Source organism: Oryza sativa, chromosome 5, assembly GCF_034140825.1.
Source record: "Oryza sativa Japonica Group chromosome 5, ASM3414082v1".
In the NCBI taxonomy this organism is placed as follows: domain Eukaryota; kingdom Viridiplantae; phylum Streptophyta; class Magnoliopsida; order Poales; family Poaceae; genus Oryza; species Oryza sativa.
Genome location: NC_089039.1, coordinates 2,979,964 through 3,049,406, shown reverse-complemented (window position 1 = coordinate 3,049,406; position 69,443 = coordinate 2,979,964). Strand labels below are relative to the sequence as shown.

Sequence of the window (69,443 nt, the reverse complement as noted above, 5' to 3'; positions counted from 1 at the left end):
CCATAGATACATAGATGAAATTAAAGTGGCCAATTCTGATCAAAATGAAACAAGGCAATGCAAATCAAATGCAGCATTTGGTGAATTGATACTGGACAGAAATGAGACTTGAATACATATGATCCATATAAATAGAGACGAGAAATTCTGAGAAAGAAAAAAAAACTGAAGATATTTTTGGATGACCATACCGTCCTGGGTGACGACGGGGTAATCGGCGGCGTTGAGGGTGATGAACCAATCCCAATCGGGGTGGAGGCGGAGGAGCACGGCGGCTGCGCGGAGCGTGCCGGCGAGGCCGGAGGAGCCGACGGGCGTCCCGGCGGTAGGCGCGCCCACGACGGCGACGTTCCGGAACGCACCCACGGCGGGGGTGGCGGCGGCGACCCAGGCGGCGAGGTCACGGCGCTCGGAGTCGGAGGCGTCGGCGGAGAGGTGGAGCACGTAGCGGTTGCGCGGGTGGTACACCGCGAGGAGGAGCCTGAGGAGGCGCGCGCCGTCGCCGCGGGCACCCACGAGGAGGTACGCGAGGCAAGGCGGCGCGCCGTGGCCGCAGCGCAGGTCGTCGGCGAGGGACGGGGCGGCGGCGGCGGGGCCCGGGAGGCGGAGGCGCGGCGGGGAGGAGGAGAAGAGGAGGAGGAGGAGGGAGAGGAGGAAGAAGACAGACACCATCGCGAAGAACAGGATCCACCTCCACCTCTCGCCGCCGCCGCCGCCGCCGCTGCCGCTGGCCCCTCCCCCACCGCCTCTCACGCCCATGCCCATCGAGGAGGAGGAGGAGACGAAGAGGGAGGCGACGGCGGCGTCAGGTTACGCATACAGATGGAGAGAGGGGAATGGCGGGGGCGGCGGCGGTGGGTGGTCTCGCCGGCGGTGAGGTGAGGCGGTGGCCGGAGGAGGCGGGGGGGATCGCGTGGCGCATTTGTCTCCGCGTGCGTGTGAGTGGGAGTGGTTGTCGGGTGGTGGGCCCTGGGATGGAGGTGGGCCCTAGGATGGGCTCGCTGTTTGTGGCCCATTTCTTGGCCCAACTTAATTCCGGAAGAGCCCAACTACTACTCCATGACTGCAATGTTCGGGAGTGTTGGTAACTTCTCTCCCGCGCATGTAAAACGGGTGATTATTAGCACATGATTAATTAAGTATCATTATAAAAATAAAAATAGATTAATATATGATTTTTTTTTAAAAAAATAACTTTGCTTTAGAAAATTTATAAATAATATATCATTTAGTAGTTCGAAAAACTGCACATAAAAAATAAGTAAACGGGTGATTATTAGCACATGATTAATTAAGTATCATTATAAAAAATAAAAATAGATTAATATATTATTTTTTTAAAAAAATAACTTTACTTTAGAAAATTTATAAATAATATATCGTTTAGTAGTTCGGAAAACTGCACATGAAAAATAAGTAGAGGTTAGGAACATACACTCTATAACTTCTTAGGTTGGGTTCTTTTGAACATTTTTCCAACTTCTTCCATATTTTTCACATGCATATTTTTCAAAATAATAAATAGTGTGTTTTTTAAAAAAAATATAAAGAAAAGTTGCTTTAAAAAAATTATATTAAAGCCCGAGGCAGAGATGGCCGAGCAGCAGCCGCACAAAAAGGGAAGCGGGAGACGAGAAGGTGGGTGATTCTCACCGTGCTCACAACCGGCGAGGGACGGCGGTGGTCCGACAATGGTTTTGCGAGTGGGAAGAGACAAACGGGCTTCCCCTCGACCTTGTGCGATGAACGGGATCCCGGTGTGAACATGCGTCACGAACCCGATAGCTGAGCTGCGGCACGGCACGGCAAAGCTGAGGGAGATGATAGTGTAACGAGGAGCGGATCCAAGCTCCAGTGACAAGCTTTTGAAGGCAACAACCAGTGACCGCGGTTCGGGTTAGCGGTGGAGATTGTCGCGACCGGGAAAATTGCCTTTTCCCGAACGCTAGTGTATTAATCCCCGTCCCAGGAAAAGCCGGGGTACACCATACAAACATGATATAAAAGACACATCTTTATTACATCGATAATATTTACATTATTACAAAGGCGCTTCAGGCCGGACAATCAAAAATAAACAGCAGCGGACTAGCGGGCCTACGGCTCCATCTTCACAGGCGCTCAACTGGGGTATAAGCCAGGACTCCACCTAAGACATCTTCTCCAACGCTTCTCTTACTGAAGAGGGGAAAGATTGAGCAAGAATGAGTACAACCACAGTACTCAGCAGGCCACACCGGAGATGCACAATTAATGCAAAGGAGTACAAGGGGATAATAATATAGGGGTTAAGTTTTGCAGTAAACCGCATTTAAAAGTCACTTAGTTGCCCAAAGCCATTTATAAAGACGATCCTAGAGCTACACAGTATTATTAATCAAGGCCGTGAACCCACACGAACCTGCCTTAACCCAAGGCCTACGATGATTCAGACCGAACTGGCAACCCGACCCTGGGTCCCAGCTCGTCCCAAGCCAACCCAGGCCAACCATTCCACATTTTAGTTGTTGAGCAAATTTTAAGAATTAAAACACTGACTTGGGTACATTGCTCGGCTTGCCCATAACCGAGGGCGCGGCTATTCGAATAGATTATACTCTGATCAGAGGTGTACATCTTTACCCACAAGACACATCTTCCTCACGTGTAACCACGTGCCACATACCACCACGGTATACGGACGGAAGACGTGACATAGTTTCCAACCCATCCTAGCCATAGACAAGAGTACCGACCCAATCCTGCCTACGGCCGGAACCCCCGGGACAGGCAGGCAGGACTGAGTCCCAAGCAGCAGGGCACCAACCCTCTGCCACGACATCTCGACTACCGGGCCGCAGCTCGTGTAGCCTTCATTTGCCCTGGAGAATGTCCATCGACCCCCGACTTCATCCATCTCCAATCCGTGTACTTTTGTTTATAACCAGACTGAGCCACAAACTAAGCCTTACCCACTAGACATGTGGAAGTACGGTAGTGCTTTGCAACAGAGGCCCGAGCTTAATCCTTATAGTGGCCGGGGTGCTACTTCCCACAACTGGCATGCACCCAAACCCCACCGAAAACAGGTTTTAGGGGTTTTGAAAGGGGAAGAGAGGTGTATGTCCAATTCCACCATAAACCAACAATTCCATAGTGTCCAAATGATATGAGAATTCCCAAAGTCTAAAGTTATAAAACCACCTAATGTTGCCTAATTAATCAGCGAAGCACCTACCTAAATTCGTACTAGTGGAACCATGAGTAGAGTGTCCACTAGTTGGGGTTTTGTTTAATCTAGGGTGAACAAGGTAATAATATCAATAACAATAATATTAAGGTCATAACAAAGGTAAATAGGCATGGCTAAATAAAACAGTGATAACGCGGGAATTTAAATAAAGCGGTAATGCATTAATTTAAATCAAAATAATTTTATAAACTGGGATTCAATATGCTCAAGGATGATGTGACTTGCCTTGCTCAGAGAGAACGGACTTCCGAACCTTCGGCGACGACCGCGAACCACGCTTCGGGAACCTCCGGAACGACAGAAGCTACGCGAAGCACACAAGCAAAGCTACAAGCCTATAAAGAAGCAATAACAATACATAAAAACAAAGCACAGGGTTCTTTAGGTTATAACAAACATTAGGAGACTTGAACGGATCGATTCGGAGCTCGTATGACCAAGATATGATCATCCGAAGTTTAATGCTGTTATATGGAGATTTGCGGATTATTATAATTAAGCTTTGCAATTATAAAACATGTGTAAGCGCTAGCCTGGAAAAGACAGGAAGGCTGCGCCGTTGACATGCGGACCCCACATGTCAACCTAAAGGACCGCGGTAGACCGAGTACACAGAGGCGGTCCCCGGGTCGACGGAAGCAGACCCCGTGTGTCAACCGAGGCGAGTGGCCGACAAACGGACTCCACTAAACACCACACGGCCTGCACACGTGGAAACCACGCGGCTACCGAGCGGGCACACTAACACGGACACTACACGGTCACCACCCGCACACGTGAACGATTACCGACACCGGTACACGGGTACCGGGGTCGACGACCGCACAACGAGCACGGGCGACACCGAAAGGACGAGGACGGGGCAGCGAGGGAGAGGGATCCTTACCACCACGCGACGAGGCGCGGGAACGACAACGACGAACGGGCGCGGCGGAGACAGACGGGCACAACGGAGACGAACGGCGAGGGGACGGCTTCGGCGGCGATCCTTGGACGAAGGCGAGACGTGGCCGGCACGAGGCTTGACGACGCGGAGCCGAGGACGAAGACGATGACGGGGCTGCAGCGGCTCGCTTGACGAACGCGGACGACGGACGAGAACGGCTCGACGGAGGGACGAACGCCACGACGATCGGGAACGACGAGAGGACGAGGACGACGACGACCGGGGCCGGCGAGGGGGCGACGAGGGACAGCCAGCAGCAGCTGCACGGGGACGAGGACGACGTGGAACACGCCGCTACGATGACGATGACGGAGGCGGCGCCGCGAGACGACGAGCCGGGCAACCGATGGGACGTCGATCGGCGAGGACGAACGGTGACAAGGAAACGACGATGGCAGCCAGCAGCGGCTGCGCGGAGGAGGGGACAGCGTGGAACACGCCGCTGCGATGTTGGTGAAGGAGGTGGTGCAGCGGGGCGACGAGCCGACGAGGAGGAAGGAGAGGCCGGCGCGGAGATGACGGCGTTCCGGCGAAATTCGGGCGACGCCGTGGCCTGGCCGGGAGAGAGGACGGCACTCCGGTGCCGGGAGAGGTGGTGGCGACGTCGGCCGGCGCACCGGGGACGCGGCAGAGGCGGCCGGAGGCGAAATCGTGGCGGCAACACCACGGTTGCCGGCGGGGAGGCACTTCCGGAGGTCTCCGCGGGAAACAGAGGGTAGGCCGGCGAAGAGGAGGCGGCTGCGGTGCTGGAGGAGGCGACGGCGCGACCGGCCGGCGCTCGGGCGAGGCGGCACAGGCGGCTGGAGGCGGCCGGCGCGGAGGAAAGGGAAGGGCGACGGCGGGAACGCGCCTCCGGCGGTCACCGCGCGAAACGGAGGGTAGGCCGGGGTGGAGGAGGTAGCGGCGACGCTGGAGGAGGCGACGGCGCGGCCGGCCGGCGCACGGTCGAGGCGGCACCGGCGGCTGGAGGCGTCCAGCGGCACGGGAGAGGGAGGGCGACGGTGGGGAGGTGGCTAGGGACCACGGGAGACCGCGGGAGGGAGCTAAAGCGATAGAACGGAGCGAGGGGGTTGCATTTTATAGGAGAGGAGAGGGAGCCGGCCACGGGGGAGGTCGGAACGGCGGCGGTAAAGGCGGCCGGCGGCCATGGAAGGCAGCCGAGGAAGGCGCGGCGTTCCCGGCGATTGGGGGCGGCATTCAAGGGGGAAATTGGGGGGAATTGAAGAGGAATCAATTGTCACGCCCAGAAATTTAGCCCAAATTTCCAGACTATTTTGTGTATTAAATCCCTGTCCAGGACCAGCCAGGGTACACAAAACGACAAGTAATAAACAGTTCCAAACGTAAATAAAGCGTAAAATACTTACAGAAGAGGCACTTAGTCCTCACACCGAAACAAAAGCAGCAGCAGCGGAAAAAGGCGATCCTAGCGGGGCTTCAGCTCCACTCCACAGGCAAAACTCAACTGGGGTCTGAGCCTTGGTCTTCTAACTTCATCTTCAGCTCAGAAGCACTACACTTCTGAAAAGGGGGAATAATAGCAAGACTGAGTACAACCACCGTACTCAGCAAGCCACACCAATGATGCAGACGTGCAAAGGAATACAAGGAGGGGTTTGTGGCTATTTGCATAAAGGCGGTTGGAAAACATTTTATTTAGCAAACAGTAAAACGGTTGGGTAATTAAAGTAAATTAGATCTCCACTGATCAACGCTACACCACGTTGAACAGGCCCAACCAACCCAACTATACTACAGTGCATTGGGTCGATTTATTAAGATGGGACTAATCACGGTGAATCTGGTCGATCGCCCATAACCGCGGGCACGGCTATTCGAATAGTTTTACTCTGGCCAGAGGTGCACAACTGTACCCACAAGACACAACCCACCGACATGTCACCGCGTCATCATGTGCCCATGATGCACACGTCACCATGTCGAGTGATTGTGACGAGACCCTTCGCATAACCCTTCCCTAACCATCCACACCACGCTAAGGTTTCACCCCCACCCCTCAAAAGGCAGTGGGCGGTCCCCTCTTGCGCCGCGGTGAATCCGGCAGCTGGACAACCGGACACCCCGGCCGACCCAACTCCATCACGCCCACCCTCGCCACCGGTGCCTAGGAAAGGGTCGAGCTATACTTCAGATCAAGCAATTACCCATTCCCGCTTGTGGTAAGCACTGTAAGTCTTCCAGGGTTTCCCGTGAACCGGTCCTTAATTGCCATGGGTGCGACTCGCAAAACCATGCACCCACAGCCCACCATTCAGTCGCATTTTAGTTGGATAATTATGACCATGTAACATGGCCAGATGTCTCGAGCACGCAGCTCAACAAGATACTAGAATGTCTAATACTGCAATTATCCCATCGACTGAGCTAGTGGTAATTAAGCATGGCTAAGCATAAAGTTCTAGCTAGGTCACATAAGTAACACAAGCTAGTCGATTTATCACCCAAGGTTGACAAAGGACAGATATCAAGTAAACATGGCACAAGCGAGCAGATAGGTAAACCCTGATCCCATGTAATTAGCAAAACATGCATATTTATTTGCAAACGGTAAAACATTTATAAATTAGGATCAACATGCTCAAGGGGAAATGTGCGACTTGCCTTGCTTCTTCACTTTGATCTTCCGAACTCTTTTCCTCGCGACCGCGGACTTCCGAAACGACGGAAACTACACGCTGGCACGCAAAACGAGGAAAAACTCTAATAAAAACCAAGGAAACAGTACATAAAAACTAAACAAACATGTAGAGCTCAATTTTAGATGAATTTTGCAAGTTGAATGGCTCAATTCGGAGTTCGAATGAATTAGATATGAATTTTAGAAGTTTTGAGCCATTTTAATGGATTTCTATAATTATTATCGAATTATTGCGCAATTATTATTTATTTTTACAAAGAAAATGGACCTCGCTGACGTCATCAAGGGGGAGGGGCGGCGCCGGCAAGCGGGCCCCACCGGTCAGCGGCACAAGGGCGCCGGTCCACCGTGGACCGGGACCACCGAGGCGGTCCACCGCCGGTCCACGGGAACCGACGGCCCGGATCGGCCCAAAGCCGATCGGACGGCCAAGAGGCGGCGCGGCTGGGGCACGGGCACGGCACAGCCGGCCTGGTCGAGCGATAGCGCGCGGCGGCGTGCGGCCAGACGACCGCCGGCGACAGCGGCGCGTCGCGGCAGCGGGCACGGGGAGCGGCGGAGGAGGGAAAAAAGGGGAAGGGACGGTGGGGATTCTCACCGAGGACGGCGACGGCGAGACGACCACAGGGAGGCGGCTGGCGGCGGAAAGGATGGCGGCGACTGGCACGAGAGGCGGCGGGAACGGCGTTCCGGCGACACCCGACCATGGCGGAGACGCGGCCGAGGGCCGGCGGGGCCCTCGAGATGACGAAGCCGGAGGAGGTGGCGGCACAAGTCGGCGTCGACCGGAGAGGCGGCGCGACGCGGCTAGACTCGGCGGTGGCGGCGGAGAGAGATGGTGAACGCGGCGGCGGCGTTCCAGGGGCAGGGAGGGGAAACGGAGTAGGGGCCGGGGTGCGGCGAGGAACGGCGATGCCGATGGCGGTGGTAGCGCAGCGCGGCAGCGACGGGAGCGGTGGTGGCGCGCGACTGGAGGTGACGAGAGGCAGCTGTGGCTCGGGTGCACGGTGGATGTGGTGTTTCGGCGGAGTTTTGTGGAAACGGAGCGGTGGCCGGTGTGCGGCAAAGAGCGGCGGAGCCGACGGTGCAAGCGGCGCGGCGCGGCGGCGGCTACAGCGACGGCGGCGTGCAGCCGGAGCTCGCCGGAAAGCGGCAGAGCACGGGAGCAACGAGGGGAGAGCGGGAGAGAGCGCGGGGAGTGCGGGAAAGTTGGGGAAAAGGGAGAGGATGGCCGGGGGAGTGATTTTATAGGCTCGGGAGGGAGTGGCTCAGGCCGGGATGGGCGGCAACCGGCGTCGAAGTGGGAGGCGACGTGGAGCTCGTGGGGAGGTCAAACCGGCGCCGTTTTTTTGGGGGAAAGTGGGGGAGATGGTGGAGGACGTGGAGGGGATCGTGCCCACGTCGTTGGATGCGAGCCCGGGTGCGGGAGGGCGCCGTATTTTGCGGCGACGTGGACGGCAATGGCGGTTGGGGTTGGCCGGCGAGAGGTAGGAGGAGGAGCTGACGGGTGGGACCGCCGGTCCCACCTGTCGGCGAAGGGAGAGAAGGAGGGATGCAAAACAGACTTTTGCGAGCGGGCCAAGTGAGAGGGGAGCCGGCCCGAGAGAGGGGGGGGAAGGAGAGAGGGGCGAGCGGGCCAAGGAGAGGAGGAGGGGGATTGGGCCGGGCGGCCTAAAAACAAAGAGGAGGAAATTTTATTGCTTTTCTTTTTATTTTAATTGATAAAATGAACTTTGTGACTTTAAAACTATTTCTCGAGCTCCGAAAATTCACGGAAAATTCCGGAGAGCACATTAGGGCACAAAGAATATTACAAAATATTCCCGGCCAATGATTTTTAAGGGAAAATTTTAATTCTCCCATTATTTCACTTGATTAAATTGATTTAACTTTTATTTAATTTCTAGAAAATGTATTATTAATGATTTTTAAACCCGAACGAAAATCGGGGCGTTACAAATCTACCCCCCTTACAGGAATCTCGTCCCGAGATTCTGGGATGGCTAGAAAGAAAGCCGGTGCTGGTCGGCGGTCTGACTGATCTGCACATCGAACTGCCACATTCTGCTTCAAACTGATTGATTGACTGGTTGATCAAACCTGCACGATTGAACTGGCTGGATTCGACCTTTCTGTTCCTTTGCTTTGCGAAAACTGGACCGACTGGTTCTGCATGAACTGACCTAGACTAGGACTGCGGATGCTCCTGAAACTTACTTATCTTGGACTGAACTGTTGAGGTTGGCAATTTTGGTAACCTGAGAACTCACCACGCTGGCTATAAGAGGATGAAAATGGAATCTGGCATTTGTAAATCATTTACCCTATGTCCACTTGGATTGGTCCCAACTCAAATGACAAGTAATTCTAGGAAAACCTACTTAACCTGTCTTTCGTCTGAACTGCAACCGTCCTCGATGCTACTTCTCTAAGCTGAATTGTTGACCTGGCCCCACGGGTGTACCTTCAAATCGAACCTGTTGACTTGAGATTGGGGTAACTTTGCTAGTGGCTCGCAACCGACTCCTTTAACTACTAACCACTTTGTTTCACCTCGTCGATCCTTCGACTGAAACGGCGACGAGGTAAGCCAAAGCTCATCTCAGAGACCTACCCCCCTTACAGTGGGTAGTCTTACTTTCGCCTGACTGAGAACCTTTGAACTGTTGTCCTTGAAAAATAACCAACATTTCTCGGATTTACAGATGCCCTGACTTTGAAGACTGAAACTTCATCGGTCCATCAAATTGAAGCAATGGCGATGCACTTTCATCCTGACAAGATTTGGAACTTAACCCTTAGTTGATGATAGGAAATTCCACATAAAGATGACTCTCATTTAGCTCATGGACACATTGACTCTTGACTAACTTTCCCATAAGTTCTAACTACTGGCATGACTGTCCTGCTTCTAGCTTGACTTCGGTGTCGAGTTGCATAGTTGATTCCTCAAAACTGAACTGACCGACTCTGCATTGGAACTGACACAACTTGAGGAGTTAGGGTGTCGTTAACAAAGCTCTTGATGTGATGACGCTGACGTCTTACCGTGGAACAACCCTCTAAGAGGTGCCCTGTCGTACATCTTCCATGGATAGTTGGACACTTTGCAAAAACTGCTCTTGGAAACCATAACCACAATAGGTAGCATATATTACTCCTGGGATTGGTGGTGGCTTAGCTGTGCTGATTTGCTGAGGACTTGGTGGCGTACTATCTGAGGTTGCGGGTGCTTCCTCTTTGAAAACAAACTGACTATCGCTCTGATCCTGATTCCGGCTTGCATCTGAGCTTGTACTTGTTGTTGGAGACATTGTCGTTGCATCTGCTGCTTTGGACTCTGCGGTTGCGGTATCAACATCTGACACATCCATCATTAGATCTTGGCTGGCCAGGATCTGACCAGAGCGAGGTGCTCCGACTCAGCTGGTAGCTTGTTGTCTTGAACTGATCCACTGACTCTGACTGCAACACACTACTGCTAGAGTTGCTTCCGCTACATTCGACCTTGCATCGAGCTTTGCATCTCCTGCATCAATACACCCATCTTCTGATCCTGGATACCAAATGTTGATCACGAGCAGGGGTTCTTCTGGCATCGGGAGTACCTGGTAGCTTTCGACTGATCCATTGATCTGTGACTTTCATACACCGTTGTTGTTGCTCTTCTCTCTGATACTGACCATCTGCTGCCAGAACGGAAAAGAGGTGGAAGAGAAGGGTTGCTAAAGATAAGGTACTAAACCACTTGCCTATTGATCTGTTGTGAGTAGATTTTTATGGTTTAAGTTGCTTAAGCAAACAACCTAGTATGGTCGCATCCCCACCAATGACGCAAACCATACCCCTACACACAAGCAAACAACACACGATCTAGAAGCTAACGAAACTACTCTTCTGGGACAGATTGGGTTTAGGTCAACTTCGGGAAAACTCTTCTTGATCTTCGCGGAACGACGACTCTGAACTGATCTCCTCGCTCCTTGCACGAAGCTTGAGGCTTGACTTGACTTGACTTCCGAACAGACATGAAGCTGACGGCTGGTCCTCTAGGTTTGACAACTAAAAGAATTGGAGAGACAGGGAGGAGAATTCTGAAAAACCGTTTCGCAAAGAAATGCCGAAGGGCGAGAGGAGACAATTTGCAAGTAGGGTTTTCAGAAAACTTGTCCTTAGGGTTTGACCATTTGGTTCAACCTACAGTCGAGTTGGCTCTGATACCACTTTGTCACGCCCAGAAATTTAGCCCAAATTTCCAGACTATTTTGTGTATTAAATCCCTGTGCAGGACCAGCCAGGGTACACAAAACGACAAGTAATAAACAGTTCCAAACGTAAATAAAGCGTAAAATACTTACAGAAGAGGCACTTAGTCCTCACACCGAAACAAAAGCAGCAGCAGCGGAAAAAGGCGATCCTAGCGGGGCTTCAGCTCCACTCCACAGGCAAAACTCAACTGGGGTCTGAGCCTTGGTCTTCTAACTTCATCTTCAGCTCAGAAGCACTACACTTCTGAAAAGGGGGAATAATAGCAAGACTGAGTACAACCACCGTACTCAGCAAGCCACACCAATGATGCAGACGTGCAAAGGAATACAAGGAGGGGTTTGTGGCTATTTGCATAAAGGCGGTTGGAAAACATTTTATTTAGCAAACAGTAAAACGGTTGGGTAATTAAAGTAAATTAGATCTCCACTGATCAACGCTACACCACGTTGAACAGGCCCAACCAACCCAACTATACTACAGTGCATTGGGTCGATTTATTAAGATGGGACTAATCACGGTGAATCTGGTCGATCGCCCATAACCGCGGGCACGGCTATTCGAATAGTTTTACTCTGGCCAGAGGTGCACAACTGTACCCACAAGACACAACCCACCGACATGTCACCGCGTCATCATGTGCCCATGATGCACACGTCACCATGTCGAGTGATTGTGACGAGACCCTTCGCATAACCCTTCCCTAACCATCCACACCACGCTAAGGTTTCACCCCCACCCCTCAAAAGGCAGTGGGCGGTCCCCTCTTGCGCCGCGGTGAATCCGGCAGCTGGACAACCGGACACCCCGGCCGACCCAACTCCATCACGCCCACCCTCGCCACCGGTGCCTAGGAAAGGGTCGAGCTATACTTCAGATCAAGCAATTACCCATTCCCGCTTGTGGTAAGCACTGTAAGTCTTCCAGGGTTTCCCGTGAACCGGTCCTTAATTGCCATGGGTGCGACTCGCAAAACCATGCACCCACAGCCCACCATTCAGTCGCATTTTAGTTGGATAATTATGACCATGTAACATGGCCAGATGTCTCGAGCACGCAGCTCAACAAGATACTAGAATGTCTAATACTGCAATTATCCCATCGACTGAGCTAGTGGTAATTAAGCATGGCTAAGCATAAAGTTCTAGCTAGGTCACATAAGTAACACAAGCTAGTCGATTTATCACCCAAGGTTGACAAAGGACAGATATCAAGTAAACATGGCACAAGCGAGCAGATAGGTAAACCCTGATCCCATGTAATTAGCAAAACATGCATATTTATTTGCAAACGGTAAAACATTTATAAATTAGGATCAACATGCTCAAGGGGAAATGTGCGACTTGCCTTGCTTCTTCACTTTGATCTTCCGAACTCTTTTCCTCGCGACCGCGGACTTCCGAAACGACGGAAACTACACGCTGGCACGCAAAACGAGGAAAAACTCTAATAAAAACCAAGGAAACAGTACATAAAAACTAAACAAACATGTAGAGCTCAATTTTAGATGAATTTTGCAAGTTGAATGGCTCAATTCGGAGTTCGAATGAATTAGATATGAATTTTAGAAGTTTTGAGCCATTTTAATGGATTTCTATAATTATTATCGAATTATTGCGCAATTATTATTTATTTTTACAAAGAAAATGGACCTCGCTGACGTCATCAAGGGGGAGGGGCGGCGCCGGCAAGCGGGCCCCACCGGTCAGCGGCACAAGGGCGCCGGTCCACCGTGGACCGGGACCACCGAGGCGGTCCACCGCCGGTCCACGGGAACCGACGGCCCGGATCGGCCCAAAGCCGATCGGACGGCCACGAGGCGGCGCGGCTGGGGCACGGGCACGGCACAGCCGGCCTGGTCGAGCGATAGCGCGCGGCGGCGTGCGGCCAGACGACCGCCGGCGACAGCGGCGCGTCGCGGCAGCGGGCACGGGGAGCGGCGGAGGAGGGAAAAAAGGGGAAGGGACGGTGGGGATTCTCACCGAGGACGGCGACGGCGAGACGACCACAGGGAGGCGGCTGGCGGCGGAAAGGATGGCGGCGACTGGCACGAGAGGCGGCGGGAACGGCGTTCCGGCGACACCCGACCATGGCGGAGACGCGGCCGAGGGCCGGCGGGGCCCTCGAGATGACGAAGCCGGAGGAGGTGGCGGCACAAGTCGGCGTCGACCGGAGAGGCGGCGCGACGCGGCTAGACTCGGCGGTGGCGGCGGAGAGAGATGGTGAACGCGGCGGCGGCGTTCCAGGGGCAGGGAGGGGAAACGGAGTAGGGGCCGGGGTGCGGCGAGGAACGGCGATGCCGATGGCGGTGGTAGCGCAGCGCGGCAGCGACGGGAGCGGTGGTGGCGCGCGACTGGAGGTGACGAGAGGCAGCTGTGGCTCGGGTGCACGGTGGATGTGGTGTTTCGGCGGAGTTTTGTGGAAACGGAGCGGTGGCCGGTGTGCGGCAAAGAGCGGCGGAGCCGACGGTGCAAGCGGCGCGGCGCGGCGGCGGCTACAGCGACGGCGGCGTGCAGCCGGAGCTCGCCGGAAAGCGGCAGAGCACGGGAGCAACGAGGGGAGAGCGGGAGAGAGCGCGGGGAGTGCGGGAAAGTTGGGGAAAAGGGAGAGGATGGCCGGGGGAGTGATTTTATAGGCTCGGGAGGGAGTGGCTCAGGCCGGGATGGGCGGCAACCGGCGTCGAAGTGGGAGGCGACGTGGAGCTCGTGGGGAGGTCAAACCGGCGCCGTTTTTTTGGGGGAAAGTGGGGGAGATGGTGGAGGACGTGGAGGGGATCGTGCCCACGTCGTTGGATGCGAGCCCGGGTGCGGGAGGGCGCCGTATTTTGCGGCGACGTGGACGGCAATGGCGGTTGGGGTTGGCCGGCGAGAGGTAGGAGGAGGAGCTGACGGGTGGGACCGCCGGTCCCACCTGTCGGCGAAGGGAGAGAAGGAGGGATGCAAAACAGACTTTTGCGAGCGGGCCAAGTGAGAGGGGAGCCGGCCCGAGAGAGGGGGGGGAAGGAGAGAGGGGCGAGCGGGCCAAGGAGAGGAGGAGGGGGATTGGGCCGGGCGGCCTAAAAACAAAGAGGAGGAAATTTTATTGCTTTTCTTTTTATTTTAATTGATAAAATGAACTTTGTGACTTTAAAACTATTTCTCGAGCTCCGAAAATTCACGGAAAATTCCGGAGAGCACATTAGGGCACAAAGAATATTACAAAATATTCCCGGCCAATGATTTTTAAGGGAAAATTTTAATTCTCCCATTATTTCACTTGATTAAATTGATTTAACTTTTATTTAATTTCTAGAAAATGTATTATTAATGATTTTTAAACCCGAACGAAAATCGGGGCGTTACATCAATGGGGGTTAATTTCCCCTATTTAATTTTGGAATCCCATGAGCGAATCACACGGATTTGAGGGAGGAAAGGAGTAGGGTTCGCACGGGAGAGAGAGAAGCCGGGCGGCGGCTGGAGGAAGAAGGCGACGGCGGCCTGGCGCGTGGGCCCCACGCGGGCGCGCGCTCAGCGCGCGTGCAACGCACGTGCGCGGGAGGGAGGGGCGGCTCGGGCAGGGGGGGGCTCGGCTAGGCCGGGACACGGCCCAGGAGGAGAGGAGGGGGAGGCGGCCTGGGCCGGGCAGGCCGGGAGGGGAGGGGGGGGAAAGAGGCAGCCCGGGAGAGAGAGGGAGGAGGAAGCTGGGCCGAGGGAAAGGGGAGCCCAAGAGAAGGAGGGAGAGAAGGAGAGGGAGAGAAAAAGAGGGAGGAGAGGGAAACTTTGGGCTGGGCTTGGCCCAAAGGAGGAAGAGGATTTATTTTTTTTTAGGTTTTCCTTTTTAGTAAACTTTGATAATTGTTTTTGTTGCTTAATAATTATTTCCGGTGCTCTGAAAATTCAAGTAAAATTTGAGGGCTCCTTTTTGACCAAGGAGAATTTAACAAAAATTCTCCGGGCCACATTCGAATTTTTCTTGTACGTATTTTAGTGTTTGACAATTTCTTTCCGAATTTTAATTAATTCTATTATTCCTTTTAGAAAATGATTTTTATTTCGGGATGAATTTATCAGGACGTGACAGAGATCGTGCTCCGGCGGTGTTTTGGGGAAACGGAGCGGAGGTTGAGGGGCGGGTGGCGCCGCGAATCTAGCGGCGCAAATGTCACTGTGCGAAGGCGACTAGAGCGATGGCGGCGCATGGCCGGAGATCGGCGACGAGCGGCGAGGGGACAATTTTTAAGCGTTGAAAGTTCGGGAAAAGAGTGGAAAACGAGAAAGGGAAGGAAGGGGATCCTTTTTATGGGCTCGGGAGGCGCTACTCGAGGCCGAGAGAAGTGGATTTGGAGGGAGAGGGAGGCAGCAACGTGGGTAAAGTAGAGTTGAATCGGCGTTGTTTCTTGCCGGGGAGTGGGGAGAAGGTGGAGGAGGTGGAGACAACCTGCGTCCGCGTCGTTGGAGACAAAGGCGGGCACTAGAAGTGCGCGAGAGAGGTGGTGACGAGCGGGGGAGTGGTAGTTGCTGCTCGGGCCGAAAGTAAGGGATGACCTTTACAGGTGCCCTGTCGGCAGCACAAGTGAGAGGACAAGGCTAAATGAACTTTGCGAGAAGGAAGAGGCAAGCTGGGCTAGAGTGGGATGGGAGGAGGATTTGATTTGGCTGGGAGGAGAAAGGAGGACGGGCCGTCCCGTGAGGGAGGGGAGGAGGACAACGGCCCAAGGGAAAAAGGAAAGATTTTGATTGTTTTTTAGTTTAATTAATATCTGAAATAATGTTTATATTATTAAAATTATTTAGTCAGTTCCGAAAACTTATGGAAAATTTCAGATGTAATTTAGGGCACGGATAATATTTAAAAAAATATTTCTAGCTATGGTTTTCAAAAGAAATTTTATTTCCCTCATTAATTTCACTTGATAAATTGCTTCAAATTTTAATATAAATTATAGAAATAAATTATTAAATGATTTTTCTGCGTTGCATCATCGAGACAACAATAATCAGCACCGTACTCGTGACCACGGTCGTGATCGACGAGACCGACAAAGTCACCAGGACGAAAGATACTCCCTTTCAAATGGATATTGAAGTGCTAGCTCATTCACGTGACGTCATGGGGTGAAAAGACGATTAGGCCATTCACAGTGCGCCACTAAATTTTGGTATTCTTCGCATGCCTTGTAGATAAAAAATGATATAAGCTACATGCTCTACAGTGCAGTTACTTATAATGTGGGTCCTACCGGTACCAACTTTTCACTTTTCATCTCCCCACCCACTCTCTCTCTCTCTCCTCTACTACTTTCCCCATCGGCAGAGACACAGAGCAAACGCTGCAGAGAGCGAGGCGCGCGGCGGCGCAACCGGAGCCGCCTCTCCTCTCTCCCCGTCAGCCCCGCGCTCCCCTCCTCCTCCTCGCCCCTCTCCCCTAGCGGCGACGTCGCCAGCGGTGGATCAAGAGCGGCGTGAGGCGCGAGCATCGGGACGGCCCGAGCAGCCCTAGTGGCGGCGGTGGATCGATGGCGGCGCGAGACGCGAGCGGCGACGGGACGGCCCGAGTGGCAACAACAACGCCGGGCAGCCCTTACGGCGACGGCGACGGCGCCGGCGGCGGATCAAGCTCGCCAGCTCCAAATCGTTTTCTTTTCTTTTTTGGTTTTGGGATTTGGGGTCTGTGCTATGGGCTCGGTTTTTGGATTTGTGAATATGTGATCTTGTGCAGCAGGGAGTTTGATTTTGTAGAGATGGCTTGATTTTGAGAAATTTGGGCATAGGGTTTGGAGTGCTTGGAGAGAGATGGAGGTGGCCATGAACAAGTTGTTAGTTATGGTGGTGGCCTTGCCGGCGCCCGTGGCTGCCGGAGTTTTCCCTCTCCCCACTTCCCTCCGGCGCCAGCGTAGATTGGGGAGACGAGGCCATGAAGCACGAGGCCACAGCCCCCACAACACAGCCGCGCCATTCTCCCTGTGCTTTCCAAGCCAGCACGATAAGGACGTTTACAGTGCATACATGTGGCATTGACGTACATGTATGCCTGTAAACGCCCTTACCGTGCCGGCTTGGAAAGGCGTGACGTGATATGCAGATGCGGTCCTCTTCCTCCTCCAAGGACCAAGTCCACATGCACCGTTCCACGCCACTCGAGGACGGGGCGGGGCGGGGGCGGGTTGGGCTGGAACGGCCCCGACCCTGACCCCCGAACTCTCCACCCGGCCCCAGCCCCGAGTGGACATGCAGGTGCAAATCAGTCCCCAGCCCGGCCCCTGCGGGGCCCCGAAACCGACCCGGCCCCCGCAGTGAGTAACAACTCAATCAAATCAGCACAAAATGAATACTTGAATAGCATCATAAAAATTTCAGCAAGAACACATATTGAAGTATTGATCTATCATTCCATCGTTGAAGCATTAAAGCACAAGCATGCATGACCTCCACAATTCCACAAATACTGACATTCAATAATCAATACACAAACAGCACTTCAGTACTTCACCATTCAGTCTAACACTCAGCCAGCCAAGCAAACACACCACACACACATGAGTTCAAGCAATCAAGCCTTCAAGGTTCAACAGTGCGTGAAGCTGTGAATCCCAGAGCCGGCTGCCGCGCTTGTCCGGCTGTCCCCTTGCCGGCCCCGCACCTGTCCCCTCGCGCTCGCGGCTCGCCACGGGCAGCCGGACGCCGCGCCTCTGCGCCGCACGACCGCACCCTCGCCGGCCGCCGCCGCCCTCGCCACTCGACCACGCAGCTGGAAAGGAGAGCCGGAGGGATAGCAGGAGGGACAGAGGGAGAGCAGGAGGGGAGAGGAGGGGAGGGGAGAGGGGCAGAGGGCGACCTGCAACGGCGAGATCCAGAAGTTCGCCGTGCACCCTGGCGTGCTGCCGTGCCGCCGCCTCTGCCTGGGTGCGTGATGCCGATGCGGACTAGAGGGGAGATGTTGAGATGGGGAGTTGGAAACTGGGGAGGCTAGGGTTTGTTTTTATCCCTCACTATTTTATTGGGTTGGTGGGTTGGGCCTTGTATGGGCTATATTTGAATGTTTAATATACACCCCCGGGTCCCGCGGGTGAACTTTCCCCCCGGCCCCTACCCGCAAAAATGCAGGGCCCGGCCCCGCCTCCCCCGCGGGTGAGAAATTGTACCTGCCCCCACCCCGTAGGGGCGGGTCCCGTCACGGGGAAATTGCCATCCCTGGTCCACTGAGCCATGCGCCCATGCAGCCACACACGGAGTGGTAGACTTGTAGTAGTAAAAAGCGAAATAGTGTAGTACGTCAGTTTAATATTCTTACGTGTAGGAGTACCTCGTTTTTAATTTTTTTTAAAAAAACATTATTTTTTTTAAAAACGCTTTTCTCTCATGAGGCAAGCAGGCCTGCAGGCGTGCGTGACGTGGCCGAGCCGTCGGTCGGTCCGGGTGCCGTGTCGTACGTGCATCTGCTCCACACGAAGCCGCGCGATGCACGTTCTCTCGGCCCACGGCCCACGGCCCACCAACACTATGAGCCGTTGGTTTTCACCCCTTTAATCACCCGATTCGAAACGGAAGGGGTGCGAGATTACCGGGGGATTAATTTCTTACTATCTTAATCACGAAGCATATTCCGTTTACCCCCGTCGAGGGTCTAACGGTGCCATGCACGGAGAGGGTCGCTAAGCCTGTATCCAGACGGAAGCCGAACGGCGTTACCTAGGTACGCGTTCCCATCAAGGCATCAACCCACCTCAGCCCTAAATCAGGTTGGAGGAGGTGGTATTTATAGTGAGTTACCCCTCTTCTTCCCCTCGTCGCCGCCATGGCCGCCTTCCTCGATCCAGAGCCGAGACAACCTAGCCATCTCCTCGATTCAATCGTGCTCTGCCCCGCACGGTTCCATGGCTGTTCTTCTTCATATGTGTTCGTCCAAGGATTTCCTGGCCGGCGCCGTTCGAGAGGGGAGTAGTCTCTGTCCGGGGCGGGCTGGCTTGATTTCTGCCGGCGGCGGTGGTTTTGGCTGTCTCCCGGCTCTCCTCCGGTAGAACAACGGCCGGCAAGCCGGCGATGATTAGTCAGCTGTTCTTCCCCCATCGCTTCCTCAGATCCAGACACGTCTCCTTCCTCGATTCAAACTCTCTCTGCCTATGTGTCGCTGCCGCGTCTTCCCAATCTAACCTGGTATTTTTTTTAGTTCTTTTTCTTTTTTGTTCTTCAGCATTTGCTTCCGTATATAAACAACGGTTGAAACTTTTTTTTTTGACGTGCAGGTGAACTGCATCTTCATAGAGTTTTTTTTTATCACATGGAATGGAGCAAGCGTACGTTTTTTTGTTCATACGTTTTTCTTGATTGTTTTCTTTATATTATTTAACATGCGAAAGTTTTTGTTCTCAGCTTTTCTCTACGCTCTCTTTTTCTTTGTTCTTTAGGTTTTTCTCTATTATTTTCTTTCTAGTATTCAACACTAGTGTAGTTAGGCTGCGCCCACGTAGTGGGACTCCGACTCCCACTGGCTAAACGAAAATGCTAACAAACAGTTCTATTTAGATGACTAAACTAGAAAGATGAAAGGATTAGAAGTATTTCGAACTAGTTTAATTTTTTCGCCGGGAATTAGTTATGACTAAACTAGAAAAATGAAAGGATTAGGAGTATTTCGAACTAGTCTAAACAGCCCCTTGATGACTCGATCCCTCAGATTTTCCTATACGGGGCTCGAATTTTCCAGAGGGGCTAGATCCCGGAGATCTTGAGTCGCTTCGCCTACTCATCCGTGAGGCGCAGCGAATAACACTCTCCAAGATTATCCCTTGATTGAGTTTCTTTTTTCCCTTCATTTTTACTTGGTTTCTTTGGTATAGGCTGACCCGTGATGGCATGAATCTTTGAGACCTGAGAATTTTCTTCCTTGATGAAAATCACAAGCATGATCCCTGAGGGCCTTAGACTGACTCTTCTTTTTTTTCCTTCATCTTAGATGACATTTATTTTTCATCCTTTCATGTGAGATCTTAGGCTGTGTTTGATTCTTTTAATCAAACATCTGTTTTGTTATGGTATTATGAATGATGAAATGCACTGGGCTCCGAGCAGTGAATTACGCTGCGTTTTGATGGATATGCATTTGCCTAGAAAGCATTGACTGACACTTTACCACCTACGAACAATATCAGCATCATCTATACCTAAGATCGGCATTGTTTATAGTATGGGGTAATTTTTTTCTTAGATTGAAACTGTGAACCACAGCTCCTTAAGGCTGCATTGTACCAAGATTAGGGTTCTACCTTTGCCCTCGTCTTGATTGCCATTACAGGCTGTAGCCAAATTAATTAACGTGGAAGTAAAACTGGTCGGGTTGCCAATTGATTCCATGGGCATTCCGCTTACCGAACTTCCCATATGTCCCTGAATATATCACCACCATATGTTGTTTTGACTGGTTTTGAGTTCTCAATCTACTGCTAGGTGGTAGTGCCATATGTTGTTTTAACTGATTTTGAGTTCTCAATCTACTGCGAGGGGTAGTGGAGGGGAATGGTTCATGTGTCTGCCATTCTTGGTACACCCTCGCGAACAGCAATATCCTGCCGCTTTCTTCCTCCGTTTAGGATTTGCAATGATCTGCTTTCAACTCCCTTCTGATCGTTTTATATCCTGCGAGGAAGATTGTGGCGGGTGGTTCATCATCCGGGCAACCTGATGTTAATGTCGCAGGTTGCGTCATTGATGTTTACATTTGTATCGCCCTACGTGAAACCATATAAACAGGTTGTAGAATGGCGCAAAGAACCTGACTCAGCAAAACATTCACCTTTATACTACTATAAAATATATTATAAGATCCCAGACGCATGCAACTTTACAAGTCCGTGCATAGAAATTTTGTAGGAACTTTTGTAGAGTTTGAATTGTTTGTAACAACAGATATTCCTGCAGGTTATTTGCTTTCATAGAACAGGATAAGGATGAAAATTTGTGAGATGTCCCACAGTTTCCACGTTCGTCTGACCAGGTACATTTCTGTTCTTAGTCAGTCCTTTTCCTGAATTTTATCTAGCGTTCATTTAAGTTTTATGTTTTGAATTCTTGTTTTCTGTCCACGCTTTGTTTGCACGACCTGCCTTTCGTACTCTTCACGTGACTCAAGGATTTTATCATACTGCACCAAAGCACCTTCGTTGAATGCTTTTGCGTTAATTCCACTGTGAGGGTTAGTCGGTCATGTGGCTCGAATGAACTTCTATTAGTCGTTTTTCCTTTTTGATTTGATATGTTATTGCTGCGCGTGTCTTTGGAAAATTCGTAAGCAACTCGAGCCCCTTGATGAGTCGATCCCTCAGATTTTCCTCTAGGGGCTCGAATTTTCCAGAGGGGCTAGATTCCAGAGATCTTGAGTCGCTTCGCCTACTCTCATCTGTGAGGCGCCGTGAATAACATTCTCTAAAATTATCCCTAGATTGAGTTTCTTTTTTCCCTTCATTTTTACGTGGTTTCTTTGGTATGGGCTGCCCCGTGATGGCATGAATCTTTGAGACCTGAGAATTTTCTTCCTTGATGAAAATCACAAGCATTATCCCTGAGGGCCTTAGACTCTACCTCTTCGTTTTTTTTCCTTTCATCTTAGATGGCATTTGTTTTTTATCCTTTCATTGAGATCTTAGGATGTTTTAATCTTTTAATCAAACATCTGTTTTGTTATGGTATTATGAATGATGAAATGCACTGGGCTCCGAGCAGTGATTTACACCGCGTTTTGATGGATATGCGTTTGCCTAGAAAGCATTGTCTGACACTTTACCACCTACGCACAATATCAGCACTATCTCTACCTAAGATTGGCATTGTTTATAGTATGGAGTAATTTTTTTCTTAGATTGGAACTGTGAACCACAGCTCCTCAAGGCTGCATTGTACCAAGATTAGGGTTCTACCTTTGCCCTTGTCTTGATTGCCATTATAGGCTGTAGCCAAATTAACATGGAAGTAAAACTGGTCGGGTTGCCAATTGATTCCATGGGCATTCCGCTTACCGAACTTCCCATATGTCCCTTAATATATATATCACCACCATATAACGGGCATACCTTGCACACATGTAATTTTTTTGATCATTTCATGGAGGGGGCTTGAATTGGAACAATTTGTTCATGAGTACTTTCTCTGTTGCAGCATTCAAGAAGGCATATGCTGGACATGTGGTTCCAATGACAGTCAAGGCTCAATGAATGGGCTAAGGTTAATGTTGGAAGCCATTAACCTTAGCAGTGAAGTATGCTAAGGTATTATGAATGATGAAATGCACTGGGCGCCGAGCAGTGAATTACGCCACGTTTTGATGGATATGCGTTTTGCCTAGAAAGCATTGTCTGACACAAGAATCAGCAGCACATGTTTAAGTTCAAAGTTGTACTTCTTTTACAACTAAAATGTGTAAATTCAAATTTGTAACCCAAACTGACCTGAAAGCAGGTTTTGTTTGGCATGTTCACATTTTGCAGGTCCACACCTACAAGATCTGGAGCATCTGTGGTCACTCAGAGATACATTAAGTTTTGGCTTTTGTATATGTTGGCAAGAAGGCTGCTGCTGGATGCAAGCATGCCCCTTTAACCTGACTGTATGGCACCATGCCAATATGTGCTATGTGCACTTATTTTGTATAGCTGTCTGTTGGGCTGTGTGTTATGGTGGCCAATATGTGATGTGCTCAATGGTGTCAAGTGTGGTATGGCTATGTGCTGGCTTTTGTATAGACCAAATTTAGTGGCTTTTGCTGTAGGGCTTTGTGGCAGTTCATCTTGGTGTGCAATGGAATTGATTTGTCCTTTTGATATGTGATTTGCCTTATGACATTTTTATTATACAAATCTCAATTGAAATTCTGTCAAAATTGTGTATGCATGCTGCCAAAATTTCTGCCAATTCTCTCTAAATTAGAGTGCTGCCAAATTTCCAGCTGCAATGCAACCAATCAATTATGCATTTCTGTCAAATTTATACTGAAATGATCACAAATTATACTCGGTCAAACAATGCAAATACAAATCAAGACATCACAATACCATCCCATAATTCATTCCTCCATGATTTTTTTCAGACATCCACATTACATTAAGCAGATTCGCATTACATATGTACCAAAATACTCTTTGCTTGCTTGCCTACTTGCTAATGACAACTACCAATATCAACAGCAAGCTTGCACAACTGTAAGGTACACTAACATTCGTCCCACTGCTGCAAATCCCTTCAATTCTAAGCCCTCAATCCCCATCGATGACATTGCTTCAACATTAAATGTCCATGTCCTGTCTGATGTTCCAGACCTACACGGCCATTGGCCAAAAATTGCGCATACTGATCTTCCCACAAAAAATCTGTAAGCATATGGTGTCTGCAAAATAAATTTTGATTGAATCAACAGACCGAACAACAAAAAATCGAATTCAACTGATTCTAAAGCATATACTCACATGCTCAAGATTAGGGCACTTTACAAACTTATTGTTTGGATTCATCGGGGTCCTCGACGTTCGCGCCTCCAACTGGGTCCCGCACAATGGACATTTGCCCAAGAGCAACTCAGTGGTGCAGCGAGGAACGATCGAAGAAGAAATAGAGCCATCCATCTTCGCCGCTTTTAGCGCTGCTTGCCCGTCGCAACCGCCAAAGCTGAGTAGGTCTTCGTCGCCACCATCGCTGAAGCCTCCTCCGCCACCGCTGCCGCTGACACAAGCTAGGGTTAAGGTTAGGGATTTTCGCTTCGGTAGTGTGGCAACGAAAGTGACTATCTCCGTTTCGACGACCGAACCGAGTTGGTATAGATGGCGACGCCCAAGGGCAATATGGGCATTTCGAAAAAATTGAGACAACTTTCAGCCGGAAAATGATAAAATAATGGGCCTGGTGTCCTATGGCAAATTTCACCGTTTTTGTAGTGTCTTGGGGTAGCGTCACGTTTTCATGGTGTCCCTCAGCTAATTACACGATTTTTGCCATATATCTAAATAAGTTTGGCAAATTTAGACAGTTACTGTGTTTTAGAATTCCTTATAATTAATTGGTTATGCCACCTTGATTTCTACATTTTTTTTGTTTCTCTAGTTTTGTATGTCAGATGGCACCACAATATAAGCGGTTATGTGCCACGTGCTAATCCTCATGTGATCTTTTGTACAAATTATATCGAAACACTACTGATTTCGTGAAGTTTACTTAAATAATGTCCATTGTTGTCTTTTAATCTATTCCTTCGGTCTAAAAAAACCAATCTAGTATTATATGTAATTTTTTCTAATACAATAAATATGGACGAGAGTATATCCAGATTCATTGTATTAGAAAATATCTCGTCTAATACTATATATTTTTTTAAAATTTTCACGGTTCAATTTGATGATGTACAAACTTAATGCTTATTTTGCAGTCTTACGAGGGGCTTTCATGTTGATCGGATGCTGCTGATCCTAGTCGGTTCAAGAGAACACAGTTATGTTTGTTACGTTTTAAAGATGTTTGTTTGAATTCTATGAATGTAATGATTTTATCAGATCATCGAATGTGATCAAAATCTGGTAAAACCTGGTCGATGTGAATAAAATCACCAATGAGTTATTAAGCGAATTACAAGCAGATTAAAATCTAAAATTATTTCTGTTCCCACCATGTTCAGTCATGTTGGTCTGTCTACAAAGTCTTTTTTCTAAAACCAATGGTTAAAGAAGAAACCAAAGTATAGTTACCTCTGTCTGTTAATTGTGGTATTGAATTTATAAAAGTTACAAGTAACCTTAAATAACTGGAAATGCCATACCAAAATGGAGAGCTCTTTTTTTTTTTTCTATCTGCATTGGTTCAAAACAAACCACAGCAGTGAACATTTATTCCACAAGTGGCAAAATTGTATAGCAGAGTAAAGTGATGAAATCATAAGTGAATGTCTATCACCTTCTGCAGTTCTTTTCGCTTAAGGTATTCAGTAATGCATTGTTTAGGAAGATGATTTAGTAGAAAAATATTTTGTAGCCATATACTGTTACACCTGTCTGCTCACCAGCTGCCACCTCTACTCTACTAAGTGGTTCAAGGATTCTCCATGCAGTGCTCTCCAGGCATCAACAGTTCTCTTAAAAACAAACTGAAAATCAGAGGTTCTCTCCAGCATTTCCACAGCAGCTCCATAAGAAAGAGCATGGCCCTCTCATCCTAAGAACAGACAGCTCCAGAAAAGACGTTAAACAAAGAACATTCAGCAGAGAATTAACCCACACAGATTTAACAATGAGAGAGTGACTGGTAAACGCAGTTATGATTCATAACATGTAACATATACTATGGTCACATATAGCCTTCATTTAAGCCGGAAATGATCAAATACACACTAACTGATTCTATTTAATACTCCTACATAGTGATCGATCAATACATATAGATAGATAAATACTCCTAAGGGCAGCCGAATCCTCCTCCCAAGGAAAGGTCAGTCAGTGTTGGGGGCCATGACATGATACCTATGTCTCGGAGTGTTTGTAAAACCAGATGAATAGTTCAGTATAATGTTGTAGCAGTTCTACTGAAGAAGATGAGGAACAATTATTATCTTCAGGCTGCTATCCAAATCACCCTGTGAACCACACCACAGGTATAACTTGGCCATCTTGGATTTAAATAAAATCAAAGCTATAAAAGAGACGAAAGATGTCAGCTATAGGTGATTAGCAATCTTGAAGACAATGCCATAGTAGAAGATAATTATATTTAATACTATAACCAATCTGTACCCCCAACAATTAGTTAAGACAACTATAGGTGATTAGCACTGTCAACACATAACTTTAACACTGATGATAAAGTTAAGTAAACAGATGTTATGAAAATTATCACACCATATAGTTGAAGTTTGTTCAGATGCTGTAGCATCCAACAAAAAAGTATTTCATTCACTCATTTATTTGACTGAATTATTCCATAAAATGGGAAGGTAAAAGTGTTGTCAAGGACATAAAAACATTGTTAAGTGTCAGTGCAAGCGAAGAAAAGCAGATGGACCAGCAGTTGCTGTAAGCAAATCCAATTGAAGGACACATTGGACAATCAAGAAAATTTTACACATCCCTACATGTCTATAATTAATACACACAAGGATCAGTCTAAGGTAGCCATTGCCATTACAATCCATCCATCTCACCTAAAAGCTCCCAAGAAACCAACAAATCAATCCATCTCACCTAACAGCGAACAATACCATCAGGCCAAACATGACAAAGCTAACCGATCTTTCAATCAATCAATCAACCATTCAGTATAGATAGGATGGATGGTTTAAACATGTAGTCAAGATAAAAACTAATTTCTTCTTTGTTGCCCCACTTGACAATTTAAATCAAAGATGAAACAACAAAAGAAAAAAAGACAGTTAATTGTATATCTTATGGAGCTGAAAATATGCTTTTTAGCCTTTTAGGTTCATACTTTACGTTGCTTGAAGCTCGACCTCCTTGGCAGCTCCAACAGTGTCCTGTCTAGAGCATGCCTCTCAATTATCAATTGGATTCAAAAGAGACAACATTTTATTTTGTCCATGAGAATAAACTTAAAAGACCAAAATTCTAAGATCTAGATTATTTTATCCAATTCTTTGCTCTTACTACATGCTTTTCTCCTCTTCTTTTTTTTTTTTTCAAAACTAGCCTGCCGTTGCTATTGTTTTTTTATAAAAAGGTGTCTTGTTCTAAGGAGAAACAAGACTAGACCTCACAATGCCCAGTTAATCAGGGAAAACTAGACTCTCAACACTAAACTTCACCAGCTACAAGCCTACAAGAAAGGATGGCACATGCTGCTCACCCCCAAGGCACTGCAACTCCGACTAGCAAACAGAAAGAAAAGAACAAGACATCCTACACACTAGCAACAACAGGATGTCATCATCAGAGAATTAACATTCACCAGCGAGTGGTCATGAACAGAAAACATACTTTAATATCAGTGCAACCAAGAAATACAGATGGACCAGCATGCAATGCATTTTGCTGAAAACCAGAGAGGTTCTCTCCAGCATTTCAGCAACAGCTCCATAAGAAAGAGCATGGCCCTCACATCCTAAGAACAGACAGCTTGGGAAAAGACGATAAACAAAGGAGAATTAAGTAACAATGAGAGAGTGAGTGACTGGTAAATGAAATTCATCATTCATAACATGTAACATATACTATGTCGCATATGCCTTCATTCATGGAGTAGCGCAGGTTTAACAGATACAAACTGATTAGATAATAAACATAAGTATTGTAACTGCAAGAGCTGATGAACTAGGTCACAGGGAGGCATTGCATAACATAAACTGGAAACGAACAGCAATTGATACTAGCTGGTAGATACTCCCTCATTCCCTAAATGTTTGATGCCGTTGACTTGTTAAAATATGTTTGACCGTTGATCTTATTCAAAAAATTTTGTGAAATATGTAAAACTATATGTATACATAACAGTATATTTAACAATGAATCAAATGATAGGAAAAAATAAAGTACTTAAATTTTTTGAATAAAACGAATGATTAAATATGTTTAAAAAAATCAACGGCGTCAAACATTTAGAGATGGAGGGAGTAGATAGATCGATCAAGCACATAGATAGATAGATAGATACTCCTAATCCTCCTCAAAATGCAAGGAATGTTGGACATGAGTAAGTGGGTCAAAGACGATGGAGGGCGGCCCAGTCGATGCCGACCCATTCTTCCCTGGCCTGAGCCACGACCTTTTCCGTCTCGGCGTGGGCGGCCTCGTCGAACGTCTGCAGGTAGCCGCCGGTCTCCTGGACCTCGCGGCGGACCTCGTCCTGGAACTCGTCGAACTCGAGATCCAGCTTGTCGAGGTAGGCGTGCAGCTCCTCACGCTGCCTGCGATGCTCCGGCGACAGGAACTCCGAGTCGTCCATCTCCTCCAGGTTCGGCGATGGCCCCTTCCTCCACGCCAGGATGAAACCGATAGTCGCCTGCGGCATCGGCAGCTTCACGCGACGAGGCCCGGCTACCGCCGCTGCCGCACAGCCGGTCGTCGTGCCCACCTCGGCGGCATCACCCGTGTGCTTGAACGCGGCCGCCATCGCATCCGCCGCCGCGATTCCACTTGGGAGATGTCGACGATGTAGGAGTTTTTTTTGTTTTTAGATTTTTTTTTTTAATATTTACAGAAATATTATAGCGCCGAAAAAATTTGCAAAACTAGACCCTGCCGCCCTTCGCAAGGGTGGCAAGCCGACGTGGCACACGGCTCCGTGTGCGTCTTGACGGCGCGCACGGGCCGCGGGGAGCCGAGGGCTTGCCGCCCTCTGCAAGGGCGGCAGCTTCCTCTCTGCACAACGGCTGGAAAGGACTCCTGTTTTTGGAAAACGTAACAGCGAAGTGTAGGAATGCGAGTCCCGAATATAAACAACAACATATTCAGTTTACAACCATATAGTACAAGAATGTAAAGAAAAATAAAGAGATGTCTGCTCTACTGGCCGTGACTCGCGCCGCGACCCCGCTTGGTCCTCCGGGCCTGTGCTCGCACGTGGTCCTGGGAGTACGTGAAGCGATCCGGTGGGACAGCACGGGTAGCGCGAGGGTCTGGGAGTGGGGTGGAGGGCGACTGCTCCTGCGTGTGCACCGGCGGTGCGCCTCCAAGCTGTGAGGGACCGATAATGTCCGGGAAGTCGAAGTCACTAATGTCGAAGTGCGTGGCGGAAGCCCACCCGTGCTCGGACGAAGTCCCGGTAGGACCCTGCCAAGACGTGCCGGGCGGCTGTGACGAAGTCCCGGCGTCCTGCCAGAACTGCGCAGACAGCGAGGCCGACACACCTGCCTGTGACGATGACCCCGCAGCCTGCCAGGAGTGGGCGCCCGGCGTCGTCCCAGGCTGAGCGAAGCCTACACATCGACGACGCGACACTTGTAAGCTTACACATAAATTGAGTATCAATTGATTGATGATGTACAAATAGACCTTGAATATACGTACCTCCGAAGGGAGGGGGTGTCGGCATAGGAACGTGCGCAGCTGGACGAGGAGCAGTCGGTCGGGGACGCACCTGTGGTGCTGCGTCTGCCTGAGCAACGTCGGCAGCACGACAGGTCAGCGCACGGAGAACCGAGCGCATCGAGTCCCGTATCCGCGTGTACGTCGACAGGTGCTCGTCTGCCCCCACCTCAATCCCCGCGCCTAACCGTTGGATCGCCGTTGTAGCATCAACGACGACCCTGTTGCACTCAACGGCCTGCACGGTTAATTACAACGTAAATATTCGAAGCCAAAAATCTCGCCACTCCATGTGTGATATATTGCTTGCTTGGAGAAGTATTGTGACACATATACTGCATCTTGGATGCCACACTCAGATGCCGCGGAAATGACATGGGTGCATGGCCTGTGGAGCAGCGTCGGCTTTCTACAGGAGCAGTGACATGTGCCGTCGTCTTTGAGAACGCACTCCTGCTTTACTCTCTTGCGGTAGATACCCCTGCCTGCCTTGTCTTGGCAGAGTACCTCAAACCTGTGTTGTTGGGTACCTTGCACTAGAGCTCGATGTTTCATGGCCTTTGCACGCCACTCCGCTAGTTTTTTCTCCATGAAAGTTCCAAATAAAATGTTGTTGTTCGGCATAGAGGGAAAAACTGCTTGGAACCGCTCCCTGAAATACTTGCATGTCCCATGTAAAATGAACTCCACTATACCAACTAGTGGGAGTCCACGGACACCGCGCATCACCCAGTTGTAAACTTCCGCCAAATTTGTTGTCATTATACCATATCTAGCACCACCTGTGTCATAAGTCTTAGCCCATTTCTCTTTTGGCTCATTCTCAATCCACTGAGAAAATTTTCGAATTTGCTCCCCAGTTCTTCTAACCAATGTTACACTGTCTGTTGGGAGAGCTCCGAGTGCTTGAGGAGGGTCAGGTACAGCGGCCGCTGGTCTTGTTGCACGCTGGTCACTACATTTGCCTGTCAACTCATCTAATCTCTTCCAAAGCTCATTGAATTTTTTCTCCTGGTTCTGATTGCATAGCCTCTTGAACATGTTCATCAACTCCTTGTTCTTAAATTGCTTGAAGAAATTAGCTCCCATATGACGCATGCACCACCTGCTTTGTACATCTTCCCACTGGCCAGGGTATCCTCTTTCCATAGTCCCAAACTTTAACTCTTCTATCGCTCGAAGCATACCGGCGTGCCTGTCATGTATTAGACACACATTGGGCCTCATACCAACAACTTCTGTCTTAACCAGATGGAGGAACCAGTACCAGCTGTCGGTGTTCTCGCTCTCGACAAAAGCAAATGCCAACGGCAATACCTGATTGTTCCCATCTACCCCAATTGCCGTTAGTATCTGGCCCCGATACTTCCCGGTCAAAAATGTGCCATCAATACAAAGAACTGGACGACAGTGCACGAATGCCATCTTGCATGCATGTAGAGCTAAGAACGCTCTTTGCAGCACAGTCTTGCCAGGATGTTCAATTGAGGGGAATGTCTTGAGTGCACAAGAGGTCCCAGGGTTTCTTTGTTGGATAACAGATAGCAGACGTGGCAAATTGTCATATGAGGCTTCATAAGTTCCAAATCTCATCTCTATTATTTTCTGTTTGGCCCTCCACGCCTTGGCATAGCTAATTGTATACTTGAAAGTCTGTTCGATATGTCGGATTATTGACTTCGGTTCATATGCCAGATTGTCCACGACATGCGCATACATCTCAGATGCAACAAATGCACATGTAATGTTCCTGTGGTATTTTTGAACACCAGGTAGATAACAAGTATGTTTCGTAACGACCGACACTGTCCAGTAGTCCTTCCATTTCCCCTTATAGGCGTGCACTCTCCACGGACACCCATCTTTTTCATTAACACACCTAACTTCATATTGTGTCCGGTTAGACTTGGCAACCCAAAACTCCCTATGAAGTGACACTGCATAATGCTTCACCGCCTCCTTCATGTCTTCTCCATTACCATACCTCGCTCCCTCGATAATCTCGTTTTCCTTGTACTCCCATCTCACATTTTCCCCTTCAGAGATGACCAAACCAGAAAAATCATCACTAGCCCATTCAGCTGGATTAATATTGTTCTCGTCATCATCTGACGAATCATCTTCCTCGACACGCTCGTTGTCACTATCCTCTTTTTCCATTTCGTCCACAATGGCACCCACAGTCTCCCCCTCGTCAGCCACTCCACCAGGTTGCATGCCTACTGGAGCTACTACTGGAGCTACTCCATCTTCCTCTGGTGCGTTGACCTGATCCACTTCAATCTCATTCACTTCTGCACTTGGCCCCTCACCATCATCCATGTTCATCTGTACACTTGGATCCTTCGGATGAACATACGGAACCATAGCTAGAGGCCACCCACGTTGCAATGCATTCTCCACATACCATCTCCACATCCCAGAGTTTTGAACCGGCATTAGTTCCCAATAAAAACCCTCTGTTGCCCGACTTACTACAACATAGATTGTAATGTCACTAGTCTGTGGATCAACTCCCAAGCCCCGCATCAACCATTTTTTTATAGAAGGTACACTCCTCTCGGCTGGCCTATCAATTCCCCTTGCTGTTACAATAAATTCTGACAGATCTACCCCAGTTGGCCCATAACGGACGTTTCCTTGACCATGGTATAGTTGAAATATAAGTTTACTGGACATATCTGCAAAGTTAATTACTAGGCCGTTATTTTACATAATAAACGACTACAGTGTAATATCTTCTTTGCAACGTACCTAAATTTTTATATATTCTATTGCAATGTTACTCAACAACATTTAAAACTACAAACCTAATAACTACAAATACTACAGATCTACTAAGTTACCTACATGGCTACATCTAACAATATATATTTATATAGTACCACAGGTAAAACTCTATTTCATACAATGCATTTATCATATATTTAGTCACGTATATAATCTACGAATATTACCTGAAATCGAAGTTTGAAACTGGCAGGGCTTCGCCTCTTCTTTTCTTCTCCTCCCCTTCTCCTTTTTTTTTTTTTTTTGATGTGGAGAGGTTAGGAGGGAATGGGCTCCTCAAAGGAGCCGGCTGGGCTTTATAGGCGGCCAGGCCTGCCGCCTTCTGTAAGGGCGGCAAGGGGGTCCTGCCGCCCTTTGCCAGGGCGGCAAGAGGGCAGGAGGGGGCAGGAGGACGGCCGTCCCGCGCCGTCCAGCGCGCCGTGTGCCACGTCGGCTTGCCGCCCTTGCGAAGGGCGGCAGGGTCTAGTTTTGCAAATTTTTTCGGCGCTATAATATTTCTGTAAATATTAAAAAAAAAAATCTAAAAATACAAAAAATTCACGATGTAGTGTGGTGCGGGTGGGTGATTGGGGATTGTGGAAGGAAGAGGATTTATAGGTTCGGACTCCCAACTCTCTCGGTCTCGGGATTAGTTTTTTTAGTCCGAAATCGGATTCGAGTCCAGCTCGGTCTCTCTCCCCGTCCTCCAAACTAATTTGGGCCAGGCCCATCCTGCCATGCATCCAGGAGGAGTAAGTTCACTTTAGATCCCTCACACGGAATCTCAAATTCGCCACTGAACCGAAATGTTAGGTATAGCACATCTTTCAACTCACAATACCGTGTCAACTTTGGTCCCTCAGGAGTATAGTGGTCGATTTTTTTTTGGCTGATGTGGCGAGTGGGATCCACGTACATGTCAGCGACCAACTATCCTCCCTCCTCTCCCTCTCCTGCATGCACCGGCCTCCGGGAATAGCATGTCACCGGTGTGGGAAGCCTCGTGGGACGCAGCCGGTGTGGAGGTGGAGGCAGCGAGGAAGAGGGGGGCGTGCTGGCAAAGAAGGGACCACGATGGGCTCTGGCGTGGCCAGGTCGTCAACCTGGCCCTCCCGCTGCGGGTGAGCCTCTTCTACCCCTATCCCTCTGGAGGCGAAGCCAGCGACGAAGGCGGAAAGACGAAGCAGCTGGCCATTGTGGTGTTCTCCATGGTGGCGGGTTCGTGTACCTATCCACGGCACCTCGTGCACCGACTGGCTTTGGCGAGCGATCCTGTTCCCGGACGCCAACCACACCCACGAGGCTGCCCACGCCGCATCCCTCGCCGGCATGAGGGCACCCATGAGGTTCCCTTCCGCTGCTCTCCCCGCGCACGTGGGTACAGCCAACCATGTGGGAGCCCCTCCTCACCAGCGGGCCCCTCTTTCTCGCCGCCTCTGCCTCTGCCCTGGCTACGTCCCGACGACGGCACGGGTGACATGTCGTTCCTGGTGCCAAGCCCGCGTGGGAGAGGGAAACGAGGGAGAATAGTTGGGCGCTCACATGTGGGGCTACGTCGGTTCTACAAGCCAAGTTGGACTAAACCGGGCTCTATATTGCCAAGGGACCAAATTCGACCCGGTATTGTGAGTTGCGGGATGAGTTATAACTGCTATTTTGGTTCAGGGACAAATTTCAGATTCAGTGATAAATTGAGAGACCTTAAGAAGTGAATTTATTCTCCAAAAGGAACACCCTCCTTTTCTTTTCTTTTGAAAAAAAGTCCATATTACCTTCTAAATGAAATCAACAAAGCAAAATTAGTTTAAAATTAGTTTAGGTTGGTACTCCGTAAGATATACCCAACCAAATAGTTAAGCAAAGGCTTGTAAGTATTCAGATTTAGTTTTAGATAATTCAGTATTCGCGTGAGCATATCGAGTATCATGCAATCAAACAATGCAGGTATTATCAAACAGTGCACCATTTTTAGAGAAAAGGTCACTAGGACCCTGCTTCTATTGAAAGCAAATATAGTTTGCTGGGGATTCCAGCTTACAAGTCAGCACTTCAGCCAAAAGAGGTCCACCAGCCAACACCTGCTGGAGACAAAATACCGACCGACAAAACACCCAAACAACATTAGAAGATGTGGACTAACATACCAACAACCAACTACACCCCTGAGAACCCCTAAAACAGCCACTAATCCTATTTGACATACGGCAGAGCTATCCCACACCAGTTCTACTTTGCTGGAGACAAGCATTACGTTCCTTCAGTTTCCTTGTGACTAGTTCCAGTTCACCAGTCTCCACTTCCTTGAACAGCGGCTTCCACTGTAAAAGATAAGAAATGATTTGAAAGGGAAGCATTAGCGGTGAGTAGACCAGCTTATCTCTAAACACCATGTTATTCCTGGTAGTCCAAAGAGTCCAGCAAACAGCAGCAAGTAGAGCAATCTTGACATTCATGTATTTAAAAGCAACTCTAAGATTAGCAAGACAAAAAGTCCTCAAAGTTCCTAGGTATCTGATCCCAACCTAACACATCTCTGCAACATCCCCAAACAAAAACAGCCATAGGGCAATGAAAAAGGATGTGGTTAGTGGTTTCCCTTTCCCCACAGAGTTGGCAGTTGGCAGAGCCACTCCAACCTTTCTTTACCAAGTCCAAACAGTGCACCATTTGAGAGAGAAAAAATATGACTCATCCAATGGTGCGACATTTCTTAGAAACTAGATGAAATTAACCTCCCGTGTTACACGGAATATCTAGCTAACAGTGGTAGAACTTGGTAATCTAGCTGTGTTAAAAAAATATCGACATTGAATATCAAGGGATTTTGATGGTCATGAATCATATAATTGATTCTTGCGTCCTCCAAAAAAACTTCTTATGGAACTTAAGCGCGTAAGTGGCGTTGCGTGAGTTGGATTGGGTTTGGGTTGCACTCCATACTAGGCTAGGGTGGAAGGATTTGGGCTTGGGCCGTGAGTTTAGGTTTACTGGGCTGGGCTACACATTCTGTCGAACAGGTGGTGGGCGTGAACAATGAACTTTTAGATTTTTCAAGATTTTGGACAATAAATTGGATAACATGGAGGGCTTTTATGCAAATGTTCAGTCAAAGATTATCTAATAATCTAAATCTGGCTCCTTGGCGCCTCTTACTTTGAAGAAAAATTATAAATTTATACTAGAGAAAAAACACCTAACAATCATATGTGAGGAAAAATCTAGAAAAAAAATATTAGGATTCTATAGGCTCCCAAAACTATCTTTCCTTTCCAACCACACGAACTTCTACTCCTTTGTCTTCTATAAATATACCACGCCTACTCGGTACTACTCCTATAACTCTAAAAATATAAAGTAAACCCAAAATTATTAAGAAAAGACAAATCTAAAACAACAAATTCACATTCATTTTTCCTTCTTTAAATATCCTATGCCTATTCGGTACTACTCAACTCTAGAATATTAGTAAACCATAAATTATTATGCAAAAAAAAATCCAAAAAAGAAATAAGACAAAATTGTTTTCTTATATCACGGAATAGGATCATTAATACCTCCTCAACTAAAAAATGATTGTATACATTGCTTTCTTATATCACGGGATATGATCATTAATACCTCCTCAACTAAAAAATGATTGTATTTTTTGTTACACATGATATGTTAAAAAACTTCTAATATACTAAATGATTGATCTTTGAAATATTTAAATCCACAAGCGAATATATTTGAACCAATTAATTTTTGGATTGGGAATAGAAATTCCCTCTTGTCAATTACATGCACAACATGGCAAGAGATGACAGTCTTAACATAATACTAACAATAAATAGGAGAAATCAATAGTTGTATCTAGAGCTGTTTACATCTTTAGGGACTTAAAATAGGTGTTGGGTTTAAGCCTTTCGATATTGGGATACAATATTTTTTTCATTTTGGCACCCAAGAGCTTAATTACGATTAATTGGTATATGATTGACTTAGACCAAATTATCCTCATTCCTGCATTAAATTCCTTTTTCCCACACCTAAAACCCATTCTGGTAATTACCCCACTAGTTAGACTGTTTTTTTACCCACTAGTTAGACTGTTTTTTTTACCACATATTCTATAAACTTCTTTCTCATGTCCCTTTCCTCGCCATCCCTCCTAATCTCCACGACAAAACCTAGTTTTCAGAAAGTCTGACGGGATGGGGAGAACCCACCAAGTAATCAAGCAGCCACCACCCAAGGAGGATTTTGACGAGAAGGTGCGCCGTAAACTCACCGCGCGTAGCGATGTAACCTGGATTAGCTCAAGGCCTCAATCCCCTACTGATCTGCTGTGAACGTAGAGGAGGGATCTCTTCTGTCTTGAAGGGAGGCCTCCATCGCTGCTGATTACGTAGAGGAGGGATCTCTTCTGTCTCGAAGGGAGGCCTCCATCGCTGCTGATTTGCCGTGGCATTCTACTATCTTTTTAGTGGATTGTGGAAACGTGGGAAAAAATAGGGGAGCTGTGCTGAGTTATGAACTGGAGCTGGTTTTGTTGCCTTTAAATATTTTTAAAGATATATTGTTTAAAGATATATTGTTGCGTGACTTCAATAGGACAAAACCAGATTGGTTCTCTACCCTTTGTTTGCCGTGTTGCTTTCAATGATTTTGTCTTAAGGAAGCTTAAAATTGATGGTTTTGTTGCCTTTAAATATTTTTAAAGATATATTGTTTAAAGATATATTATTGCGTGACTTCAATAGGACAAAACCTTTGTTTGCCGTGTTGCTTTCAATGATTTTGTCTTAAGGAAGCTTAAAATTGATCCTGCTTTGTGGCCAGGTGCAATAGGTCAGTGCTGGGCAAAATGTCACGGTGGAATACTTTGCAATTTTGTGATAGTTTTGATCTAAATATAGTCCGCTCCCTTATAAAGGGAACATGATATATTAGCAAGTGGTATGCATTTGCAGTTGAGATTTTTGGGCTGGGAATAGGGATTCCCTTATGTCAACCGCTTCGGAGCTGGGCACGAAATCCTGCAAAAGTTGTCTTTAAGTCTTGTAGTTCTGAAAGTGTCTAGTAGGATAGGTTGGGGTGAAGTTATAGCTGCAAATGAATAAATAATCCAGAATTTCCCTAAGAGCAGTTGCTTGATATGCATCCTAATTATGTCTAGATAGATATTTATGTCTAGATTCATTAACATCAATATGAATGTGAAAAATGCTAGAATTACTTACATTGTGAAACGGAGAGAGTATCTTTTAAGAACGAAAGACATTCAACAGAGGTATGGTGAAATGGTAATGTGAAAATCAATAGGCAGAAAACCATATTGTAGCTCTGCGAAAACAAATAACATGCACCAAAATATAACTATATTCGGTAAAGAATATTCATCAACAGTCCTGATTTTCTAGGCAAAGCAGCTAGAGGATATTCTACTAAAGGGGTCCATAGTATGTGGTTATCAAATCTAAATATCTATAAATATATTCGGTGGACATTCTACTAAAGGGGTCCATAGTATGTGGTCATCAAATCTAAATATCTATAACTATATTCGGTGAAGAATATTCATCAACAGTCCTGATTTTCTATGCAAAGCAGCTGGAGTACATTTTACTAAAGGGGTCCATAGTATGTGGTTATCAAATCTAAATATCTATTGCTTAGTTATCAAAACAGAATACTATGAAATATGCAAATCCAAGTGCTAACCTCTATTTGGACAGGAGGGAAGCATTTTACTGATGAGTCAGATCTTTTTATGCCACTATTTGTCCATTAGTAATTAGTAATGTCTTGAATATCGAATCAAAACTTATTTCTTCAGGAGAACAATTAAACCAGTATCAAGTGTACATATGTGTAATGGTTGTAAGATACTACTAAGCATCGATTTTTCATTTGGAGAATGAACCGAAGTATTGGATTTCTTTTCACAATATAAACACAGATGCCTAAGAAGCAGTTGAGTAGTCACTATTTTTGTATGACAAGAGAAAATGAATACTGCACATTAATCATTAGAAACCAATAAAAAATTGTAACTGTACCCTTTCATCTATCCATTTGTTTTGCACCCTGTTAAGCATCATTTCAAGCACCAAGAATAATTTCTCACTTTGGATCAAACCAGACAACACAGTGGTGCCACTTAAAACGTCTGGTAGCAGCACATGGGATCAAATGGAAGCATGTGAAAATTTTAGTCACACGAGGATAAATATTCGAATGGTTAAATGTGCTTCAAAAAAATGTGCTGCAAAATGCCAAGTGCCCACAAAAGGCATTGAAAATTTACGAGGCAATTCCAGAAATACCCTGTGAGCAACTGAGCATACTGCAGTATATGCTGATCTTCCTCCATGTTTTTTTCCCTATGCTCTTGCCGAATGGGTTGCCTGTCTTCATCACCCCATGCCCTGCTCAGTCTAGGGTGATGAGCCAGCAGCTACTGCCAGCCACCTTCAGAGTCCAGACTGCTCAGCTGTGCAGCCGTGCGAGGGTGTGTTTAGTTCACGCTAAAATTGGAACGATGTGACAGAAAAGTTAAAAGTTTGTGTGTAGAAAAGTTTTGATGTGATGGAAAAGTTGGAAGTTTGAAGAAAAATTTTGGAACTAAACTCAGCCGCCCTTGTTTAGTTCCCAACTTTTTCTTCAAATTTCCAACTTTTCCATCATATCAAAACTTTCCTACACACAAAAACTTCTAACTTTTTTCTTCAAACTTCCAATTTTAGTCAAACTTCCAATTTTGGCGTGGAACTAAACACACCCCAAGTTGCTCAGCGCCTGACTACATTTACAAATTGAAATGGCAAAGGCAGAACGCAAACTGCCAACTGGGCTTGGGCCGTACCGCCTCTTAAGCTCCATCTCAAGCTCTTGGCCATTCAACCGCATGCCTTCTTATCCAGCTAGAGGTTGTCGAGCTTCACGTGTCACTGCACTGCACATTTCCCAGTTTCATTCATCATGAGGCCAATATCATATTTCAAACAGTACAAAAAAAAAAAAGGCTCACAAAGAAACCGTCAATATATCCACCCTAGCCTTTGAGTCATGGCCTGCATCACAAGAATATAGTCAGGACATTGGTGTTGGTGGATACACATTTAGATTAAATAAAATTAGAAATCAAACAATCTGATAAGGATATACCATTTGCAGCCGTTGGAGCGTTCTGTTTAGAGGCGTCACAGTTATCGTCATTTCTTCGAACAACACTTAACGACTTGTCTCCACCCCTGGCCCATCTATTTTTCAAACCGGAACCACTAACGTTTGTTATATCAGCAAGAGGGACTAAGAAAGGAACACATGGGCGAAAATAGCATGCAAAGATTTTCTTATTTGACTAAATAACATGCACATAGCTCAACTAATTAAAATCTAACCTGTTGTTGTACTTGATGATGGTGTGGAGCACTAGAGCCCCTAACAATCTTATCCATTACTGAAAATAAATCAGATGAAAGATCAACAATTATGGAATTTTGAAACAATCAACGTAAATGTGCACTGCACATTTTCAGGTCCTTCTAAGTCGCACCAATCAAAATAATGTTCACATAGCGTCCCTTTGATCCACAACGCCAAAGCACGATGGAGGAACAAGTCAGGTACTGTGAACTGGCAACTGATTGGTGAAGTGAATTGTGCACTGCACTTAACACATGAATTTGGGGGTTAATTTCCCCTTCCCTGTTGTGCTAGCAGGTTCTGCACAGTGCCATATTTATGCATTTTCCTCACTAACGAAACAACGATTGTGCTTCTAAACATTGATAAAGTAGGTTGCACTTCAGATTGGAATATCATCAATAGTTTCATAGCAATTTATGATTCTATCTGGAGGATGTAAAACTCAGTGCGCAGGGTTTGACGGTTTGTTCCACTCTTGCATATTTCCTTTCTTTACATCATGTCTCTGCTTCGTTCTACCTTCTTAATTGATTGCTACTAACCCCAGTGTGATTAGCTCAATACACACCTATGTACAAGTCTAAGGCTGAATTGATCGTTTTGTGGTATGAATGGAGTGTGCAGTGCTAGGGCAAACAAAGGCAGAAACTGAGACACCTGGAAAGAACAATTTGTTAAGCTATTTCTAAAATCTAGACCTCATGTTTGTTCATCTAAATGCTGTGCCTATTTACATTCTGAACTTTAAACTTATCATATACATATTCTGAAATATATACTGTATGCTGAATCTGAATAACACAATTTATTTTCTATAGGTATTCATAAAAAAAATTATGCAGCAATTATGTATAACATATCAAAATACCCAAGCAAGATGGTCTTGATTATAGCTGCTAGAAATTATGCTTGGAATGGATTCAGTAAAATGAACTTGGCCAACAAGCAGAAAAACAGCAGCCGTGCAGCAGTCTCGATCTATGCACACCAAATATCTTGTTTCATCTCAAAGGGGAATATCCATGCCAGACGTGAATATATTATGCATTTCACACTAAAAAAGATCTAAAATCCAGTGCCAATTAAGCGATGTGAACAACAAAGAAGATTGAAACAAAAGTGCTTGTGATAGCACCTGGCAACATAATGATCATGCAGAGCGGGTAGCAAGCACAGCAGAAGAGGACAACTAGCAGAATTAAGGCAGAGTGCAGAAGAGGACAACTGGCATTACCTTAAATGCAGATGATGTTGAGCAGCAGTGACCTGGAGAAGATGCTACAAGAAAATGTAAGCTGTTAAAACAAAAAATATTCAGTTAGAAACCAAACTATTTGTTTCCCAAGGCTGAGATTATAAAGTGCATGGCACTGCATTTTTACTAAAGAAAGACTCTAGTCCTTGTACCCAAAATTGCAGCTGCAATAGGTTAACCACAAATAAGCGCTTATCTCAGGACTTGTACAATCAGTATAGTGCTGGCTAGTTCTAGCTAAATAAAATAATTTAGCTAGGAATTTGTCATTTTTCACGATAGTTTCCATTGGAGGTTGTTTAACAAAGTAAAAAAAAGAATGTGAGAGACTACATTGAACCGACCACCGCAGCCGGCAGCTGTACACTGAGCCAACCAAATGAAATCAAATCAGAAGTTCAGAACCTCTGCGAGTATTCATGTTAGAATTTCAGTTAGCTTTCGAGCTCCAATAGTTTGACTACAAATAAGCGTGCAATCTCAGGAAATAACGTATAAGTATACTGCTGGCTAGTTCTAGCTAAATAAACAATTTTAGCTATGGAATCTGTCATTTTTAACTGAAGTTTTCATTTGAGGTTGTTTAACAGAGTAAAAAAATAATGTGAGAGACTACACTGAACCGACTGCCACAGACGGCAGCTGTACACCGAACCAACCAAATGAAATCAAATCAGAACCTCTGAGACTATTCATATTAGAAATCAGTTAGCCATATTTACTTGAATAATAGCAACAAGAGCTAATGACATACTGTTACATGGGATCCAGACCGCTAGCCAATTAAATGTATCGTCACAAAGTATCTCTTTGTCATAGCCTGGCCATAGATGTCAGGGCATAACTGCAGCTTCTCAACTTGAATGTATGCATCACAGATCCACAGATAGGAAACAAAATTAACAGGGGAAGAAAATACCTAATGAACTCTGGGCGGTGTAGAGGAGGATGTTGGAGACACAGCGGTATCAAGTCCCCACGCGCCTGCACCTGTTGAAATCTGTCAGCTTAACCAAAATTCTGTCATCACACCTGATCATTGGAGAGATATGACAACAAAATAAGAACTGTACGACATCCATTTTACGAGAGGATGCAACATTTGTAAAAGAACAAACTAAATTTAAAAGAACTACAAATTTAATACGACTATCAACTTCTTGCAACATTTTGCGACACATTTCAGATGGTTACAAAATTTGAAATTATCGTAAAACTGCACCTCCATTTGATCGCTGGGCACTTGACACACAAAGAATAATTGAACAAATACCAGATCAACAAACAATTGAGGCAGCATGTTGCTGCTCGTTGGCAACTGCAATAAAACTATGCATTTGATTTGAAGATCTCAGGCAATATAAGCGCTGCATCATCTTAAATTTCTCAAATCTCAAACACAATTCGGATTTAGCGACTTCTATCGAAAGTCCAATGGCCATACAGGCCTACAACTGAATACCATAGAGTTCTACTAACATCCTTTTTAGGGGTCACCCATTACATTGCTTTAGAAAGACTGATGTCACATGACGTTCCCATATCTTCAGCGCGCTTCATATTGAACAACTGCAAATACAACACACTTGATCAAAAAAATGCACATACTATCCAAGACAAGCAATCTGTGGTGGTGACTGATGACGTTGAACTTGGTTTAGCTATAGCATTTTCAATTTGAGCATAGTGTACTTTGCTTGTCAGACTGTATGAGAACACAAACAATATGCCAAGCTGATAATCATTTTTCAGTTTTCAAATTGATGGCAACAATTAAATGCAGTAAGTGTGATGAATATTTCATTAATTATAAGCATTACTTTCTAAATGCAACAGGACCACAACCAGCTATAAAACAAAGCACAGAGCAGTGTTATAAGCACAAAATGCTTTGTTTTTAGTGAGAAACATCCCAGCTTTTAAATGGTAAGTACAATCATTTCAAAATGAAAAGGAGCACAACCGCACAGTATTCTGTAATAAATGGCTATATATGCTTCATACATTTACAACGGATGGCAGTTGGCAATCAGTTTTTGGTAACAAAAAAAGATTTATGATGACAGCTAGCCCAGCTACTGGAATCTAATTTAGGGGGTGCAGACCAACTCACAGATACTTTTAGGCTCACTGTACTTCAACCAAACGAACTAAATTTCACTTTTCAAGTTACAAAATTGAAATTTATATAATTTAGCGGGTCAAGGAATACCCACAGGTCAACTTGCTCCCATCCCTAGAATCAATATCCAACCAGCCAACTGTTCATACCTTTTTGCTGGATCCACAGCAATGTAAGGTACAAAAGAAATTATTGCATAGATGATTATTATACGTACTTGTGTGCTTCAACTTGTTTCCTTTTACTCAGAGCTTAATAACCCATCAAACATCATTGTACAGATAATTTTAGTGTCGTCACTAGCTCAAGTCCACTGAACTGGTCTGACATGGAATACAAAATTCTTATATACAAACAATCTTCAGAGAAAGTTTCAGGGAAAAAGTGGACTACAAACTAGCCCATAGAGCTACAATTCGAAAAAAAAAAAGTAAACAGAATTTCCCCATTTAATGTGTTACTGAAAGAAATATTTTTCCTTAAAAAGTATGACATGCAAATTGCAAGCTACATTGATACACATCAGATAGAATATTGCACTGTACTAAAGGATAACCGCAAGAATAAAATTCAGTTCTCAAAAACAGGGTACGAGAGATACTACAACAGTTTTTAGTAAAGATAAGTTTGCATTTAATTTTGGCTCAAAGATTTTTCATTTTTTGAGTTCAAGGGCTCCTTGCGATCATACCACCTTGGGCAGATAAACACAGGCACATGGTATGTGGCCATTGAGTTGTGAACGACAACCTGACCGTTCGAACTATATACAATGTACTCTATCACTAACCCGGTCCACCATGCCCCTACTATTGTGTAAGCTAACCAATGGAAGCTCAAGAAATGACGCACTAACAAAAGATGATGACAACAACAAAAGGCTACTTTTGTTCAAGAAACTGGTTACGGATTAAACATACTCCGGCGGGTGCGCTTCTTGTAGAGGATGCGATAGCCACATTCACGGCACTGGATCACATCTCCTGGCTTCAGTGTGTTCTCAGCTCCACAATCTGAAGAGAGAAAAATCACATTTCATCATATCAAAAATTTGACAGCTAAAACTGAACTCAACTAGCCATAATCCAATCCAATCCAACCAATGGAGAGCGAAACCATCACCCCAAAACAAAAACAAAAACAAAAAAAAAAACAGCCCATCCCATCCCATCCCATCTTCAAAAAGAAAATCAGTGCGGCAAATCGGCCAAACCCAAAGCGGCGATGCGAGAGGTAAAGGAGAGAAGGAATGACCTCCACAGAGATAGCTGACGGGCTCAGGTTGTTGCGGATCCATCGGACGCAGCGGCGGACGGCCGGAGGCAAGACGACGGCTGCAGGCGCAGGGCGGCGCGTCGACGGCTGGGGCGTGAGAGGAGGCGACGGTATATACCTGTTAATTGGGCTTCAACATTATGGGCCAAAACGTCTCATAAAGTCTAGAATTGGTCCTAGCTACAGTGTATGCGCCGTCTCGGCATGGACGAGAGGAGGGTGCACCTGTCGAATTCGGACTCGGGATTTCGCAGCCATGGTCTCGGTGTCGTTGTTGGATTAGCGTCCGCTATTAGTTGGACGCCTCCCCCAATCACCTCTTCCTTCCACAATCCTCATCACCTCGTCGACATCTCCAAGCACATGGATGCCGATGCCAACGCCGACGACGCGACGATCCTGAACCCGGCGGCGGCGGCGGAGGGCAAGGAGAAGAAGACGGATCAGGAGGAGGCGGTCGCCGGGACGACGGAGCAACCTCGTCGCGTGAAGCTGCCGGCCGAACTTCATCCTGGCGTGGGAGAAGGGGCCATCGCCGAACTTCGGCGACATGGACGACGACTCGCCGGAGCATCGCAGGGAGCGCGAGGAGCTGCACGCCTACCTCGACAAGGTGGAGCTCGAGTTCGAGGCGTTCCAGGAGGAGGTCCGCCGCGAGGTCCAGGAGACCGGCGGCTACCTGCAGACGTTCGACGAGGCCGCCCACGCCGACATGGAAGAATTCATCGCTCAGGCCATGGAAGAATGGACCGGGACCGGCCTCAACCGAGTTTCAACACTGAACTGACCTTTCTATCTATTCATCGATCACTATGTAGGAGTATTACTGTCTACTTGATCGTTTCCAGCTTATGTTATGCCTCCCTGTTTCAGTTCTTGCAATATCTAGGTGACCAAAATTTTTCCTCCTTTCTTAAGAAAAAGCTTTTCTGAAATTTACTAGAGTTTCAGTGATAAATTTACTAGAGTTTCAGAATCACTGAGACACTTTGTATGAAAACAAATGTTTTAAATATTTTTGGAGCTAGCATGATGTTAGAATTTCTTATAGTTTTACCCCCAATCACTTGGTTGCATAATCATGGTATCAGCCATTTCATTATTGATATTAGATAAATCCTATATAATTTGGTATTTAGAAAATTCCTCCATTTTTTTTGGTTGTAAAAATGTTTTAACTGCACATAATATTTGTTGTCCTCCATATCCCGAGCATCTCGATCTGCTGTTGTACATCTCTACTATCCGAACTTGCCGCCTGGCTACGGATCGGCTCCCCCGAGGCCGCCTGTTCATCACACAAATTTGTATTCGTTGTTTCGCCACCTGTTCATCCCATACTAGCTATAACCATTGGACCCACACGTCAGAAAGCATCATCATCCACATCCCGCAAATATAAAGAAGATTAACTGTCCAAGAACAACAAAACTTTTTATCACTGCACATATCGTTGATGCTTATGATCATGCCTGGGTAGAGTGCTATGATAAATCATTAAGATCAAACATCAGCCACGCACCCTGCTATTTACCCAATGCAACACACATGGGCATTACACTTGTACAGGGCCGGTCCTGGGATTTTGAGGCCCTAGGACAAAAACTTATATGGAGACCCTTACTGACATGAGCGTGGCTACTGGCGAGCCGTGATTTGCCGTGTCCACTTGCCGTTTCTATTTACGAGACACCGAGAAGTCGCCGCGAGCGCAGGAGCAACGAGTGGCGTGATATGATCAAGGCGGCACGACGCGAGTGGCGTGATGTGATCAAGGCGAAGCGACGAGAGTCAGATGAATATCGCTTCGGCTTTGCTGAAACATGCCTCACGAGAGACTAAAAATTCATTTTCTGAATTGGACTATTCAACTGTCTAACTTAATATAGTCCCATGGCCTATGAATTAAAATTATATAATACGTAGTATATATATACTATATGTGTATAGGGCCCCCTAGATTTTGGGGGCCTCGGGCGCCGCACGGCCTGACCCACCTAGGGCCGGCCTGCACTTGTAATTATTAATAAGCACTAAATACACCACTGCATGCCACTTCGTGACAATGTACATCCATATGCAAATTAGATGGAGTATATATCTTAACAATACTCCTATATTTGATCATTTTTCTCTCTAATTTCTAGTGTTCATGCATGCTACAATTGAACACGTTGATGGCATAGTAATTCAGTGTGTCGATTTCTTGTCGTATACTCGTATGTAGAACAAGTAGAGGAGTAACACAGCCATGGTCGTCATGTTCGTCGTCGTCGCCGTCTCGATCAGAAGAGCCTCAGCTCGAGGTCGACCTCGCCGCCGGCGCCGGCGCCACCACGTGAGGCGGCGCCGGCCGTCGTCCAGAAGAAGTGGTCGGAATTCGGCGGCGGCGGCGCTGCTGCTCGGCCGTGTTCGTCGATGTAGCTGGTGGTGGTGTACGAGTTGTCCACCTGCAGCAACAACGACAGCGTCGCCGGGGCGGGGGCGGCGCCGGCGCCGGCGCCGTAGAAGACGTAGGGGTTCAGGCAGCCGGCGGCGGCGGCGGCGCCGCGCTCCTTCCTGTGCGCGTTCTGGTGCCCACCGAGCGCCTGCGACTTGACGAACTTCTTCTCGCAGAAGAGGCACGGGAACAGCCGCCGCCCGCCGCCGCCGCTCGCCGGCGACGACATGTCCACCACCACCTTCTGCTGCTCCGCCGTTGACTCCATATGCTAGCTCTTGCTACAAATAGACCAAACCCTACTTATCAAGCATACCTATATCAATTTGAATATGATTATATATATCAATTTGATGTAAATCGTTTGAAATCAATAAAAAATAAATTTCTTGGACCGAATGCCTGAACATGCATAGAATATATATGGAAGTGAAAACATGCATGATACTTTAGTGCTCCGAATTAATATCAAATAAACATACCGAATATATTGCAAAATAGTTAATATCTGCGACCAAGAATGAAGATGAAGCTAGCTTTCCTATATCTGAAAATAAAATGGAAATGCTGGATATATATCAACTGCTTTTCTCTAAGGATAGTGAGCTGAGCTAATAAACTAGCTCTGAGTGTGTCTTGAGCTAACTGAGTTGGCCAATTATATAAAGGGCTGGGAAAGGGTAGTGATCTGTGAAACATATACTACAGCGTTTGTTGAGTTGTGATCTAAATTCATTTGCACATAATAAAGGCCAACTTCTGCCGGAGCAAAGTGGATGCCCGTAGATGCCGGATCGTTATCCTTTAGGGTTTCACCTTCATATATACCTCTGGTAAACCGTCGTTCGGCGTTTTAACCTCACCCTGATGTAGTGAAGATATTTTGCTGGCTGTCGCTTGTGGTTTTTTCTCTCCTGCTTTAGGAGGGTTTTCCATGTTAAATCTCATGTCTTTTGTGATTGATCTATTGTTATTTATCGTTTATTTGCTTATCGTTTTCTAACGGCGTTAAAAATATTCCAGGGACACTAGACTGCATAATGCAGTTTTTTTTTTCTGAAAAGCTAGCAAAAGCTAATTTTAAAGTTGATCTTTTAATTAAAATTATATTAGATATATTTTTAACATGTGAACTGGGGCAATGAAATTAAGTGATGAACAAATTAAAATTGTGTTGAATTAATCTGGGTTTGCTATTTCAGAATGCATAAATATGCATAGACTGAGGGCCAAAATTCTGATATTTGCAAAAAAAAATATTTTATTTTTTTGGAAATTTTGAATGAATAGTCTTGAAAATTTGAAGAACTTTTGCTAAATTAAAAAAAAATAAAAAAATCAGCGGAAGAACATTCTACCGGCACACACCAGTAGATCTCACATAATCTCATAAATTCATATCCGAAATTGTAAACCTTGGGATATCCTAAAATCAAATTCCAAAGATTTAAAATCATTGTAGTTAATTTTCAGGACAAAAGCCTAACCAAGCACGGAGAAATAGCGAGAACAGACTGGCAGCACACACCGGGACTGAAATTTCAGTCGCCAATGCAGGAATGGAGGTGCAGCTTTTCTATATTGGGAAAATGGAAATGGATACCAATTATATCATCACTTTTCTTAAAGAGAGTATAGTGAGATGATGAGCTGAGATTAGGGGTGAAAACGGTACGGAAATTTCCGAGAATTCCGGCTACCGTTTCCGGTTTGCACCGACCGTTTCAATCGGTATCGGTAATTGTCGGTATCGGAAATGGAAACGGTAATCTCTTTCGGAAATGGTAGCGGAAATGATATGGGGTTTTTTCCGACCGTTTTGTCGGTAACCGTTTTTTATCGGTAATTTCCGTCAAATTTCCGACAAAATTCCGAAGAAGGAAGTCGGCTGGGCCTGGCTAGCAGGAGGAGGAGCCCATTAGGCATTAAGGAGCAGTCCATTCCGAATAAAGAAGCCAACTAGGCCTGACCGCATCGTCGTCTTCATCGGCGCTGGGGCACCGCCGCGCCATGTTGGGCGCCGCCACCAGGTCGCCGACGCCGGCCGCAACCTCCTTCGCCCCGACGGCCTCCGTCGCAGCCGGCCACCTTCCCTCCCCCATGCTCCACCGCCGGCTTCCGTGCCACCGAGCCAAGCGCCGAGCGCCGCCGCACCGCCCCAGCCTCCTCCTCCCCACCGATGCCGCCCCTTTCTCCTCTCTCCTTCCCCCACCGCCGCCCTGCGCCAGGCCGCCATCTCCGGCGCCTCTCTCCTCTCGGGCGCGCGTGAAGGAGCCAAAGGCAGAGAAGAGAACGAGAGAGAAAACAGAGAAGAAATCGAGAGAGCAGGAAAAGGAACCGAGAGAAGGGAAGGATAAGAGAGAGAGAAAAAATAAAAGAAAGAGAGGAAAAGAAAGACTGTGGGATCCACTGGCGGGCCCCACCATCTTGACTCCTCTCTGTGATCGACCTGGAAATACCAAAAAGTCTAGTTTAGCATGAAACTTAATTACAACAGTAGTTATACAGTGTCAACATAAAAGTTCTTATGCAATGTGCCACTGTAGGACGACGATATAGCTATGTCAATTGATGATGAAATAATGAATGATGTTTGACAAGGAGCTGATCAGCTGAAGCCATGCCAGCTTGTGAGCTTGGTGTTCTCGAAGACTTCAAATCTATATCCTAAAAAAAGTCGGACAATATTAGTTATGCTGTAATCCTATTATGTAAGCCACATTGTATGCTTTAGCCACATTGATGTTGAAGTATCATTGAACTTTATTTATATTATTTATCAATCTTATTGTCAACTTATTAATCATCATATAACGGTGTTGTGTGGCAGCGTAATGATGCAAGGGTGAAATTATAAGGTCATCTTCATACATAGTTAAATGCGGGATGATACCACAGTTCGCTGTTTCCGACATGAATTTTCGACTTCCGTCCGATATCGGTATATTCCCGTTCCGACGGTTCCGTTTCCGAGATACCGATATAACCGATATCGTTACCGTTTCCGAGTATACCGTTCCGATTCCATTTTCGAGAAAATAAAATGAAAATGGAAATGGTAGAGGGTTTTTCCGACCGTTTCCGACCGTTTTAATCCCTAGCTGAGATGAGCTTTAGCTACCGATGAGTGTCTTGAGCTGAGAAGCCAATTATGTAAAGGGTCCGAGAAAGATTGTGATCACAGTCGCGGTTTGATAGACTCCACCAAAGCCCAAAGTTTTAGGTCTTGTTTTGCTCAGAACCGATTGGTCTTGAGTTTTTCATGACAAAAATTTCATAAATTAAGACCGAAGAAACAAGAACATACTAATTTTTTGGTACCAAGAGTCTGGATGATTTTTTTTTCGCTTCATCCAAAATATGTGTAACAGATCAGTAGTGGCACTTAAAGGCCTGTATTAAGAATATTATTCTAGACAATCTGCACAACTATTTCTTAAAAGCTATCTAAAAACTTTTGTGCTGTTTAAAATTTGAAAGCCTCATCCCTCATCATCTTTTAAGAAAATAAATACATCTCTTTTTACTTCATCCAAAATATGTGTAAAAGATCAGTAGTGGCACTTAAAAGCTTGTATTAAGAATATTATTCGAGACAAACTGCACAACTATTTCTTAAAAGCTAGAAGTAAAACCAATTTTGATTTTAAGAATGATTTTGGATAGTTTTCTTACTTGTGAGTTGGCCAACTAATCAAAGAGGCGCAAGGAACCCTAAGGTACAAATCAATTTCTAAAATTCAAAATCAGCTTTAGTTTTTATAAGGAAAAGTAAAACCAAACGCGGTGAAATCATGAGAACACAATGGCAGCACACATCGAATGACACTCCTGGCTTCAGCTTTCTCCCCTGTGCCCTGAACTTGTCCAGTTTTGCCCTGTATACATTGTTACCGATAATTGGCCTTGTTCCCTGCAGTGCAGCTGCTGCAGAAGAACACGCCAAGCACTAGAGCTAGTTGATGGCTTTATCCATTACTAATTCGCTGCATATTTTATGTGTGCTGACACAGTTAATTGGCTTAGGCCCTGGAGGCCTGGAGTCCAGTTGTTCAGGGCTTCAGGCTTGGCTGCCAGATGCATCCCCTCTGAACTTTTCTCTGATGGGGCAGCTATTCAGCTGTTGCTAGTGCTGTGTTTTTGCCCTTTCAATGCCAAAACGGACAAGACAAAAAAACAGCATCATTGGCTGGGAACTGTTATTTTTTCTTTCTTCCCACTGATCTTCAGGCTTGGAATTTGAATCTATATCTTTTGGTGTTATTATTAGATGGAAGGTATATATATCAAAGGAAAGAAGGATTCTAATTGGTGTGCTCAGTCAGCACCGAGATATCAGTCATGGTTATGAACACAGTTAATTTCAGAATATGCATAAGAACATGGACAGCAATTCTGTCCTTTCTTTTTCAGCTTGGATGGTATTCTTGGGTCTATGAACTCTGAACATTGGGTGCTCCATAAGCTGAAAACAGTATCTTTTAAATTTCCACCGATTCTCAGATGTCCACTCTCTTTATTAATTATATATTAATTCTTAGGTGAAAAGTATATGTATATATATCAAATGAGATATGGATTCTAATTGGGATTCCCAATAATCAACGACATATATGTCAAGTTTGTGGGCATTTCCAGAATATGCAGTGTAAGAACATGGATATAATATTCAACTAATCTGTTTTTGCAGCAAGGATGATATTCTTGGGTCTCTTGAAAAGAAACTGAGTTCAGTTGGTTGACGGTTTCGATATACGCCCGAACCACCCGCACTCAGGGTTCAAAGTTTCAATTTCGATAGTTCTATCAGGGGCACCCATACGGCCGAAATTTCGGTTATTTCGATCCAAAATAATTTTATTTTTTCAAAAACAAAATGGCCAGATTCGAATATTTTTGTAAAATACACAAATGTTTGAGAAAATCTAAAAATTTGGGTGAAATAATTTCGTATTTGGGGGGGGGGGGGGGGCGAAGTGGGGGGGTCCAAAAGAACTGGAATTTTGAACCCTGCCCACACCACTACAAAGGGGTTTAAACTGATAGCCATAATCAATTATCGCAAGTGGTTGAAGTGTCCGCTAATAACGAAATTAGCCTTCAGGAATGCATATATTGATAGCCATAATCAATATATATATGTTTCATGCTACTCCTGACACATGTTTGGAGATGGGCGATTAATTCAGCTTAATTGATGTTTGCCTGAGGATGCCCTGATGCTTCTTGCCTTCTTGCAATGCTGGAAACATGGACAGCTTGCTTTAGGGTCATCATTAGTTTTTATCAGCTTTGGAGTCATCATTATTATTTTAATAACTGTGTAATCCTCGAACAAGCTTTGCTTGATCCAATGGGAAGGCATCTCGACACATGTGTATCAGAGGGGACTGTACAACAGAGATGTACTGTAACCTAGCTAGGGCTTGATTGGAACAAACGAATTTTAGTAGGAATTTCAAACTGGTGTATATATCTGTTTAGAAGGTATAGCAAATTGATGTATAAAAAGGCTAGCTCTTTCTGGATCATCTAATTCATACTTCCTCTATACTCGTATTATAAGTCGTTTAGAACAATGTTTAAGTCAAACCTTGAGAATATAAATCATGAATAATTATTAAGTTGTTGAGTTTGAAAATGTAAAAATTATATAAATATATTTGTTTTGAAAACTATTTTCATAAAATTATACATATATCACTTTTCAATAAATATTTTTATAAAAACAAGAAGTCAAAGTTGTGTTTTGGAGAATGTGTCACTGTCCAAAACGACTTCCTATACGAGTATGAAGGGATTATATTGCTAAGAGTTAGCCCTGACCAATATTTCTATTTTGCACATGTTTTGCACAATATGAACCAAAATCTATATATATCTCATTGGTATAGAACTATAGATTTATGGACTCAATAAAAATTAATAACCCTATAAAGGTCATTTCTCAACTTATTGCAATCTTATTCTCGTTATAGATCTATGGACTCAATAAATTAATATCCATGATAAGGTCCTTATTGCAACTTATTACAATCTTACATTTTTAATATTTGATTATATACCTTCCCTTTAGACAAAAAATAAGGATATATTCTCATTTGCCCATGACATGTAGGGTTTGACATGTGGGCTAGGAGTGTAAATTCTTAATTTCAAGATAAATGAAGGTACAATCAAATTTTACCCAAGAAAACATAGTTTCAAAATCATTGGTTTTACCCATAAAAATTCATTGGTTTTATTGATTTCAAAATTTTGTACACTTTTTACTTCAAGGGAATACTGGTCTTTGCTTAAAAGTTAGCTACCACCCTTGACTGTGAATCTGTGATAGCAAAAGAGAGATGAACACTACCACAAGATTAGTAAAAAGAGAAGTGCACATTTCGATCATTTATAGAAGAGATAATGTGTTTCAAACTTCCAATTATCAGTAAAAGCAAAGTCTTCTAGGCAACACCAAAACCATCAAAATCGAAAACCAGTTGGAAGTTGGAACAGGCAAAAAAAAAAATCTAGAGAAGATATTTTTGACACTCCTTCCCTTCAACTACAAGACAAACCAAACCAAAGCCCCACCCTAGCACGAAATCAAAAAAAAAAAGAAACAAAGAACCACACAAACATACAAACAAAGGTAAACGTAAACGCAAAAAAAAATCAAAAAAATTTCACCTTATCGTCACGCTCTCCCTATTTTTTTTCCCCTTTTCTTTGCTTCCTCTCTCGTCTCACCACCACACCCCCGGCGTGTCCGCCGTTCCAAAACCGCACGCCAAAACAGAAAACCAAATATTTGTCTTCACAATAAAAAAAAAACCTTTTTCAATTTTGAGGAGAAGAAAACCAAATCTTTTTCTTCACAACAAAAGAAAAACTTTGTTTCAATTTTGAGGAGAAGTCGAGGGTAAGAAATCGAAGAGCAGACAGCTATATATATATATATATATATATATATATATATATATATATATATATATAAAGAACACACAAAAAAATATTTTTATTCTTTTAGCAAAGGAGAAAAAAATCGAAGAGCATATACTGGTGAGATTAGATATAACTATTTTATTTTCTTCAGAAGAAGAACATTTTCTTTTGTAGGAAAAGCAAAGGGTGAAAAGAAAAATCGAAGAGCATCCCATCCCATCCAGCTATATATAGATTGGGAATTTGGGATTTGATACAAAGTACTAATTTTGAGCCCAACCTAAAACCCTCACCTTATCCTCTCCTCCGATTCCTCCTCCTCCTGCTTCTCTTCTTTGCTTCGCCTTCGCTTTGCTTGTGGTGGCCGGAGCAACAGCCCCGGCCATGGCCTCCACCACCGACGCCGACGCCGCTCCGGTCGCCCCCGTGCTCGAGGAGAAGCCCCCCACCCCGCCGCCTGACGGCGACGAGGTCCCTTCTGCTCCTGCGGCGGCGGCGGCGGCGGAGCAACCCAAGGTAGTCGAGGAGGAGGAGGTGAGATTGGAGGGGAAAGGTGGGGGGTTCGGTGGCCAGGAGGTGGAGGTGGCCGGAGACGGGGAAGATGGCGGCGAGGTGGAGGTGGCGGAGGCTAAGGATGAGGGAGGCGGCGGGGAGTTCGCCGGGGGAGATGCGAAAGCTGCCTCCTCGTTGTTGGCGGCGGCGGCGGAGGAGGAGGAGGAGGAGGAGGCGAGCAACGGCGAATTGGGTGAGGAGGATGCTTATCCGGCTTCCTCCGATGCCGCGGTAGGTGAGGAGAAGGGCGAATTGGGCGAGGAGCCGGAGGAGAAGGCTCCGGCTCTGGCTCCGGAGGCGAATGGCGCCGCCGAATCGGATGTGGAGGAGAAGCCGGAGGAGGATAACGAGGGGGAGGAGGTGGCTACTGGGGGTGGGGATGATGGTGAATTGGGAATGGAGAAAGAGGTTGATGTTTCTGCTGGGGCCGCGGAGGCGCCGCAGCCGGAGGATAAGGTAGCTCCTGAAGCTGAAGCTAATGGAGATTTGGGCGACAAGGCGGAGGAGGAAGCGAGTGCTTCGGCGGCGGTGGAGGTGGTGGAGGAGAGCAATGCTCCAGAAGAATTGTTGGAGAAGGCTGTGGTTTCGGAGGCAAATGGCGTGGCTGCCGCCGTCGAATTGGCTGTGGAGGAGAAGCTAGAGGATAACAAGGGAGAGGAGGAAGAAATGGAGGCGAAGCCTGAGCCAGTAAGCGGGGTGATTCCAGTGGTAATTGATCTTGCTCAGTGTAGTTTTTTTTGTTTCTAAATAGTTTTGATACATACAAGGATGTTGAATTATTCGTATGACCGAATCCAGGTTGTTGACGACACTAGCTCCGAGATGATTGCGCCTGTGAGTGCCGAAAGTGCAGTTGAAGAGAGTACTGAGAAGGAGCAAACTGTTGACGACACTAGCTCCGAGATGATTGCGCATGTGAGTGCCGAAAGTGCAGTTGAAGAGAGTACTGAGAAGGAGCAAACTGTTGAAAGCGAGGCCAGTGAATCTGTGGAGATTGTTGGTGTTGAGAAGCCTACTGAGGATGAGAGTAATGTTGATGGCGGTGCTAGTTCTGTTGTGTCTCGAGAATTGGCTCCAGAGGAAACCAAGGAAAATAATGTTGGTCAGGAGGATGAAGGTGTTGCTGAGGTTATTGACCGTGAAGAAGACGCTGATGATGATGAAGAGATAGTTTTAGCTGCAGCTGATGATGAAGATGATGGTACTAACGAGGCTGATGACGATGAAGATGGAGTGAGCTCTGACAGGGGGCCTGCACGAGTTGCTATTATAGAGAGTTCAGAAGCTGCGAAGCAGATCATGAAGGAGCTTGGGGAAGGTTCTGCTAGTGTTAGTCCTGTATCTGGCTTGAGCAGCTCGAGAGAGTACACTAATAGCATGGATGGGCAGATTGTCCTTGATGATTCTGAGGAGGATGGGGATGATGACGATAATGAAGATGACGATGAGAAGGGGTTTGATTCTGCTGCCTTGGCTGCCCTGCTGAAAGCAGCAACTGGTGCATCTGCAGACGGGAATGTCACAGTTTCTTCCCAAGATGGCTCTAGAATCTTCTCCATGGATCGGCCAGCTGGCCTGGGCTCATCAGCCCCATCTCTCAGGCCAACAGTCCCACGCCCAGTTGCACGGTCAAACCTATTCAGCCCCTCTGAGCTAGCAGTGACTGCTGAGCCTACTGAGGAGATGACGGAGGAAGAGAAGAAGCTGCATGACAAGGTTGAGTTGATCCGAGTAAAGTTTCTGCGCCTTGTCTATAGATTGGGGGCTACTCCTGAAGAAACAGTTGCAGCACAGGTGTTGTACCGTCTGAGCCTTGCTGAGGGTATTCGACACGGAAGGCAGACAAACCGAGCTTTCAGCCTTGACAATGCACGGAAGAAGGCCATGCTGCTTGAAGCGGAGGGAAAAGAGGAGTTGAACTTCTCATGCAACATACTTGTTTTGGGGAAGATAGGGGTCGGAAAAAGTGCAACTATAAATTCAATTTTTGGTGAAGAGAAGTCCAAAACTGATGCTTTCAGTTCAGCCACCAACAGTGTACGGGAGATTGTTGGTAATGTCGATGGTGTCCAGATACGGATCATTGATACTCCAGGCCTTCGACCCAATGTGATGGACCAAGGATCCAACAGAAAAATCCTCGCTTCTGTCAAGAAATATACCAAGAGATGCCCCCCAGATATTGTTCTGTATGTGGACCGCCTGGATAGTCTGAGCCGTGATCTCAATGATTTGCCTCTTCTAAAGACCATTACTTCTGTTCTGGGCTCATCTATATGGTTCAATGCCATTGTTGCTCTCACTCATGCTGCTTCCGCCCCTCCTGAAGGTCTAAATGGTGCCCCTATGACATATGAGGTGCTAATGGCTCAGAGGTCTCACATTATCCAGCAATCCATCAGGCAAGCTGCAGGAGATATGCGGTTGATGAATCCAGTAGCTCTTGTTGAGAACCATCCTTCTTGCAGGAGAAACCGCGAGGGTCAGAAAGTACTTCCAAATGGCCAGAGCTGGAGGCATCAGATGCTGCTTTTGTGCTACTCTTCAAAGATATTGTCTGAAGCAAACTCACTTCTGAAACTTCAGGATCCAAATCCTGGAAAGCTTTTTGGGTTCCGTTTCCGCTCTCCGCCTCTGCCCTTCCTGCTCTCCTCCCTGTTGCAGTCAAGAGCTCACCCGAAGCTTTCACCAGATCAGGGTGGCAATGAAGGAGATTCTGACATCGATTTGGATGATTACTCTGATATAGAGCAGGATGAAGATGAAGAGGAATATGACCAGCTTCCTCCCTTCAAGCCATTGACCAAATCTCAGCTTGCGAGGCTGACAAAGGAGCAGAAGAATGCTTATTTTGATGAGTACGACTACAGGGTCAAGCTTCTCCAGAAGAAACAGTGGAAGGATGAGATCCGCAGGTTGAAGGAGATGAAGAAGAGAGGTAAAACTGATATGGATGCTTATGGGTATGCTAACATCGCAGGAGAAAATGATCTGGATCCTCCTCCAGAGAACGTATCAGTTCCCTTACCTGATATGGTGCTGCCCCCTTCATTTGACTGTGACAATCCCACATACCGGTACCGCTTTCTGGAGCCAACTTCGACTGTTCTTGCAAGGCCTGTGTTAGATGCACACGGGTGGGATCATGACTGTGGTTATGACGGAGTAAGTGTTGAGGAGACGCTTGCTCTCCTTAACAAGTTTCCAGCTAATATGGCGGTTCAGGTCACCAAGGACAAGAAGGAATTTAGCATCCATTTGGACTCTTCCATCTCAGCAAAGCTTGGGGAGGATGCATCGTCGCTTGCTGGTTTTGATATCCAGACTGTTGGGCGGCAGCTTGCGTACATTCTCCGTGGTGAAACCAAGTTCAAGAATATCAAGAAGAACAAGACTACTGGAGGATTTTCAGTGACTTTCTTGGGCGACATTGTGGCGACTGGGCTGAAGGTTGAGGACCAGCTCTCTCTTGGGAAGAGGTTGGCACTGGTGGCGAGCACAGGTGCAATGCGAGCTCAAGGCGACACCGCTTATGGAGCTAACTTGGAGGCACGCCTGAAAGACAAAGATTATCCGATTGGCCAGTCCCTGTCAACCCTGGGTCTTTCTTTGATGAAGTGGCGCCGAGACCTTGCTCTCGGTGCGAATTTGCAGTCCCAGTTCTCGATTGGAAGGGGCTCGAAGATGGTGGTTCGTCTTGGATTGAATAACAAACTAAGTGGCCAGATCACTGTCAGGACAAGCACCTCGGAGCAGGTCCAGATCGCGCTGTTGGGTCTTATCCCAGTTGCAGCCTCCATTTACAGGAGCTTCAGGCCCAGCGAACCCTCCTTCGCCTATTAGCTTCGCATCAAGATGAACAATTTACTCATGTCGGCTGCGCCTCCTTTCGTCTTAGCAATTTTCCTATCTTATATGAACCATAATTTTCTGTCTGTTTTTGCTTTTACCAGTGTACTCCGAAGATCGTTCCTATCATAATTTTGGCTGAAGAGGGTTGTGAAATTTAATGTGGAACTTCAACTGAATAATGTTGTTAGATCTATATACCATCCGTTTTTCTATTACAGTACCATTGTTGCTCTGAATTTAATGCTTTTATCCTAGTAATTATGCTTTTTGCTGGAGCCTGGAAGTGGTCTTTACAAGCTGCTGATAAGCATGTCTTGAGCCTCTGCTGATGATTTTTGTTGAGATGCAGGTGTTTCTGTGAAATATCTGTCACTTCAGATCTTTGAGAGATTGGAAGCATACGCATCGTTGTTGGAGTGCATTTTCTTGCAGCAGCTTGTTTTGAATTTGCACTACTTTCTGCAATGTGATGTCCTGGAAAAGAAGATACTAGCATGTTCTTTCTGGCATTCGGCTGATTGTGAACTTCTTTCTGAGTTCTGATAGGAATGATAGCATATGAATTCATCTGAACATATGTTGAAATGAATTGAGGGTACCATTCAGCTTCATTGCTTCTTGCTTTCTCAATGGTAGTAGCAGTGTAATTGCATTTGAACCCAGGTCCGTTGATGTACATTTGGTCTAAGACCAATGAGATTTTTTCATAATTCATCTTTAAATTTGAAAAATATGATTGTTCATATCTGCTAGTAGTATTTTTTTCCTTGCTGCAATTCAGATCTTTTTTCTCTCATTATCAGAAGAGATTCAAAATTCAAGTCATATACAGGTGGTCAACGCAAAGCCCACAGCTCCCGAGTCGTCCAAATTTTTTTAAAAAATAAAAATATAAAAAAAACCCCACAAAAATCCGCGGATGGCGTTCACACGTGAACCCGAGCGGCCCGCACGTCACGTCTACCCACCGACGCGTGGGACCCACAAGCCACAGGGCCCACATGTCAGTGACACGTGAAGCGCCCCTCCTTCTAGAAGCCCCTCGTCTCTTCGACGCGAACCAAACCGCCCAAACAGAGAGACGCGTCATCGAACCCTTAACACTTAAGAAAAAAAACTAAAAAAAAACGGCGAGAAAAAACTTGACGCCTCAATTAAGTCTTCGCCTTCCTATAAAATCCCCGAATTCCCCACGCCCAAAAACCCAAGCAAAAGAATCCCCAAATTCCAACAAGAACACCTTCGATTTCGATCCACCAATCTAACACAACATCCAATATCCATGGCCGATTCAGGCAGCGACGCCCCGATCAGCAACCGCCCCGTAAGAATCTGCTCCAATTTCTCTCTCTCTCTCTCTCTCTCTCTCTCTCTCTCTCTCTCTTTTGAGTTCTTGGTGGTGGTGGTTGATTGATTTGTGTGGTTTGGTTTGGTTGAGCAGGAGGAGGAGGTGACGGTGGAGAAGACGCCGGAGATGGAGGCGGCGGCGGAGGAGGAGAGGCTGAGGTATCTGGAGTTCGTGCAGCAGGCGGCGGCGCAGGTGCTGGTGCTGGCGGCGGCGGCGTACGCGTACGCCAAGCAGGGCGCCGGCCCGCTCCGCCCCGGCGTCGACCACGTCGAGGGCACCGTCAAGGCCGTCGTCGGCCCCGTCTACGACCGCTTCCATGGCGTCCCCCTCGACCTCCTCAAGTTCCTCGACCGCAAGGTAGTTAAATTTAATTTAGGGCATCATTAAATTCGCCCGTCGAATTTTCCAAATTGAAGACAAATTTGCATATGGGACTAATCTCAGCATGTTCATCTTGGTATTATTGGTTGGTCATGTTCAATTCATCTTGGCTTATCTTGAGAAAGAGAGAAAAAAAGAGGATCAGATGATGAGTTTTCGCTCTTAAAATGGGATTAAAATCAGTTGGGATGAAATAATTTTATAGCTGTTTGAGTGAACGAGTTAGTTTTGATGGTTTTAAGATAGCACAAGTACAACTTAATCAGTTGAAATCAAACTAATTTTATGAAATTGATCTCAGCCTGTTCATCTTACTGATCGATCATGTTCAATTCATCTTGATTAGTACCATTTTAAAAATTAAATCATCTTTTTAGTTCTCTATGATGGATCAAATGATGCATTCTTGCTCTTTAAGTCTTAAGATAAGATGAAAATCAGTTGGGTTTAAACTAATTTTCCTAGCTGTTTGAATGAACTACATTTGGAACCTTTTTTTTTTATGTTGTTGCAGGAACTGATGGTTTTTTCATGAACTGTTTCTGTTCGACAGGTTGGTGAGTCCGTCCAGGAGCTGGACCGCCGCGTGCCGCCGGTGGTGAAGGAGGCGCCGGGCCTGGCCCGCTCGGCGGCGGCGGAGGTGCGGCAGGCGGGGCTCGTCGGCACGGCGACGGGGCTGGCCAAGTCGGCGATCGCCCGCGCCGAGCCCAGGGCGCGGGACCTCTACACCCGGTACGAGCCCGTGGCGGAGCGCAAGGCGGCGGAGGCGTGGGCGGCGCTGAACCGCCTCCCGCTCGTGCCGTCGGTGACCCGCGCCGTGCTCCCCGCCGCCGCGAGCCTCTCGGCGAGGTACAACACGGCAGTGGCCGACGGCGCCAAGCGCGGCAGCGCCGTCGCCACCTACCTCCCGCTCGTCCCCACCGAGCGCCTCTCCAGGGTGTTCGGCTACCCGCTCGCCGACGCCGCCACCTCGCCGGCGCCGGAGATGCAGCCCATCCCGTCGCAGTAAGCCCACCCCACACGTATTCTTCACCGTGTGGGTGGCCAAAATACTACTTAGAACTTAGCTTTGGATGAATTATGGAATTATTATTATCTTGTACTATTAGTAATGTGTGATCGCCTTGTTGGGTCTTGTTAATTGCTGCAAATTGGTCGTGTAATCCTTGTGTTATGTGAACAACCATATGTGTATTTGGTACTATTCCAGTTCGACCCATAATGTTTCGTTAAAAAAAAGAAAATGTTGAAGTTTGGGAATTTTCAACATATTCGATCTGAAGATGTTTCTGATCAAGGAACTGTTTGGTTTGTGAATTGGCAATGTCAAGAGAACTAGTATCCATTTGGTTTATTGCCAAGAAAATTGGCATCACCAAATATTTGGTACAAATATACAACAGATAGTTTTTGCCAAAATTTCCGTGCCTCTTTGGTAGCAAAGCAGAGTAGTTAACCTTGCGAAATGAACACCCTTCATCATTCATCAAGATTTTGGTAATAACAAATCTTGCAGTGCCAACATTTTAATAACGTTGCCATTTGCAAAGAATCGGATGCACCCTAAATCTTCAGATCTTTTCAAGATTTTGGTAAAATACCAAATCTCATAATGCCAACATTTTTATGATGTTGGCATTGCAATAGAAGCAAAGCACATCCTAAATCTTGAGGAAATAAATGTTGGCATTGCCATAGAAGCAAAGCACACTCTTAAATCTTGAGGAAGAAAGGGGGAAAATCTTGAGGAAGGAAGGGAAAGAAAAACCAGAAGAATCTTGAAGAAGAAAGGGGAAGGGAAAACCAGTAGCAAGTGTACATTACATACAAGCAGCTGAAGTTGTATTTATATAATGTAGCAAAACATTCAGGAAGCTGTGGCTGCCACTGCAGGCAGTGTTCCATTACATTCACAGGAGGAGATCAAACATAGCAAACACTGCACACACATGTCGTCGTAAAAGACACAAGCTTTTGATCGATCAGTTCATCATCTTGTAGTTGATGACTGCGAGGAGGACGGCCCAGGCGACGCACGGCTTGGCGAGGTCGCCGGCGACGGGGTTGACGCCGCCGAACCCGCGCGCGCACGCCGCGGCGCCGGCGGCCATCGCCGCGCAGCACGCCAGCCCGGCCGCGGGCGCGGCGAGCCCCAGCGCGAGCGGCGCCCACGCCAGCGCGGCGACCAGCTGCGCCACGAACGGCGCCAGCGTCGCGCCGGGGCGGCGGTGGAGCCCGCCCTCCGCCCACACCATCCACGCCGCCAGCGCCATCACCGCCTCCGCCGCCACCGACCCCGCCCGCGCGACCGTCACCCTCGCCGCCGACGCCGACGCCGACGCCGACCCGGAGCCGTAGAACGAGGCGGCCATCAGCGCAACCGACACGGACACGGCGGCGGCGAGCGACCGCAGCCCGCGCTTGGCGCGCCCCGCCTTCCTCGGATCCCGGCTCGCCGCCTCGCCACCACCCGCCGTCGCCGCAGCATCGCCGCCATCCCCTCTCACGGCGCGGTGAGTGATCCCTTCCTGCGCGGCGGCGGCGGCGGCGGCGGCGGAGGCCATGGCTACTGCTGTGCTCTGATCCGATCGAGCAGACACAGATTTCTCTCGCGCGCGCGTGGCGATGGTTCTTGCGATCGATGATCCGATGGGGGAATTGAGGAAGAAGAGGGGGTTAAAAATGCGCGCGAGATGAGCTCGCGCGGGGACACGTGTGGAGACGAGGTGGCGGGAAGGGGTGGCACGTGTCGGAGCGGGTTGGGTTAATCAAATCGTCAGCCATGGCCAGGTGAGCGGGGAGCTTCTGGAGCAGAGGTGACGAGGACACCTGCCCCCCGTGCGGCGTCGGATGGATGAAGACGAGTCAAGTGAAGAATGGTTTTCTCTGTCGCTATACTCGTGAATTTCTGCATGAATCATATTTTCTGCACCATTTTTTCATAAAACAGTTATTTATTACCCCCAAACGTTTCATATTAGTATAATTTAATAACTCATTCTGATTTTTTTATGTTAAAAATTTCATAAATCTGACTAAGTTTATTGAGAAATATAACAATGTTTATAATATTAAATATATTTTGATGATATGTTTGTTTGGTATTAAAATTATTAGTATGAATATTTTTATAAACTTGGTTAAATATTAGCTTGTTATATTTGCATGCCCCCTTTTCATGTATGGCGGGAGTACTGCAAGGCCGTGAAATTAGTGTTCAGCAGAGTATTCCCGTTGAATTATCGTATGATATGTCGATTCAATCTTCAAAGTTATTTATAAAGGTACAATGTCCGTCTATAGGGTGTGTATGTACGTGTGTATGTGAGCGTACATGTTTGTACTGTACTTAAAAAAAAGCATATTTAGTCTTCTTCGGAAAGCATATTCACTTGAAACGGAGGGAGTAGTTGGGATGAAATATGTTTGAACTAAGATTTTATTTTGTGATGAATTGTAAGTTTGTAACCATCATTTTTTTCGCAGCAACAATGGTCGATCATTTAGGCGAGCTGGAAGAATCCTTTGGCAATGGTGCCATTGCCGCCGCGGGGGAGGAAGCCGCCGGGGACCTGCTCGTTGCCCGAGCCGTAGAGGATGCGGAGCACCTCCGCCGGCGTGCGCGCGAACCCGAGCGAGTCGTCGCCGGCGCCGAGGATGTTGCTGACGGTGCGCCGCTCCGCGCCCTGCCTCCGGTCGAGCACCTTCACCCCCTCGTCCTTGGCGCCGCACCTCGAAGCCGCGTTCCTCCACTCGGAGATCCGCCGCGTGAACTCCGCCACCGTCCTCCCCTTGTACGGCGCCACCACCTCGTCGGCGCGCTCGTACAGCATCATCCTTATCACCGCGTCCTGCCCCGCCTCCACCGCCAGCATGCTCGCCTGCAGCTGCACATCGGCAACGGATTCAGTCGTCTCGCCGCCGCCATGGCCGGACAAGAAGCGAATTCGGTGAGGTTTCTTGGCTGGCTTGCCCGCTTGGAGGAGAAGCCCATGAGGGAGGAGCTGATGCCGACGGCGGCGGAGGCGGTGATGTGGGGGAGGATGTAGGAGGCGAGGAGGAAGTTGACGCTGCTGGCGTAGGGGTCGAAGGGGGGGTCGAGGCGGGTGGCCATGGCGTCGTCCATCACCGCGGCGAACACGGCGTCGCTGAGGTCGATCGCGGGGCGGGGGAACCCGCCCATGGACTGGGTGATCGCCCTGATGTGACCCACCTCCTGGTACCCGAGCTCGGCGGCGACCTCGGTGGCGCGGAAGTCGAGGGTGGCCTTGCGCGCGCCGGTGGGGGGCGGCCCGCCGCCGGAGAGGGCGCCGTCGATGAAGTCGATGCCCCGGCCGAGCGCGCCGTGGAGGAACCACTCCGCCTCCACGAACTTGGCGTTGAGGAGGAACTGGATGTGCGCCATGTCGCTCGGGTACACCGCCACAGCGCCGCGCCGCGGCGGGCTCGCGTGGCACCGCGGGTCGGCGCTGCCTGGCAGTGGCGCGGCCGGCGGCGCCATGGCCGACAAGGCAGGAGCGGCGAGCTGGGAGGCCGTGAGAAGCAGCAGGTGGAGGACGGCGACGGCGACGGCGACGGCGCGGCGCGCGCGAGCCGCCATGGCGGCGAGGCGAGACCGAGAGAGAGGTGAGTGGGGTGGGTGAGTGCGAGAGCGTTTGCGCGGGCGCGCGCGTGTATTTGGGCGGTTGGTTTGGGTTCGGTTAGCGCGGTTTTAGGTTGGGCTGCGGAGGTTGTACAAAATGCGTGCGTTGGAGGCCGGTAAGGTTTTGGTCATAGGGCCAAATTCATCTTCAATTTCTTCATTCTAAGATTAAAAGGAAAAAAAATCTTCATCTGTAGTGATCAACTGATTATGTAGGGTAAAAAAATAGCTTGGGATGAAAACGTTTGCAGAAATTCCCAACCGACCGACAGACGCATGCTCATTTTTTTATGTTTTACTGACCGGACCACATGAAAATGGTAATAGATAATAACAAAATAACAAAAAAGAAAAGATTGTACCAACCGTTTCATTAGTTTACTAATGTATTTATGTGGAATCATTGTTTTTATAGTACATTTTTCAAGTAAAGGGTTTTGCGTAATAACTACTCCCATTTTCCAAAATATAGCAACCAGGTATTACAGGAGCTACTTTAACGCCCGTGAGGCAACCTTCGAGAATCTAACGTGGCATCCGAATCTAGGTGGAAGATGAGACCCATAATCCCGAGGACACATTGTACATGACCTAACCCATAGTAGCGTGGTGAGCACCAATCAATGTGAGCCCGTGACAATGAGGTATGTAAGCATCTCCTTGCTCGAACTAGTATATGTGTGGCCATTATACTGCCTACTGTACCTACGCAGTAGAGAAAGTGTATTCTGCATCCTGTTATTACTTATCCTGTGCACGTGTGTGTCACGGCACCCTAGCTTTGTACCGCAACAATGGAGGATTCGTGAGGATTTTGGAAGAAATTGGAAGGAAGAAGGAAGAACTCAGAGAAGCAGAGATAGAACAGAGAAGGATTGATTTAGATGGGGAATTCTGTTTTTACATTGTTCAAATCACATCTCTTCTCTGCCGATCCTTATATAGCAATGAGCCATTGGATCTCTCTCCCTTACATGTGGCCCAGCCAGTCACTACTGGGTCCACTCACTCCTGTTATAGGCCGCATTGGGCCGTCGTTCACAATGCGACTTTCTGAGCCCATCTTGGTCCGACGGAGAAGCTGCATCGCTTGTCTGATGAGGAACAGGAGATGACGATGACGATGCCGTGACATTCTCCCCCCATTGAGACGAAGCTTGTCCCCAAGCTTCAGCCGATGGAAAGCGATGCCGCAATTCTTGAGCATTCTCCCAGGTGATCACCTCAGCATCTGGTCCAGACCAAGTAACCTGAACAAATTCCACCAGTTTGGCTCCCTTACGAACAAAACGCCGATCCAAAATGCGAAGAGGAGTTGGAGAAGCATCTTGATCAGCAAGGAAAACCGGCAATTGAGATTGAACTGTTTCAGTAGGAGCCAATGCCTTCTTGAGTTGAGAAACATGCACCACAGAATGAATCAAACTAGATGCAGGAAGCGCCAGACGATAAGCCACCTGGCCGACGCGCGCAAGCACCTGAAATGGACCATAGAACCGGAAAGAAAGCTTGCGATTAGTGCGAGTGACAACTGATTGCTGGACAAAGGGCTGCAGCTTCATATACACCCAATCGCCCACAGCAAACTCTCTTTCAGAGCGCTTAGCATCAGCCTGAGACTTCATTCGTAGTTGAGCCCGCTGCAAATGCTCCCGAATCAAGGATAGCATGTGGTCACGTTCTGTTAGCCAATTAGCAAGGTCCGAAGATGGACAAGCTGCAGCTGCTGTTAAACCAAAGTAGCGCGGTTTGTGGCCATAGAGAACCTCAAAAGGTGTGGTACCCAACGAAGAGTGAAAGGAGGTATTATACCAGTACTCAGCGAGGGTCAGCCAGCGGCTCCATTTGGAAGGACAAGCATGCACAAAGCAACGCAAAAACGTTTCCAAACACTGATTAACTTGTTCGGTTTGTCCATCTGTCTAGGGGTGATAAGAAGAGCTCATCCTTAATTGAGTACCAGCCAATCGAAAGAGAGTTGTCCACAATGTGCTAGTGAAAATGCGATCCCGATCAGAGATGAGAGCTTAAGGTAATCCATGCAACCGATGTATATTTTGCATATAAGATTCAGCCACTTCAAAAGCTGTGAAAGGATGCGCCAAGGCCACAAAGTGTGCATACTTAGAGAACTTGTCAACCACAACTAAGATGCAATTAAATGATGCGGAACGGGGAAGGCCTTCGATGAAATCCAAAGAAACCACTGGCCAAGACTGATCAGGAACCGGCAATGGTTGCAAAAACCCTGGATACCGCACATGTTCTGATTTGGCGTGCTGACAGATATCGCAACTTTGCACAAATCGGACCACATCTGCACGCAATCCAGGCCACGCAAAGAGCTGCTTGATGCGTTGGTAAGTCACCTGAATACCAGAGTGGCCACCAATGGCCGCTGTATGAAGGTTAGCTAAGATCTTCTGCTGAACAGAGCTATTCTGACCAATCCAAATGCAATCTTGAAAATATAAAATTCCATTCTTCAAAGTAAACTGAGGAACTGCAGCATTATTGATGCAAAGAGCCTGAACCTTACTGCAAGCATCCGGATCCTGTTGATAACCATTAATAATTTCTTGCATCCATTCCGGAATGCAAATTGACAAAGCCAACAACATAACCAGGAAAGGATCAGAAACACGAGACAATGCGTCAGCCGCCCCATTCTCAGTGCCCTTCCTATACACAATGCGATAACGCAACCCAAGAAGCTTAGTGACTGCCTTCTGTTGCCAAGGAGTAGACAAACGCTGGTCAGTCAAGAAGGACAAACTACGGTGGTCAGTACGTATGCAAAACTCTGCATGCTGAAGATATGGGCGCCAATGCTCTACAGCAAGCATAATAGCTAAACTTTCCTTTTCGTAAGTAGATAATCCGTGATGGCGAGGACCCAAAGCACGAGACAAAAAAGCTATGGGATGATCATTTTGTAGCAGAACAACCCCGATTCCTTTATCAGAGGCGTCGGTCTCAACTGTGAAAGGAAGAGCAAAGTTGGGCATCGCCAAAACAGGGGCAGAAATGAGAGCTTGTTTGAGAGCTTGAAAGGATTCTTCAGCCACTGACGTCCAGATGAAAATCTGACCCTTGCGCAACATATTAGTGAGTGGCTTACTGAGAATACCAAAATGTCGAACAAATTTTCGATAATATCCCGCCAAACCCAAAAAACTGCGCAATTCCTTGATAGAGTGTCACACCCCGAAGTTCTCCTCCCAAGCCTAAAATTTAATTTATAAATGACCCTAAGAAAATGCCGGTGCAAATCAAGAGAAAACCCTAAGGAAGTAATACAAATAATAATCGAATCTGACATGTGGAATTTTTCTTGAGTTCTACATGTCGAAATTCACTAACAGGATTTTTAGTGGAATTTTCAGAGCCCTAGAAATAATTTTGACCAATTAAAATTGAGCACAAGCAATATTTAAATCCCTGGAAATTCCTTTCTTCCTTTTTCTTTTTTTTTTCTTTTTCCTTTTCCCTTAGTGGGCCGCCGGCCCACTTCCCCTCCTCTCTCCTCGCGCCTTGCTGGGCCGGCGGAGGCCACGCCCCAGCTCAGCCCGCGCCCCCTCCTCTCTCCCGGGGTCACCGACAGGTGGGGCCCACCTGTCGGACCCGTCTCCCACCTCGCGCCGCGCCACCGCGCCCGCAACCGCCGCCGCGCCCATGCCTCCGCCTCCTCCGGGCCACGTCGGCCACGCCCGCGCGTGCGCCGCGTCCCTCGCGCCCACTCCCCTCTCTCTCCCGCCCGCGCCCGCGCCCGAGATGGCCGGGATTCGATTTTTGAATCCCGCCTCTCTCTCCTCCCCCACTTCCCCACGTTGGCCGGCGATTCCCGCCTCTCCCGGCCACGTGCCAGAGTACACGACTATTCCACCGCTCAGTGGCGAGCTTCCTCACCGTGTTCGCCTGGAGGTCCATGGCTACGTGGGTACCTGCCTAGCTAATATGGTGGTTGAGGCATCCGGAGGCACAGCAGATCACGCCTGTCAGGAGGCAGCATACCTGATGATGGCCAGACTACGGGAGCGCCACAACTACATCTTCCACGACACGGCGTACCGATTTCACCCTCGTCGAGCCAGCGGTGATGATGTCAGTACTTTCCGTCCGACAGCCGGCGAGAACGACACTACCTTTGGTCACATGTGTGCTGTGATGAGGGGATTGGATAGGATGCACTCGGACCTGCACAAGGCGTTCAAGGCCTTGAATGATGGGAAGCTCATGAGGATCGTCGCTCTGAAGGACGAGATAGCGCGCCTGAAGAGGGAGAATGCTCAGTTAAAGGGTCTTCCCGCGCCAGGAGGAGTCCGGATCCGCACTACGCCCCGCAAGACGACGACTGCACCCGTGCGCATCCAGCTTGCGCCCAGGAACCCACCTCCATCAGCAGCTCCCGCAGCACCTCCAGTTCCGCCCGCAGCTCCGGTAGTTCCTGCAGCTCCAGCACCAGCTCCAGCTCCCGTTCTCGTGTCAGCTCCCGCGTCCGCTCTCTCCTTCGCTCCAGCATCAGCCGCCAGGGGTTCAGCCAGTGGCAATGGAGGTTGGTTGTCTGCTACTCCCAGTGGCAGCCGCGATCTCAGCAGCAGTAGCTCCAGTGGCTCAGAGCCGGGCAGCGGCGAGACTTATCTGCCAGGCTCCAGGAGTCACTCAGAGGGACCTGGTGATGAGCAGGAGGACGCCTTCGACTCCACCGACCGCAGGAGCCGTTCCGAGCATTAGGCTCATTTTCCATTAGTTTATCGACTGTCTAGCATTTGTTTGTTAGTTTGTGTGTTTAGGTTGCTTGCTTGTGGGTCAGTCGACGGTCGATATCATGTGCCTATGATATGGCTGTCTTAATAAGGATTTTTTTGCTTGCTTTTTAAGTGTTTTAATTCAGATCAGAATAATTGCAGTTTAAATTCCTATATAATAAAGCTCAGTTCCTGAGCATCTGTTTTCCTTCTTTTCCCCCGTATGCTCTTCCTCCAGATGGTCTACACCAGGAATGGTAGTCGCGCAACAGGCGAGGGCAGCAACGGCGAAGAGCGCACTGATGGTGTGCATCCCAATAGCAATTCCGGCAATGGTCCGCCACCACTTCCCGAGAATCCGACGCTAGCCCAAGTGAGGGCACATCAGGGAAGTCACCAGAGGCCGCGCTTCACTCCCGGGCAGCAGGGTGGACCTACCACCATGATCGTCCGCCAGTACCGCCCGTTCAACCCTAGCAACTTTCCCCAGGGCGCCAGTGGCAGTCAGAACCACCATGGAGGTCAGCCCAACCGCGGTGCAGCTCCACGCCCACCAGTGGCACCAGCACAGTCAGGCCCGTCCGCGCAAGCCAAGAAGGAGACTGGAACGAAACCAGGGTCCTGCTT

The 69,443-nt window shown here is 47.2% G+C and overlaps 6 protein-coding genes, 1 long non-coding RNA gene and 7 other non-coding genes across 15 annotated transcripts in view; 10 read left to right on the top strand and 4 right to left on the bottom strand.

Annotated features, from left to right (window-relative positions):
- The window catches only part of LOC9269774 (beta-glucuronosyltransferase GlcAT14A), a 3,051-nt gene extending 2,159 nt beyond the window's left edge, over positions 1–892 (bottom strand). The window contains exon 1 of the mRNA XM_015782279.3: positions 192–892. Coding sequence (XP_015637765.1) covers positions 192–765 — 574 coding nt within the window. The 5' untranslated portion in view covers positions 766–892. The remainder of the gene's footprint in view (positions 1–191) is intronic.
- A 17,978-nt stretch (positions 893–18,870) lies between these two features.
- LOC9268040 (uncharacterized) lies at positions 18,871–22,896 on the top strand. 2 transcript variants are annotated; one of them, XR_010741581.1, is made up of 5 exons: positions 18,871–19,238; positions 19,328–19,378; positions 21,000–21,075; positions 22,233–22,342; positions 22,562–22,896. It is a non-coding gene; the product is annotated as an uncharacterized lncRNA (long non-coding RNA). The 2 variants fall into 2 exon arrangements; XR_010741580.1 differs by having other exon boundaries at positions 22,533–22,896.
- Positions 19,926–20,001, top strand: LOC112939147 (small nucleolar RNA R66). Its single transcript, XR_003242689.1, has one exon. It is a non-coding gene; the product is annotated as a small nucleolar RNA R66 (small nucleolar RNA).
- LOC112939124 (small nucleolar RNA snoR118) lies at positions 20,122–20,209 on the top strand. Its single transcript, XR_003242666.1, has one exon. It is a non-coding gene; the product is annotated as a small nucleolar RNA snoR118 (small nucleolar RNA).
- Positions 20,375–20,466, top strand: LOC112939172 (small nucleolar RNA snoR109). Its single transcript, XR_003242714.1, has one exon. It is a non-coding gene; the product is annotated as a small nucleolar RNA snoR109 (small nucleolar RNA).
- Positions 21,572–21,647, top strand: LOC112939146 (small nucleolar RNA R66). The gene has a single exon (XR_003242688.1). It is a non-coding gene; the product is annotated as a small nucleolar RNA R66 (small nucleolar RNA).
- On the top strand, positions 21,769–21,856 carry LOC112939123 (small nucleolar RNA snoR118). The gene has a single exon (XR_003242665.1). It is a non-coding gene; the product is annotated as a small nucleolar RNA snoR118 (small nucleolar RNA).
- LOC112939173 (small nucleolar RNA snoR109) lies at positions 22,022–22,109 on the top strand. The gene has a single exon (XR_003242715.1). It is a non-coding gene; the product is annotated as a small nucleolar RNA snoR109 (small nucleolar RNA).
- LOC112939125 (small nucleolar RNA snoR118) lies at positions 22,348–22,436 on the top strand. The gene has a single exon (XR_003242667.1). It is a non-coding gene; the product is annotated as a small nucleolar RNA snoR118 (small nucleolar RNA).
- An 18,963-nt stretch (positions 22,897–41,859) lies between the features above and the next one.
- Positions 41,860–44,005, bottom strand: LOC9272152 (DNA-directed RNA polymerases II, IV and V subunit 12). The gene is made up of 3 exons (XM_015782745.3): positions 43,900–44,005; positions 43,566–43,658; positions 41,860–42,092 (listed from the first exon to the last, which is right to left on the bottom strand). Exons 1-3 carry the CDS (start codon positions 43,940–43,942, stop codon positions 42,070–42,072), a joined length of 159 nt encoding a protein of 52 aa, XP_015638231.1. The 5' UTR covers positions 43,943–44,005; the 3' UTR covers positions 41,860–42,069.
- A 9,545-nt stretch (positions 44,006–53,550) lies between these two features.
- Positions 53,551–57,912, top strand: LOC4337834 (translocase of chloroplast 101, chloroplastic). Its single transcript, XM_015783735.3, has 2 exons — positions 53,551–54,553; positions 54,644–57,912. Exons 1-2 carry the CDS (start codon positions 53,678–53,680, stop codon positions 57,686–57,688), a joined length of 3,921 nt encoding a protein of 1,306 aa, XP_015639221.1. The 5' UTR covers positions 53,551–53,677; the 3' UTR covers positions 57,689–57,912.
- Positions 57,913–58,826: 914 nt separating this feature from the next.
- Positions 58,827–60,844, top strand: LOC4337833 (REF/SRPP-like protein Os05g0151300/LOC_Os05g05940). The gene is made up of 3 exons (NM_001420177.1): positions 58,827–59,021; positions 59,139–59,402; positions 59,980–60,844. Exons 1-3 carry the CDS (start codon positions 58,980–58,982, stop codon positions 60,433–60,435), a joined length of 762 nt encoding a protein of 253 aa, NP_001407106.1. The 5' UTR covers positions 58,827–58,979; the 3' UTR covers positions 60,436–60,844.
- Positions 60,845–61,248: 404 nt separating this feature from the next.
- LOC9271175 (translocator protein homolog) lies at positions 61,249–62,077 on the bottom strand. The gene has a single exon (NM_001420179.1). The coding sequence runs from the start codon at positions 61,988–61,990 to the stop codon at positions 61,409–61,411; it is 582 nt and encodes a 193-aa protein (NP_001407108.1). The 5' UTR covers positions 61,991–62,077; the 3' UTR covers positions 61,249–61,408.
- A 472-nt stretch (positions 62,078–62,549) lies between these two features.
- LOC4337832 (ferritin-like catalase Nec2) lies at positions 62,550–64,274 on the bottom strand. Its single transcript, XM_015783021.3, has 2 exons — positions 63,400–64,274; positions 62,550–63,313 (listed from the first exon to the last, which is right to left on the bottom strand). Exons 1-2 carry the CDS (start codon positions 64,024–64,026, stop codon positions 62,930–62,932), a joined length of 1,011 nt encoding a protein of 336 aa, XP_015638507.2. The 5' UTR covers positions 64,027–64,274; the 3' UTR covers positions 62,550–62,929.
- Positions 64,275–69,443: the final 5,169 nt, after the last annotated feature.

Bases quoted from the DNA above. Each gene is read 5' to 3' on its own strand.
- LOC9272152 (XM_015782745.3), bottom strand. From the start codon at position 43,942: ATGGATCCGCAACAACCTGAGCCCGTCAGCTATCTCTGTGGAG. The intron at 43,659-43,899 runs GTCATTCCTTCT...TTCTCTCTTCAG, and splicing joins CGTCAGCTATCTCTGTGGAG to ATTGTGGAGCTGAGAACACA. The intron at 42,093-43,565 runs GTATGTTTAATC...TTGTATTTGCAG, and splicing joins CAAGAAGCGCACCCGCCGGA to TTGTTCAATATGAAGCGCGC.
- LOC4337834 (XM_015783735.3), top strand. From the start codon at position 53,678: ATGGCCTCCACCACCGACGCCGACGCCGCTCCGGTCGCCCCCGTGCTC. The intron at 54,554-54,643 runs GTAATTGATCTT...GACCGAATCCAG, and splicing joins TAAGCGGGGTGATTCCAGTG to GTTGTTGACGACACTAGCTC.
- LOC4337833 (NM_001420177.1), top strand. From the start codon at position 58,980: ATGGCCGATTCAGGCAGCGACGCCCCGATCAGCAACCGCCCC. The intron at 59,022-59,138 runs GTAAGAATCTGC...TTGGTTGAGCAG, and splicing joins CCCCGATCAGCAACCGCCCC to GAGGAGGAGGTGACGGTGGA. The intron at 59,403-59,979 runs GTAGTTAAATTT...TCTGTTCGACAG, and splicing joins TCAAGTTCCTCGACCGCAAG to GTTGGTGAGTCCGTCCAGGA.
- LOC9271175 (NM_001420179.1), bottom strand. From the start codon at position 61,990: ATGGCCTCCGCCGCCGCCGCCGCCGCCGCCGCGCAGGAAGGGATCACT.
- LOC4337832 (XM_015783021.3), bottom strand. From the start codon at position 64,026: ATGGCGGCTCGCGCGCGCCGCGCCGTCGCCGTCGCCGTCGCCGTCCTC. The intron at 63,314-63,399 runs GCAAGCCAGCCA...GCCGATGTGCAG, and splicing joins TGGGCTTCTCCTCCAAGCGG to CTGCAGGCGAGCATGCTGGC.